Raw genomic sequence first — 72089 nt, 5'->3', positions numbered from 1 at the left:
TAAATGATAGCTTTGCACATTTTGCCCTTCACGCCCTAGGCTGTTGTTTGATATTTCTTTTTCATGTGAATATAAAAACATAATGTTGTGGAGGGAGAGACAGTTAAGGTTACTGACCTCTTTGGGTCATGGTAAACCATTAGTAAGTGGACCTTTGGGTTTAGCTTCTCCTCGCCATATTCTTAAAGGTCAAGGATAAACATTTGTGCAGAATCACACTCACATTTTAACAATAATCTGAAGGCCATTAAAGAAGCCCAAAGGAAAAATAAGTTAATTCAAGAGACATTAATCATTCATTATGAAGTTCTACCACACTAATGATTTTAATGAAACTGTTCCTCCTTTCAGTCACTGCTCAGTGATGAAAGAAGTGATGAACACAAATCTCGTTGCCATTTGTAGCTAAAGTTTACCTTGCGAATCTTTTTTAACAATGGCTCTGTAAAATATGTATAAAGGGAAATACCAGCACTTCATTGACAAAATGTAAGGGGAAATATTTTCCTTCATATAGAGAAGTCAGAACATGCAATCCAAAAAATGAAAGCCACACACACTGGAAAGAGGCCAGACTTGACAGACAATAAGTAGAATAACGCTAGGCATGCTTGTTAAAAGCGTGGTCAGAATGCATTCTACTTTATCACAACTGAAGAAAAACACATTCAGTTCATCTTACATTTAGTTGCACAGCAGGAATGAGAGAGGTTACTAACAAAATAAAGTATTTGTAAGGCTGCTGTTAGCACATGACAGTCACTGCAGCTGATGTTCTTCGTTTCTTGTGCCATACAGGAGCATTTATGCCATTGTAGTCTGAGTACTTCTTACTGCAGGGGACGTTTAATAGAAGATCTGCACAGTGCACAGGCATTTGTGATCATCATGTCAAATCAAATCAAAATCAAATCAAAATGTATTTATATAGCACATTTAAAAAACAACAATGTCCATCAAAGTGCTTCACAAATTAGGAAATAAATAAAATAAGACAAATTTACCAAACAGCAACACAAGACAAGACAAACTTAGAAGCCAGCCAAATGATAGTCAAACTAACTTAAGTCAGAGCCAAGGTAAAAAGATGAGTCTTTAAGCGACATTTAAAAGACTGAATAGACTCAGAAGTGCGAATGGCAAAGGGAGGATCATGTGATGGCAAAAGGAAAATCTGACTAAGAAGAACTGTAAGAAAGAAGAATACTGCCACTAGTTTGCTACAAAGATATTAGTAAGAAGCTACAGGCAAAAGTGCCACATTACTGACAAGTTTGGGTTTTGAAGTCTGTGTTTAAACATATATAGATATATAAAAGAGGAATTTGAAATCTGACACTGTTACTTTCATGTAACATACTTCTGTGATAACAGCAACATGATATATTACAGGCAGATTTGTGGTTTATTGAAGCTTAATGTTGGATATTCTCGGGTATTAACTGTGACATTAGCTAGTCATACGTTTTTCAACAGTCCAACGTAACTATATTTTCAGAAATATTGCTATGAATGCATTGCTAAGATATTTTCTAACCCAACCTTGTGTATCCCACCTGTCTTCTTTCTTCCTCATACCTGAAGCATGAAACCAAAATATGCTCAAATGACTTCCTCATAGCATAAGCTTCAAATCAAAACATGCTCCACTGATTCTTTTTGTTACAAGGATTACCAGTAGAATGTCTCTCTTTTCTATGAATTCATGTGTGAGCTAACACCCACATGAATACTATGTTTTTTTCCTTGATTGCCTTGATTGAAAATATTTCATAAACATTTGCTCTGCCCACTCTAAAGTTAGCAAAATTGCACACTGTTCAACAGAATATAGACTTGGATGATTTGATGCCGTTTTACATCAAACATGCTTGTGCCTGGGAATAGCCACTGCTGCCACTGTTGCCTTTGGTTGTGTATCTTTTAACCCATCAGTAAAAACTTGTGTACATTTCCTAGATTTAAGGTCCTCGAGACTGTAATACATCCGAACAAGATCCGCTTTCTTGTTCCTACTTTTAATATGTAATCACTGGCTGTCAACATACGCGTTTTTAAACTTCTAGACTGAAAGTGCAGAGATACAGCAGCCTGTTTTACAGACTTTCAATTGTTGAGCTACATCTAATCATCCCAGACAAATTTTCAGTAGTTTTCTCCTCTCCCCAACAAGCCTTTAAGACCTTCTTTGTAGGATGGCTTTCATTATGTCCCCTTAAACTAATCCAGTAATTTGCTGCAAGCTGCCTCCTTTGAATCCAAAGTGGCATTTCACCTCCCTCCACTTGAAGAGGAGATCTCCCGAATGTACCTTTGTAGCACCTTTCTACTCTAAGTTAGCAATCAAAGCACTTTTTACTACAAGCCTCACTCACCCAATCACACACATAATCACACATATGCTGTGCCAACACAAATCATAAGAGCCAGGGATTGAATAATGTTCAGGTCTGTCAATAAAGATTTGGCTGCTGATCCATACACAAAACACTCATAAGTCAAAATTGACCTGATTAGGGCAACATATACAGTATTTGTCTCACTGAAGCCATATCAGTTCCTCACCCTATACCTGTTTAACACCTGATAACACTGGCAGATGGCTCACACCTTTGTTCTATAGTTTAGACATGATCGCTCCAAGCTACTCTACAATCAAAGTGCAGTCCAAAAACCCCCAAAAGCTTTTAACGCTCTTCAGGTTATTTCCATGCAGCTTTAGAACCCTTCCTTCTCTAACTTTCTTATTCAAAAATGACACTGCCTTTTTTCTATTTAATATTTAAAACCCCACTTTTCCCTTTTCTACTTACTTGATTCTGTCTTGCAACGCTTTTCTATATATTCACCATTTTTTCCCAATTGTTCTTACACTTAGGAAGCTCATAATTCCACTGACTTCAGTTTGATGCAGTTAAGCCTTCTCTCCTAACCCTGACCCAATTCTTGTGACTTTTTCCATAATTGTAAGCTTTCTTGACATTTCGACCTGGTATGATATGCCTAAGGATCAGGTCATCATCCTTCAACATCCAGGGATACTTAGCCTCACCAAGTTTTGTGAAATTTAGCAGCTCCGTTATCATTATCCCACCATTACCTTCCAACCTCACCACAACATGAAGGGATTCCAATTTAAACTTAATTTCACCTTCACAACTCTCACTGTCTAATCCTTCCAAGTTAGCCTCCTCATGCTTCTTATTCTTCAGACCTCTCACCGCCTGCTGCCGTTAACTTTCCTTTCTATCCTTTTCACTTCCTCCTTACTTACCTCGATGCTAATGCAGTTATCAGTGTTCCCACCATGACCTTCATGAAAAAGGCACCTTGTCCCTATAACTCCCACACTAAATGTATTACTTGACCCAGCTGTTGCCAAGTTCATATAAATTTTGACTTAATTACCTAAAATTTCCAGTCAGTTTTGATTTATTTTCGTGGGACTTTGAGTTAGTAAGTCTCAGGCAAACCCTAACCTTTAAGCCCTAATCTTATCCCCTAATCTCAACCCTTATTTCAGGTTAGTAAGGCAAAATTGCAAGTCACTTATCTTGAAATTTTAGGATAAAAACTGAAAATTTAAAGACAATAACCAAAAACCGACTCATGGACAGTGAAAAGAAAAAAATCAGTGGCAGACAGAAGCTTCTGTATCCACAGTCTGCAATCCAAAGTCAAAGTCTGTTAATCCATTCAATCCGTTTCAGACCAAAATGATCCTAATTACTTGCACCTGTGCTTATAAAAGGAGAATAAAAACCCTACCTAACAGTAACCAAGCCTATGAAGGGGTGGTGCTTATTCCTCAGCCACATCACATACAGGCCAGATCTGAAGAGAGTCTAGATTAAGTTATTTTTCTCTTTTTTTTTGGTCCTGTCAACACCTACGCTGGTGTTTGAGTAAATGCCACTTTTTTGCCTCTATACATTATTGCTTTTTGTCTACATACAAATGCTATTTTACATTTTTAAAAAAACTATCATTGTGGGTGTTTCCCCCCCAAAAATTCTGCAATTCTTTACATGTGGACAAGGAAGCAAAGTTTTTTATTTTTCAACTGCAAAGGCGCATGGCTTCATTTCTTTGGATAGAGATTTTTTTTTAAAAGTCTGAGATGTAAAAAAAAAAAAAAAAAATCCAGCATACTTGTGGATGTAGGCTTAACATATGTAATGTAATTGTGTTTTCAAAAAGTTTTATTGGTCCTTTTAATAGTCAAGACACATATAAGCCGATGCTCCAATGAAAAGAAATTCCCCCTAAAAAATCAACAGCATGACTATTTTTTAAACAAGCAATATTAACCTTGCACTGGAGCAGTGACAGCACATATATGACAGCTTCACTGGTGTGTTACACTGAGTTTCTTATCTGCTGTAAGATGTGTAGAGTGAAGTTGGGTTGTAACTAAAAAGCTAGCACTCAAAATCCCAACATCCAGCTCTCTCTCTCACACACACACAAAGCTAAACTGAAACTAGAGCTGCAGACTCCTGTCACAAAAGTCAATTAGGATTTTCTTAATCCTCAAAAGGAGCTGGTAATAAAGTATACAACACTGTACGCTGTCTCAAGGAAGCAAAATCTTTGCACAGCTTTTGCCTTTCAACAGAAGTTGTCCCTAATTTTGCTCCCTGTCTTAGACCCTTAAAAGTAAATAAGATTTGATACATTTTGTACATTTTAATATTGTGCCTTAGAAAATACAGTTTAAAATGGTTACATTACACTCAAATACAGTTTACTTATGTCGGATTATAACCTACTTTCTCTTCTCAGCAGGAAGTGGAACTGCTCATGTGGTAGTAGAGCAACAGGATTAACTGCACAAAAATAAACCATACTACCTTAAGGCAACAACATGCAGAGGTGGCAGAAGTACACACATTTGTGACGTAAATAATATTTGTTACACTATGTCTAACACTTCACTTGGACACGTATGTTGTAAAAGAAAAAAACTCTTAATTTCTGAGTGAAGTTATCGCACGTTCTTTTCTCTCCCTATGTAACACAGCAGCTTGCTACTGCTATTTTATGCTATGCTATGGTGCTATGGTGCTATATTAAGCTACAGCAGTTCAACTGTGTGACAAACTGCACAGAAATTTTGTGTGTTTGCTGATATTTAATGAGCTATTACGAACATTACAGTTGAAACTGCCCGCCACTTAAAAAGGCATTACTTTTAAAAATATAAGCAATAGAAAGTGTAAGTAGTAAAAGTAAAAAATTTGTTATCATAAACATAAACATTTAAGCAAAGCATGCAAAATTCCACTACCGTAATACAGTATTTGTACTTTTTTATTTCCTACTTCTTATATCAGGTCCAACTCAGGATCAGTGCCAAATCTTATAACATGTAAGGTGACCGAATGTATACATTTCGGCAAACTCCAAAAAAGAGCTGGTTCTCATGAGTTTTAGAAAGATTACACACAATATAATTATTGACGCCGTGAAGAAAAAGTGGCTGTTAGAATGTTTTCTTCCAGCACAGCTGTATAATAACATCCAGATTCAGTTCTTTATCACAGTGACAGGAAAAAGCATCTGTAGTTTGTTGGGTTATGTATTATTTGGCCACAAAATAGGATATTATCTACATGTGATCCAAAAATATACACAAATATAATGTTCCTAATCCCAAATGCAAACAATTAAAATCTTTGGTTTCTTTAGTTAAAAGACCTCATGTGTATTAACTGTGCAGGGGGGAAAGTAAGCAAACCTCTGGACTCAATAACAAACTGCCTGTGGGAGCAACTAAAAGGAATTTACACTAAACATGAAACATGAATGAGTTGAGCTTGGCCTTGAACTAATGCAACTTTATTTACACAAGCAAGGTATAAGATATGGAGTCAGATAAATATTATTCATGTAAGTGAACAGTGGAGTACTGGAAGACCAGTACCACAGAGTTGAGAAAGGGGTAGGGGACAGTTTCAGAGGACAGAAGTGTGTTTAGCAAGAGGAGTATGGAGGAGGAGATCACCAGCTAGAGCCCAAACTTCACCTGAGAGCAAGAATAATAGCAGGAGAAAAGAGAGAGAAGAGAGAGAAAAGAGGAAACAGGAAAGAAAAGAAGAAAGAGGAAAGACAAAGTAAATAGGGTGCAGTGGGACCATGACAGAATTCACAATAACCAGTTAATTCTGAATAATCAGTATTATGATATGCAAACTGAGCATATGGAGGTGAGAGTAAAGAAAAAAGAGAACTTCATAGTACTTTGTTAAGGTTAGACAGTGTTTTTGGGTCAAAATGAAATGATTTTATTCTGATATTAGGAGGACTTTAAAGATAATCCAGGCCTGTATGCTTTTGTGTCCAATTTTACTAGCTGATTTGTGTTTTCTGGGTGGATGTTATGTACACAAATAAAAATACATGCCTAATATTATTGCCATTTTTTATAAAATTATTTTGAAGTCGTAACTTATACCAGACAAAACAAATCTGTATGCAATCCCAGCTCAGACTTTAAATGCCTAACCAAAGGGGGTGACTTTAACCTGCATGGACTCATCATTTAAACGGATCGGAACTGAAAAGTTCATGACCTTAAGGTTCAAGACCTCAAGAAATTAGCCACAGTGGATGAAACATACCCCATCTGCCCTCCGACAAACAGTTGCATTAACCATAATCCCTCTGCAGAACTGATCTAAGGTTAATGTCTGAGTGTCCCAGTGAAATGGTAGTTTCATACATGGCCTAAATACACATATATAATATATATGTATGTATATGTATTTGTGGTAAATCTATACAAAAAATAAAATATGAGCGTAGGCCACATGATGTCATCTGTATGTTTATTGGGTTTTACATATTTTTAAAAAACATTTAGCATTGGATGGTGTTAGCATGAGTGTTTTGCACTATTATCTTGTAATGTCTCTTACTGATAAAGTGGAAATAATCCTGATTTAACTGTTTTGTCTAAATCCAACAAGGTTTTACCACTAAAAGCCTACACTGTGAGGAGGCATAATCACATTTCTAAGAAAACAGAAAACGTTAACTGGGTCTGACAGACAGCTGAGAGCTCAAGTGGGAGCTCTCAGCTGCTGGAAGTACTTAGGTATTTTATTAAAGGATTTCAGACTTTCAGACCTGTGTTCATGATCATATAGCGGAAATAGTTTAGGAAGATGAGGCAAAGAGTGAACGAAAAGTTGCCAATAAGTGCTCAGCATAAGGCGTTCTCTAAATCCTCTTCATAAGGCAGCCAACTGGAAGGTTTTTAAATGGGAGTCCTAGAGTGTGACAATGAAAAAGGTTGATTTATTGAATTCTTTGTTTTTTTGTTAATTTATTTCACTATGAGAAATCACCGTAGACTAAATCGTCAATGCATTTGGTTGATTACTCTTATAGGTCATCGGGAATGGCCACGCTTCAGTCTGCGGTGACCATAGCTCTATGCCCATGTGTAAAACACACACACACACACACACACACACACACACACACACACACACACACACACACACACACACACACACACACACACTCCTGGAAGCTAGACTGAATGCAGATGACTAATTGTATAACTGAGACTGTGAGAAAATCAGTTTTGTGGTGTTTACTTTCCCCAAAAGATTGTCATGATATGTTATTGACTATGACCACACATTTCCCTTTTGGTAATGCAGTGCAATGCATAAATCAGAATGCTGAATTTACATAACTTTAAATGACTATCTAGTTGCCCCAAGGAATGAAACTAGTTTGGAAAATTGACTGTAGCCGTTCATATACAGTAAAATGCAAATTTGATATTGGGGTATCTGGGCAACAAGGGAAGTTAATTCACATAAAATAATTTTCAAATTAATTAACTGACCATAACAAAATGCTGTTTAATCACTCTGAGTCAAAAGCTGGATTGGAAACTATTGCGACTCGGGTTCTAGAGCACTTTATCCACTATTTGGAAATTCTAGATAAGGTTGCTCCCAAGGACTGCTTTGGGCCCTGAATGCCACAAGTGCTGACGCTTGTCTATAAGTCCATGTATGAGAAATAAAGTGTTTTGCAGAATCTTGCTAAGGCTCAGTGAGGACCATTTCCAGGATAAGCACCCGAAAGCAAGCTGTGATGTCATGCTTTTGTCCATGATATCAATCAAATGCAGCTGAGCATTATTATTATTATTATTATTATTATTATTATTATTATTACTGTTATTATTATTGTTATTATTATTATTATTATTATTGTTGTTGGTGCTTTTGCTATTGTATTTGTATATTTTTGTATTTTTCTTCAATATAATAATGTTTTGGGTCTGAAACTCTACTAGTGGCAAAGTGCATGCCATCATTATCACTTTCTATTTCCTAAGAGCTTCAAACTCGATGACCCAGAGTTGGACCATTTCCAAAACGGGATCATCCGATTCTAACCGCCTGTCGCGGTGCTTGATCCTTGAGTGTGTGGCGATCAGACAGTCTGCACTGTTAGAAGAATGATACACCAGAGGGCATTTCTTTTGTTTGATGATCGTTTTCACATTGTTGATAAGCCTTTTTAGTGTTTTATATTAAATGCAATGTTGTTATCCAGAGTGTTGCTAAATCTATGTGTGAGCAACAGAAAATGCCGGCAGGCTGGTCTCTGATATAAAAAAGAGAAATCTAAGTATTCTGCGTAACACAGTTTGATGAAACAAAAAGTTATGTCTTGCGCCTTTGAGCTAATTGATGTTATTTGGAGTTAGCTGGATAAGTGACCAGGAAAATTTATACATTGAGGAGTTAAACAAAATAATTTAAGTTTCTGATTTAAAAAAAAGTAATTATTGCGTGCAAAATAATTCAAAGATATAGCATATCCAGTGCAAGTAATTTATGTGCTATAATACACTTGTTTACCAGTGACACTATAGTCATGATCCTGATTATGTATCATCAGTGATTGTATAGTTTCAGAATGTTGTTTTAATTAAGAAGGTGCACTACATATTCAGTGTGAAACATAGTTTCTATCATAAACATGGACGTCATAAAGGATCCCATCGGGAAAATCAATTACTACCACATTCCTTCTGAAGAATTAGTTCAAATGTTCTCTCTCTCCCTTGTCAAGAATTCCACAACAAAAATAATTCCTTAGAAAAATTTCTTGGAACAGCATCCATATCTGATGCCTTGTAGTCAGTCTGCCAGACAGATCAGCATGTGATGCAGGGCAAAGTAGCGGTTAAATTGAAGGCATTATAGGCATTTCAGTTCTCTGGAGCCAGGAGTGATTAGATAAAGTAGATCACTTTATGAGGCCTAAAATTGGTTTAAATGATTAATGAATCTGGCCTTCATTTTTGATCCCTCCAAAAGCTCAAACATTTTCAGCAGTTTTCTGGTTATGATTGATAGTGATAGAATATGTTGACGATCAAAATTCGAAATAAACTCAATCAAATTCAGAGACTGTGGATGATCGATGCAGAGTCCATACATTTTTTGAAGTGTTCATTCACATCTTAGACATCCTCACTTATCTGACTTTTTCAAGCTGATTTTGTGAGAATATTGCTCACATTGCTTGAATGTGAGATGCTGTAAAACACACACACACACACACACACACACACGCACACACACACGCACACACGCACGCAACATCAAAACTGCAGAAGGTGTAAAATCCCATCACAAATTCGCCTCAGGGAGCTGTAGAGACTGTAAGTCATACAAAACCCTGCACTGTATGAATGTTGTAGTGTGCTTCAAAGTGCTCTAAGTAACTAAGAATTGAAAAGTGTTGTAAAAAGCTGTCTCTTTTGGTTTGTTTCAAAAAAGTTGTGGACTTACAAATCTTAGCTTTCTGGGTTAACTGCTGAGTTACCCTAACCCATTAACACAGGGGGCTTTTAAATTGAACAATGAAGACTGATGACTGAAGGGCAGACTTTCAGTTTTAATTTAAGGAATTTGATAAAACTAATGCATTAACTGTTTACCAATTACAGCTATTTTTATACACAGCAGTGACCATGTCAACATTCTTGCTTAAGAAGAAGGATTGAACTGCTGGCCAGTTCAGCGAAACCAAAAGACCTGAAAGATCACAAAAGACAACTGATGAAAATCAACATAAAAAAAAATGCATTCACAACATGAAATCAAATCAAGAACACTCTGGAGGTGGTATTATTGTCAAATTCTGCAATGACGACACCTTCAATGATTTAAAGAGAGAGGAAGAACAGGATCAATGGATGAATTTATGTTCTTTGTTTAGATTCCGCCAGAGGTAAAACCGATTAGACAACACCTCACAGGAATAAGAAATGATCCAAAGCAAACTGACAAGTTAATGTCCATGGGTTTCAAACTTAAACTGACAACAAATCATTTTCTTCCAAGTATTAAAAATAACCCTTGTATTTCAGTTATGTTAGTCTGTCCAATTATATTTGTGACTCTGAAAATAGAGGACTGTGTATAAAAATGTCCGTAATTCTGAAACAGTTATTGCATTGTTTTTTATTAAAGCCTTGAACTAAACATAAAAATCTGCCCCTCAATCACCACTGTGGTGGTGTACCAATAAAAATCACTGGTAAGAGTGCATACCATTGCCTTGCTGATATAGAAAACAAAGAGACAAAGACACACATGAATTAATTTTAACAGAAGCATGTGTTAATAATAAAGTGCTCTACCATGAACAGAAATGAGCAGAGACATAAAATATAAATAAGGGATTTAAAGCTCCATCAAAGCATTCTCAGTACTTCATCTTTTTTCACCCGGGGTGTTAATGTAGTAAATAAGAAATCCGTGAAGGACTGTAGAGCAGGAAGCAGGGAAAACAGCAAGTTACAGGGATCAACCTATAAATCAATCTTGTTATGCCGTGTTGAAAGATATCTTGGTTCTTAAAATATATCTCAAAGAGGAGAGAGGTTTGCTGGATGAGGTATAATCCTTTGTATCTTTGAGGAGGTCCAAACTGCAAGAGAGTGCCAACCACGGTGAGCGAAACACCACAGAAACACCTACTTCTTTTTATTCATATGCTGTTTTCAGTTATTTAAAATGACCATGTATGAGATCAAACTTTCCACCCATCTTAAAAAAAGGAAGCTGCAATGTCTCATTTTCATCATTTATTGTTACCTTGACTCCTCTCTCCTTATGTCTCTTTTTCACCTCCTCCATTCTCGACCTCTTTCTGGTGGGACTAAGACTAAAAGAGAGAAAGTAAGGAGAGGATGTCTCCTCTGGCCTCCATTCTCCTGCATGTGGCCGATTTTGCTGAAGGATGTCCCAGAAGTGCTTTTAGCTTCAGTGGATTAAACCAGCATGGCACACATAGCTGGAAAATACCATTGTAAAATATTAAACTACAATATTTGTTCCGTTTTATTTATATGTCTTTCAGGTTTTTAAGATGGTTACTTTTTATTCATTTTTATTCTTAGTTTATTATAAGAAGTTACATTAACTTGTCACATTTAGTTAAAAATGACCTTACATAGAAAAAAATTATATGTCGTGACCACTGTTACATACAAGATCATCTGTAGGCTAAATTATTTATGTAAAACTGTGTCAAAGCTTAAATTTTACTGACATCACTCAGAAATCAAGTGTGAAAGTCTGTCTTACTTCACTAAACGTCTGATGCCTCTGCTCCTCTCTCTTTGTGCCCCTTCCTTGCCTCCTGCACTCACACTGTTAGCAGGATGGACTAAACACAAGGAGAGAATTAGAGGAGAGGAATTATGCATAAGCAATTTGGGAATTGACAAAGGGGTAAATACACGGAGGTAGGAGATAACTGTAAATGAGCGACACCACACTGCCAGGAAACATATGAAAGTAGTCCTTTGCAGTAAAACCCATATGAAATTATTTAACATTAAATAAGATAATGTCTTTACATTACTCTGATGGTTAAGAAATAAGATGGTTTACACTTGTTATTTTTCTCAGAAAGGGGCTCTGTTTGTATTTCCATTCATCTAATACCAAGCTGTTGAGCTCAGCAGTATCAGCCATCAGAAACCACCAAAATATTTTGCAAATTCCCCTTCAAGGAAAAAGTGTTCTTGAGAAAACTTAGATCATTCTTTTTTCCTGTAACGTCTACTGCTTGGCAACAACAACAATGCCAGTGGTATATGTTACTGTATGGATTCTGTCCAGGATTTTATGAAACAGGGATATCAGGTTGCTGCATCTGATATCTCTGGGTTGGTGTTGCTCCTGTATTATCATAATTACAGTTGGTCCAGCATCAACATCGCAACTGGCAAATCACATTGTTATTTTCCACGTCGCTTTGTGTTGGAAAAAGAGAGAAATGCCCTTCTTTATTTAAAATGCTCTTCTAGGAAAAATAGCAAGCATTACAAGTGCATTTTTTACTAATGTATGCAATATAACAAATATATGGTAAATGTAGGTTACCTGCAAGCCAAATATAGGTTACTCATGTTGATTTGCTGGAGATAGTTATCTAACTTCATATCTAATACTAACTGAAAAAAAAGTACACCTACCTAAATCAACAAATACTGTTGATTAACAGGTAAAGGTGGTTCTTATTTATTTAATTTATCAGAACTCGTATTCTTAACCAATGCTAAGAACAAGTTTTAGGGAACAGTTTTAAAGCTGGAAAATAAGCCAATATACTGATGTTTGTCAAGCCAATGGACCACTTTGATTCTCTACTATGATTCACTAATGTCTAATAAATTTAGTCAAGTTGTAATGTAATGTGAATCATTGCTGTAATTCGTGTTTTTGAAGATCCCTATACCAGGACCAGGATCAGGTTACCTGTTGACTTCTATTAAAAATGATTTCAGCATGAGTGGAGCACTTAAACACAGGATATTAGAGGCCAATTAAAATCCAAAATCCAGATCTTTATTGTCAGGCAACAAATCATACAATGGTCATACAAGTGAAACATGAGCAACAAATAAAAAAATACACAAATACAAACTACATCTGAAGGGAAAACAAAATCAAACTACAAAGACAAAAAGAATGTAAAACTGGATGGACACTTTACCTGTAAAGAGTAACAAGGCAACCTGCCAGCTGGAAGAAGGTCAAAAGGTTGAATATATACTGAAGCGATGTCTGATTAGACACTGTTGCGGCAGAAAACTTTCGAAAATACAACAAAGTGCGGAAGTAGAGCTGACAGGAATAAAATAAGGTAAGTAGTTCCCAGATTAAACAGGAAATGACAGAACATCAAAGCATTTTACTTTTCATGTCTTTTACATTATAGCCAATGCAAATGATAATGTAATTTGCAAAAGAAAGAATTGATCAGACAGTGTTTCAAACAATAAAGAAAACATGCATTTATTCTAATAATACATTAGATTTAGTGCTTTATCTTTTGGTTTTTAAGGCTTAATGCAATTATGTAAACAATCCAAGTAAAAACGAGTATGTTTTACTGTGCTGGGAGTGAAATAAAAGCCATGTAAATAAATTAGCGAGGCATGGTGCATGGGTGACACAGAAACAAACATGTTATTAATAATGACCAGTTGCAGTCTTTGCAAAATCACTGTGGCTCAGTGAAAACTAATAAATAATGGCTTCCAATCTGCTGGCCTCCATTGGATTAGTTCAGTATGGTGTACCTTAGAGTAAAGCTGTATAAAGTAGCTTAACTAAGGAGAAACTAACCTGCACCATCTTTTACCCTAATCCATGATCTGTTGGTCTTGGTTATATTTGCAGATTAATTTCCTTTAGTCTGTGTAGTTAACTTGGGGGTACGAACAAAAAAAGAGTAAAGTTCATCCTACTCGTTTTCGAACATAAACATTGTGTAGACATATTGATGCAGTGTTTGTTATTTTTCAGGGTTTTTTTCTCGTTTGAAATAAACTATTCTTAAAAATCTCTGTTCTGAATGTTCTTAATTTTACGACTTAATAAAACAAAATGATTTATAAAAAATTAAAAGTTAAGAATTTGGTACTTTTTACTGGTACATTTCTTTTACTTTACTACTTTTTTTTTTTTTTTTTTTTTACTTCCATCATTGGATTCAAGCAAAACACACACCCTCCCTTGCCACATTTAAAAAAAAAATTAAAACCCACAAACTAGCACCTGTATCTCACTTTCTTAATAACCGTACTACTAACACAAGCTTGCACGGAGTAGACAGGCTTAGTTTACTATTCTCCTGCATTTAGGAGACCTCTGTGCTCAGAGATGGCATGCATTCGAGGCAGGTCACGTTTCCAAGGGTTGATAAACCCTGGGGCAGGTAATGCCCTGACAGACTTTCTGTAATGCCTCACGTTTGGAACATTGTGGCTGAAGGTGTCTCTTCACTTAATGAATGTTCACATCTGTCAATTCAACTCAATCCTGATTAGGATTTGGTAATCATGTTAGCTTTGCGCCAGTGTAGCTGCAAGGGTAGACCACCATTTTAAATATCTATCTGTGCCACTGGCTTATTCCTTGACCAGGTGACTTGCTGACAAACTTGGCACTTTTGCTAGCCACATGGCTTTTACATATGGTACTCACAGTGTGTGACCTGATTTGCACTTGCTATGCCACTAAAGCTGTTGGTAAAACATGTTACACTACTTTTAACACCTGTCTTAGATACCGATGTTCTGAAAGAAGAAAAAAAACAAAGAGAAAGAAAGAAAAGAAGTAACAAATTACACACCATGAGCTCCCTTTAATTGATCCTGCACTAGTAACTGTCATTCAGCCCCATTCTCTATTCATAGTGCTTGGAGCTGGATTATGAGTGTGTGCTTTTTGGAATTTAATTCTTTTTACTGAGTGCTATGGATATTTTTTGTAATGCGCCTGATCAGAAATATTAAACATCACACAAAATGTCCGTTCTCCAAAAATGTCTTAAACAACACGAGAAAACATTGGAATGCTAATTCTTACTGTAGAATGTATCATAGATTGTATTTCTAAAAGAGGAAGAGATTTCAAAGATTCCTGCGCAGATCAGGGAGTGGTGAAGACAAAACACCAGTCAAAATAAACTTCAGAAATTCAAAACATGCAGACACATACTGTAAGTACTCAGGCTTTATGTTTGAATCCAATAACAAAAAGATTTAAGCATTTAAGCACACGTTTATACTGTGAGACCCTGATGGGGGTCTCTTATGCTGCATAAACCTGCCTTAATCATTGGCTCTAGAAGTGCTCTGCGTTTGTCTTAAAGCAATTAACCTTTGCCTCAGCAGTTACCCTGTCTCTGTAACTGGGCAGCATGCTGTGAGACAGACATGCATGTAAAAGGTTACTGTAAATGCTTCTACAAATATGCAAGTTCAACCCATTTTCTTTGTTTTTAACATTTTAGCATAACATGTTTATTGTCTTTTTTAGCATTTAAAAAATAATGTAACATATTTTTAAAAAAGTAGATGCTATGCAATTATTACTGTTAACTCTAGTCCCTGGCAGTAATGTCCTGCCAACTGCCAATGGACTCTACATGAGGGAAGTTGACTTTTATCTGGGATAAAAAATAAATATTTCTGTTTACACATTAATTCTTATAATCCTACTCTGGCCTTTGTAGTTGGTGAGGACTGGATGCCTCTCTGCCCCTGGCGGGGGTTGTACCACTAGTATGATTTGACGTATCGTTAGTTCAGGGGATTTAAATATTCACACTGAGAACAGCAACAATGAAAAGTGATATAAAACAGACAATCCCTTTATTAGAATGTTTTGACTTTAAATAGCATGTGAATGGACCCATTCATACAAAAGGTCACACACTTGATCTAATTGTTTCCAGACGCCTTAATGTCACAATTACAAATGTTCAAAATGTTGCTCTCTCTAATCATTATTATGTGTTTTATTTGTTTTGTCAAAACAAATACCAACCGATTAATTAACAAGCATTACATCAATGGCAGCACAACTGACATATTTACTGGTGAATTTTCAAAGCACGCATTACAAGTAGTGTCATCATATGACTAAATGCTGCACAATTTCTCTGATGAAATTTCTCAAATAATTAATTATATTGATTTTGCCAGAAGTGTAAATATACATAATCCACCTAAAGTTCCCTGAAGAAAAAAAGGAAAGGTAAAGATGGCAGAAAAAAAATGTTGCAGACTTTTTATTAAGCTCACAAGCCAATTGGTTTAAGAGTTGGTCAGGTCATGTTCTTCACTGGTAAGTGCAAAAGTTTTTGTGTGTTATTTCGTAGCTTTGGAACTGCTCAAATAAAAATTCAAAGGTTTTTCCTGTGGGTCTATCACCGGTCTGTTACACGTTAACCTTCACATGGTCCTGCTTGGTGCTGTCATAAAAAATCTCAATATATCCCATCATTCTATGCACATGACACTGCTTCACCTAACCTGAACCCTTTTCCTAACATGATCTAACCTCTTTTTTTTTTTTTTAACAAACTAATAAGCTACACTGATGAAATTAACTCTGGATGTCTAGAAACTTTATAGAATTTTTTTAGAACAGAATTACTTGTAGTTGGTTGAACAAGTCAGTTAGTTCACATTTATCTTCCCTGCCTCTGAAACACAGTAAACAAGTCAGAAACCTTGGCGTCATTTTGAACAGTGATCACAGTTTTGATAATAAGGTCTGCTGCCAGAGTCGTTACACGTACATGGAAATTTAAACATGTTACCAGAAGTACTGAAGTACTTCATTGGCTCCCAGTTCAAAAAGTTAATTTTAAACTTTATGAACTAAACGTTCGCTGCCTCACTGCTCACTGTCTGCAACCCAGTTAAACAACATCAGGTGTCCCCCGAATTAGAGCTACGTGTGGTGAGGGTGGTTTCAGTTACTGTGCTCCTATATTTGTAACAAGTTGCCTGCTGACCTGAGGTAAGTTACAACTGTGCCTGCATTCAAAAAACGACGCAATAAGTCAAAAGCTGAGTGTCTGTGAGTGTGTGTGCATGTGTATGTTAGCTGTTTTAACTATTATAAGATTTATTTTTCACCTGTCATTATAAACCTTTATAGATTTGTGTTTCTTTTTACTCTCTGTAGTAAGCAGATTGAATTTGAGTAAGATGAAATCTGCTACATAACTAAAGTTTGGTCATATTTGCAGATATTTTAGTATTTCTACTGTGTAGTTTGTATGCCCACAGTTTTTCCCTTGTTGCTCCTTGTTTGTTGTGTGTCTGAACTTCTGGATTGTTTTTTGGACTTTACTTTTGCCATATTTGGATTTGTTTGCCTCCTCTGCCTTCCTGTGTACAGCTTTTTGGATTAAAGATCTGGATTTTTGTGTGTCCTGCTTGTGGGTCCTGTTCCTTCATGATCATTGTAATTAGCTGTTTACTCTTAAAAAGCTATAAAATAATCACTAATATAAAAAACATTAATAAGCAACAACTTCAATCTCAACTCGTCACATTTTAATACAACCTGTGACAACAAGTTCAAACAAATGAAACAATGAAAATGAAGCAGGACACAAACATCAACGATATTAAAAAAAAAACATCCTAATCTTTATAAATGCACTACCTAGTATTAATCATTTACAAAGTTGCAATATAAATTGCAACTTTACAGAAACCATCCATATCATTAATTAATTAAACATAATATAAAATATAATATAAAAACAAACTAGTAACCAGTACTATTGTACTATGTATGACTGCAATGACAGTAAAGAGTTATCTATCTTATCTATCTTAATTAGTAAAAATATTGTTTCAGTGTTTGTTTTTGGTAAGTGAGATTAAACTAGATTTTATTTTAATAATGTTAAAGAATCAGCGCCTTTCTGTCTTCACTGGGTGTTCAGTCTAAAAGATAGTTTCAGAAGCACGATGGAAGTTTAAAGCCGCAGCAGCTTGACCTCTGGATGCCTATCGATGCCATGTACACTGTAATGTGAATGTAAAATTCTGTAGTGTGAAACACTTGTATTTGTTTCAAAGATTAAAATGTTAAGAAATAATTAACCAGATCAACAAAAGTGGGAAACTGAAACTGCAGCAGAAAGGTGACACTGAAAACACTGTCAGCAGTGAGGTTTAAAATGAACAGTAATAGCAGTGAAGAAATAAGGCAAGTGTCATGTAAACTTATTTTGTCATTGGGAATATTCCATCCAATTAAGACTTCTTTGTTCTAATGGGGCTAACAGGCCAACATTAATGTTGCACACTGAGTTATCACATCATTACATGGCTGCCTCCTACTGGGTGGTCTTGTAAGAAGGGAGGAAGGGGAGGCACTGGAAACATCTAAACCTTTTCAAAACCCTGTTGCAGAAAGGTATATCATAGCATGACTGGTCATGCATGTTTTCGCTTCCATCTTGCACTTTGTCCTGCCAGTTCTTGATACCTCTCTCTTTGTCAGTACCTGAAAAGGATGGGATGAGGTTAGATGATAGAGCTTACTTTATAATTGATTGTCTTTAACTCAAGTATTCTGTCATTCACCTGGAATGGTGTTATCCAGTATGAATCCAAAAAATCCACCGATGAACATATGTGTGGTAAAAAGCACTACAATCAATTGGTCCAGCTCTTTTATTCCTTTAGAGACAAGAACAAACAAAACAAGTCGTTAACCTTTATTAGCCTAAGATAAAAGAACTATAAATCTTGTACAAGATTTTCATTGCGCTTGCCTCTTTTAAAACTAAATCAAGGCCATCCATCCACCCATTTCCTTAACTTCTTATGCAGTTTAGGTCACGAGGGAGCTGGAGCTTATCTCAGCTGACATGTCAGTCCAGCATAGGGCCAACACAGATAGACAGCATTCACTCTTACTCAGTTTACTGTGTGAGGAAGCCAGAATACCTGGTATGCACTTTTACCACTGTTGCTGAGTTTACCGTACACATTTTATTTGTGTGGTGTGTGGTTGTATTCAAGCATCTTAGAAGCAAATGAGTGAATCTGTATATGTCTGACTGAGATGGATTTGTCTGAGATATTTTATGAGTGGCCTGTAAACTGTTCGTGGTATTTTTTGACAGTTAAAAACTTTCTTTGTTTTAGGTTTTCAAAACATTCGACTTCACATAGACACAAATAGATTAATATACTAAAGTAGATTTCAACATTAACAATGTTGACATGTTCAACGCAAATAATCTATGAAAACAATGGAAATGTCATTATTGGGGAGTTCAAAAAATCAACCTGACATCAGAAGGTTGCAATAAAAACATCATAAAACATCAAAGTTTTAATAAAGCCTTGTGAATTTTCCAACTCTGGGACTAATAAAGGTTATATGTATCTTAACTTGGCCTTCACTGGGAGTTGCACTGTGCTCTTGTTTATATAAAATTTTTACCTGAAGAGTGGATCTTGGTGAGGTTATCTGGTTATGGCTTAATGAGAAATGTCTATTTCAAATTAATTAATTGTAGTCAAACATTAGGCTAAAAATAAAAGGATTTTTAAATCTTATCAAGCCTTATGAAAACTTTTAAAAAAATCTAATTTAACGGGATATTTTGTCTAAGTAACGTGTATGTTCCCTTGACCACTGAAATCAAAGACAAGCTAGATAATGCTTCCAAATAACTATTCAAATCACTTCCCAGATACAGTTAAAAATGGACTGACTTTTTGAAGGAATCTGGGTCAGTACAGAATGTGATGTCACTAGGTTGGTTGGTTGCTAATAGATTCCTATTAGTTTATGTTAGCTAATTAGTGACAAAACCAATAACTCCATGGAAAATGTTTAATTCAATTCAATTCTATAGAAATAAAACTAAAGTGGCTTAATGGTGCTTTATATTGTAAGGTAAAGACCCTACAACAGGGGTTCTCAAACTTTTAGGGGCCAGGGACCCCATAGAGGGGGTACATGTTTTTTCCAAGGACCCCCTTATAACCCTCATGCTTTGTAATGAGATGCCACTTTAGCTTGGCTGGCTTCATTGCTTCATTTGCTAGCACCTGAAGACACACAATGCATTTTGGTCTTCCATCATCATTCTCGATAAAGCCAAACTCGAGGGGACTGTTGTCATACTTTCTAATTTTCGGTTGTTTGGCTTCTGCATTACTTGATGAAGTGGACAGACTTAAATATTTGTCCATTGTGCTATTAGCTCAACCTCAGATGATGCACATGTATTTACGTGCCACTATGCGCCAGGTGACACTATGTGTTTTCACAGACCCCCAATCTGCACCTTGCATACCCCTGGGGGTCCGCGGACCTCAGTTTGATAGCCACTGCCCTACAATAATAGAGAAAAAACCCCAACAATGAAATGAGCAATCACTTTGAGCAATAACTTGGCAACAGTGGGAAGGAAAAAGGAAAAGTCCAAGAATGAAGTGGCTGCCTGCCACCACTAGTTGAATTTAATGAAAGGAAGAGAGAACAAAAAAAAAAACACACTGTGGAAAAGAGTCACAGATTAAGTAATGCAAGGTAAACTCAAACTTAAAATTGGTCCAATACTGTCCTTCCTGTGTTTTTTCTTCGTCTGGTGGGTAAACTGAGAGGGGCAAATAGCTAGCAGAGCAGATGTCCACTAAATGTGATCAGTACCATTTTATGCCATAAAATACTTTCTTTACCCAACACATCCAAACATAACTAAGTTTCTTACCAAAGCACGATCAGGAATCCTACCATCCAGTGGCATGTTCATCTATCCATCCATCCCTGCATCCATTTTCTTTCGCCTATCAGGAGCAGGGTCATAAGGGCAGAAACCCAAACAGAGAAGCCCAGACTCACTGTCCTCAGCCTCCTCCTCTGCTTATCCAGGGGAATAACACCAAGACATTTCCAGGCCAGCTAAGAGATGTAATCTCTCCCATTTGTCCTAAGTCTGCCCTGGGGCCTCCTCTCAGTGGGATATGCCCAGAACACCTCAACCAGGAGACACATAGGAGGCATCCTTATCAGATGTGCAAACCACCTCAGCGAGCTCCTTTTGATGAGCATGTCCACCAAACAACAACAAAAAAAATCTCCCTGTGGACATGCTCATGCGTTCTAGGATTATCAGTTATGCTTCAGTTTCTTGTGTGATACATAAGTAGTAAACTGGTTGGATATGCTTGGGAGAAGAAAAACTATTTTATTGCATAAAATAGCACTGATCGCATCTTGTAGACATATATCTGCCAGTTGATTGAACTGCTCAGTCTGTCCACTCAACCTAACAACAAAAATCACACACAGAGGGGGCAGTTTGTCCACACAGACAAAGGTGAATCAACAGTTAGCCTGACTCAAACAGGCTCTTTTGCACATAGTCCCCATTTATTAAACTGCTCGACAAACCCTAACACTACAGTCAGCAGGAGAATTTTCCCATTACAGTGCAGCTAGCCAACAATAAAGAACAACTTACTGCGTAGGAGACAGAGAGTGAAAGTTGATTGTAAAACAAATTAGTTTTTTAACATAAAAGTTATTGCTATAGCCAGGGACGGTATTTTAAAGTGGGGCTTTATGGTTTAATACACATTAATACACAACCACAGCAAAGTGTGTAATAGACAGGCTGGTCCAAATCGTGAAGTGGATATACATGCAGAATTTGCATTACCAGCTGGGGGAGATAATATATTTAAAGTCAGGAAGACAGTAGTGAACACAAAAAATTATATGATTTACATTCTTGGGTCATTAATCGACAGAAATGATAAAGCTACTTGGCTAATATGTATTTACATATGAATAATGTCTGTTTAAATGCTTTCCCATGATTATTTTAATGTTGGCTTGAAATAAAATATCTCACTCTGCTGGTTCCGCAGCTTCCTGCAACTTTGCATGCATGTCTGTTTCATGGTTTGGAGAGGCAAAGTATGAAATGGCGGACTGGCGTGTCTGTTGCACGTTTTGCCGTGATACTGTCATGTCCACTTTAAGGTGATTGTTTTCTTTGTCACCACTTTCCAAAGTCTGCTTTTATAATAACTTTATAGTGGCCAGGACGTCATGACGATAAAGCCATGATGTAAAATCTGCTTATGTATTTGGATAAATCTACAAAGAGCAAAAAACCTCAGAACAAGCACTGCTAACCACAGTATATGTGACTGATTTCTTCTTTTTGCTGCACTGCCCCACTACACTGGACCTTAGGGTTCCCCCACCTACCAAATCCCATTTTAACTCTTTTGTTATTAAGATTTGTACCATATCAACCCTTAGTTATTTTCTTAGGATTGGGGTATAGAGGAAGGACATGACTTTCAGGAAACAGTTTGGAGAAACATGGTGCAGAGGTGCACAAGGAGATGACCTAGAAGGGGACAACTTCAATGTAAAACTAGCTACTATCTGATGCCAATAGTAAAAAATATATATATATTTGTAACTGATGAACTGATGTAAATTAAAATTTTACATGGAGACATTTAAGTGAAGTGGATAATAAGAAACAGAACATGTAGTAGCATTCTAAAAGAGCAAATTTGCAGGTAGTTTGATAAAAGCCACATTGTAGGGCTGGCTGTGGTGACACAAAGTGGTACCTAGGTACAATTTGCCTGTAGCACCTCACAAGAGCGTCCTGTGACATTGACAAAAGAGCCACGGATGTTTAGATATATGGATTTGTAAAGGTTTCTGTTGACCGAGGGGCACCTCTTTTAATCACTAGAGACCACTAAGATACTCTAAAATCCTGAGTCAGAGTTGGCTTTTCATGTGGCATGTGTGGCCACGAGCACATGGTGGAATACAGAGGGCCATTCAAAATGGAAATGCCTGCAAGTCCAAGGCCCTGCTTTCATAATCCTTCTCAGGCAATAAACTGCATAATGAAGTTGTATTGAATTGAATCAAGAACTGCAAACAGCGCTGACGTAGTTTGACTCTGAAAAAACTCTTGTTCAAATAACCCATCCCAAAACATATACACACAAAGGAACACACACACATTTCCTGCCCAAAACGGCAGCAGTCAAAAGTTCAAGGCATCCACTGAGTTGATTTTAAATCCAACAGCTTGTACATCGAAAGACGTCGGGATGAGCAAGAGTTTGTTTACAAAGAGCACTAACAGGTTTCCTCTTGTCTGGAGCTATCAGCTAAGTGTTGAGGCTGGGGACAGACTCTGGAGCAAGAGTGCTTTATCTGAGCTGGGCAGATTACAGCCAGTTACATGGGGGCAAGCCAAGAGGATTGGGAGGTAAGCAGCCTAGACCAGAGAAAACCAGACAAGCCCTCATGCCCAGTATTGAACTCTGGATTAGCACTTTCTTGGGAGACACTAGCATCACATGACTCATAGGATCAAGGTCTTATGTCTGCGGAGAAGAGCTGTTTAATCTTGAAGATTGCTCTTTTGATGGCGCTTCATAGGAGGTGGTCACAAAGCCTACGAATCAGCTAATCAAAATGTCATCAAAATAATGTAATTATCAGTTGTCAACCTGTGACGATCTATAACTCTCTTACTTCTAAGATCTCTGACTGATCATATTTACTTCACATTGTGTAATTTCATCTATTGGATTAATGTTTGGACTGATGACTGTATTAGTGTAAGCTGAGAGTGATCTATCAGTTGCATATGAATGCATATTGTATTATGTTTATGTAATGTAGAAAAACATTTAAAGTATTACAAAACAATTTTACCATTTTCTCCTTTTGCATTTAACTTTATTATTATTATTTTTACAGTTTCTGCTTTTTCACTATTGTTTTTCCCTGTTTAGTCATTCCTCTTACCTGACCAATAGGCAGTAATGTCAATGAAGAATTTGTGCACACTACATAAACAGAGGTGCAAGTAAACCTAGAGTTATCCATGATTAAACCCTTGGAATGTTTTATAGATTTGACCTGGTTCACCTAAGCACTGTGAAACCTTTATAAGATGTATGTGATGGGCTTACCATATTACAAATATTCATGCAGTTGCAGTGCTTTCTTTCTTTAAATTGTTTGCAAAATTGTCAGAGACCTGATTAAAGTATTCAGTTGGCAATATCTGCAATCAGCAAATTCCAGTGTAACATAGAAAAAACTATATTTTTACAAATGAAATCTAGACTAATTGTTAAAAACTAACAAACAAGAAACCAAACAAAAATATTTCAAGCATTAGCTTCTTTTCTGATGTTATCTGCAATCTGCACATCCCTAGATGTAGTGGTTTTCCAAAGAAGCTAAAGTCACATATAACCAAGCCAAGCCCTTAAAATTCTATTCTCAAAGCTGCTGACAACATCCACAGTATTACACTTTAAATAAATGTGATTTCAACCCAGCGTCCTTCTTGTGCTAACAAGAAGAAAAGGCATGCATGGATGTACAAAGAATCAAGCTCAAGAGCCTTATCAGTGCCCCCTACTGGCTGAAATGCTGGTTTTATCCTATTCAACCCGTATAAAAGCTGCCTTAAAAGACTGGACTCCAAACTGAATGTTTTTCTGTCCTAAGTATGTAAAGGTAAAACCAAAGATCCCCAAAACACATTTAGTCTAAAAGACAATTTGCCACCTTTAGCCTACAGACTAAATGTAAAATGTTTGCCATCTGGGCCTGTGGGATTTTGGAACACCTTGGCATTAGGAGCTTAGGCTGGCAAAACTACTGCATCTTTTCAAGGGTAATCTCTAAGTGTCTGTGGGAACACAGCCTGGAATTCAGTGTAAGAGGACTACGTCACTGGATGTTTTATTTTTTGTCACTGTTTACTGATTGTGTTTTTGATTAATAAAAAGCAAAATGGTCAAACTTGTGTAATATTTCAAGCAGAAATCTTACAAAAGTGTCTCACACCACAACTATTTGGACACTTATAAATGTTATCAAAGCACCATTGCTTAGTTTCTTCAATTATGCACCAGATGTTTAGAGCACTTTCTATTGTGATTCCTGTTAGATAAAATCATAAAGGAGGTGGTGAAATAAATGATAGATCACACCCAGTGTGGGTACAGACAAAGAGTTTGTCATGGTACAGTGGCTACTGTGTACTGAACTGAGAAGAAAATGACGTGAAACTGCTGCTTTCCAACATTTTTAATGCTCATTGATGCATAGTAACAAACTAGTGCTGTGCCATAACAAACAGACATGGGTTGTGTGGGCTTAAATTGACAAAAGAGCAGGTGTAAATTCATTGCCATGTCCCATCTTGTGTATTTTATCAGATTACCTATTCTGTCGATATTATGCAGTGAAATAAATTATTATAAACCAGGCTGAATAAGCTAAAATACCACAGTGTGTTAGCAAGCTACATTCGTTGCTGTCTCTATAGGTATCAGATCAAGCGTGTAGATTTGGTTTTGGCATTGGTGGGGACGGATGATTCAACCACCAAACCCTGCCCTGTTTCTTTTTTTTTTTTCCCTCTTTGTCTTTGCTTCTTGATAAAAAAAGGAGAAATATACTTGCCTACATATCCTTTTCTACATGCTTTTAAACCATTTAAAATTACAATTCATAGTTTTATATGTGAATTATGTAATGTTAAATTACTATTAAACAAATGACTGACTAAGTATTTCAGACTTTAGTTTCCTTCAGCCATATTCCATATAAATCAGGTATCATACAAAAATAAAAATAGCTTCAAATACAGTCATGACAATAAAAGAATATGACTTTAAGGACTTAACAACATTAGTTCAGTTATAGTACACCAACATCTCTGACACATTAGCACTAAGGGAACACTGAATGACCTGGTGGTTTTTGTCCATAAAGCTACTCATCTAAGATTACCACAAAGTGAAAGATCTCTCAGCAAAATTATGCAACATTTTAGGCGCACTGTTGCCCCGATCAAATCAGTGAGCTGGGATTTTTTACTCTAAACATGAACTACTGTTACAGCAACAGACATGAACTACTGGTGCCCCACACAACAACTCAATGTCCAGTATGTGAAAGAGCCAAACACATGCCTTCTCCTTTCGTTAACTGAGATAAACTGCTGGCATATTTGTTTTACACCTATACAGTCCAGTCTCTCCTGGTGGACATGGCATACAGCAGCATTGTTTAAACTCATTTGAGTCATTGTTGACCTTAGCCATCTTTTTAGTCTTCTGAGAGCACTGAAGCTTCTTTCAGCCTCAGTACATGTGTTTTATCCTCAGATTAAAATTATTATTATGTGCTTGATGTGCCTCACCTTTGGCCCTGGCTCTTCCCCTCTGACTGCACTAGGACATATTGCGACCTGATAAAATACCACATTGATTCGTGCCATATAAAAAGTGAGACATGTCAGTTCAGATTCTTTGTCAAATATACACTAATGAATCAATTGACATCAGCAGCCTAACAATTGTCATGATAAAAAATATTAGTTAATCTATAGCACCAAATCATCAGTCAGTCACCTGTGACCTTGCCTCTTCAACTCTGTCCGAGCTACAACATGGCAGAGCTGCCTCTCTCACCTGATAAATAACAGTGAGACATTCCAAATACATGTAGTAACACATGTGCTTCAAATACAGTAATGAACTACCAAGCAGGGGCAGATCTAGAGAAATTTTTTAGGGTGGCATGAGGGTGGCAAAGAAATCAAATGGGGTGGCAAAATCAAAGCCCCTTTTTTCCCTCCAAACACATATGCAGGTGGTTACATATGGTTAAAATGATTCAAATGCAGTAAGTATACACGTTTTTCATATAAATATAGTCTATAACTTAATTATTGTCTGTAGCCCACATAATTAAACACTTTAGTTACATAAAACATGTGAGTTTTGATGTTATGTACTGTATGGCCTGTATAATAAATAAATATGTATCCCAATAAGTATAAAATCCAGAAAGCTACACAACATGGGACGATTCATTTACAAACACAAGTCTAACTTAAGTTTCACACTTTCTTTTGTTAGAAAACAATCATATTGTTACAGCTTAAATTACACAAAATGTCAGAAATGCACTGTCATGAACAAAAATTTAAACCTAATTTTTCATAATTTGTTAGATTAACCCACTGAGGTCTGAAATACAACCGGCCATTTTTGACTCCTTTTGAGTTTACGTTTGTATTTCACCCTCAAATTTTTTCATTTTATTTTTTTCCCCTTGCCTTGTTTGGTATCATTCTTTTCAGCTCAACTGAATTTAGTTGTTTTTTTCACTGACATACTGCATTAGTACTACCATTACTATTAATAGTACTATTACTGATCTGAAATCACACAAAGAACTTAAAATCCTAGTAGTATCTTTTACTGTAAAAAAACAAACAAAAAAAACAGACATGTTGAGTAAATTTTTATAACTTGAAATGCAAATATAAATTGTACATTTTGTAAACATATACAACTATTTATCTAAAAATGCAACCTGCTGTTTTTTTTTTTCGTTTTCTACAACCATTTAAAAATATTACTAAAACTAAAATAACAGAACAATCAGGTTTCGCAATAAGAGGCCCCACAAATGATGTGTGCCAGTAAAATAAATGTTTGTCCACCAAAAGACAGAGGAGAACAGCACAGGGATAAACCTGCACGTCACCGCACATCTCCGTCGCCAGCATGCTTTTTCCGCCATGTGCGTATGAAAACAAAGGCACTGCACATGCGCGTTTTACCCATATTCTATCGTGATATTTCATTTTCTTATCGTTGCCCAACATTATACCGGTATTACCATGAACGGTATAGGACCCAGCCCTATCGCTTGCTACTGAAAACAAGAAAAAAGTCGGTCCTGCTATGGGCTGAACCATTTGTTAATGGTGCAGGGGGGGAACACTATCCAATATATTCAGTTTTTGCATTTATATTCATTGTTGACTGTAACTACGCTCCAACTTTTAATGCTATCTTATTTTAATAAACAACACTGCCATATGCAAAACTGGGGTGGCAAGGGATCATTTTAGGGTGTCACTTACCACCCCATGCCACCCTTCTAGATCCGCCCCTGCCACCAAGTCATCATCCAATTTCACCTGTGATCTTGTGTCACCACTACTCTCTGAGCTTTGTGTTGGATCTTCTGTCACCTGTCAAATAGGACATACATGACACTGCTTCAGTGTTTCTGTCAATTTGTGCAGATCTTGACTCATCAGTAATGTTTGTAGGGTGAGTGCATTTTTAAAACAATTTGTGCAAATTGCACTACAAGGTGGAATATTTGCAAAATCATGACTACCTCTTGATATTTTGTCTCAAAAATTAACCCTATGAATATGTCAGTACCATTAGGATGAAATTACTGTGTCACCAACATTTTAACGTTAGACATATAATTTTAACAGCCTCTGTGAACTAATATCCTGGCTTGCTCGAGGCTGCCGTTTTCTCCGAAAGTTTCAATCAAAATTAGAAATGCTACTCTGGGAGACTGAGATAACTAATAGTGCTACCAGTTAGTTATACTTTTTTATATCCAGGTTCTTCCTTTTGCTGCCATCCTCCTCTCCTCCTTGCAGGTCCTCGCAGCGCAGGATTCCCGCTGCTAAAACTAAACACAGCTCCCTGAAAGGCACAGCCAATCACATTGGCCATATTTGTCACATGACGTAGGACTCAAGTAGAGAACGCAATTTAACTCTTTCTGCACCGCTGAGACGTTGACAGATCGTTTTTTCTTTCTATCGGGTTTTTTTTTTTCTTTACTCGAAGTGATCAAATTATTGGTGGGGACAATTCAATAATTGCTGGATATTGGTGGGGACATGTCCCTTCCGTCCATGCCAAATCTACGCCCTTGTATCAGATATCTTTTGTGCTTGAACATTGGTATTTTTTCTCTGCAATCGTCAAGTGATACCTGGGCAGCTTGGTGCCAGAGCTGGGCCATGTACTATGAAACAAGTTCAGCACACACATGATATTCAATACCTGGCTTCACTTACCCTGCCAATTGTGTTAAGCAGTCACACGAAGGTGGTTATCAGCTCAGTCAGCCCAAGGTTTCCTAATCTAGCTATGCACACATTCACATGAAAGACGTGGCATATGACCAACCAGATGACCATTAGAAAAATGGTCAGATTTTTTTTTAGTTTTCCTTTCGTTTGTGTCTGATTTCACAAACGAAAGGAAAACTATTTAAAATATAAAGACATTAACAACAGGATACAGCAGTGACACAGTTGCTGCAGACAATGATATCAGTTGCTCTTAAAACAGCTTTAAACATTCTTGCTATCTATACACTATCTGAAACTATTTTCTGGAAAATTGATTGGTCAGTGAGCGGCGATTTTATATGCTACTGAGCTAGAACCTGCTTCCGAGCAGGTTAGTTCTCCAGCTTATAGCTTTATAGGCCCTAACCATACTTTGTACTATTATGGAGGACTTCACTATGTACAGGATTGAAATACTGATTTTTTTTCATGTCCTAAGAATAACATATATACATATATAAATGACAGAAGTTTCTCGGTTAATGACTCAGTCAGTCAGGTAGACTGCAAGGTGTACAGAGTATAGACACAGAATCCAAATGTAGGACATAGAAAGCTGACTTCAGCAACAAATGGTGAGTCTTTAATATTGGCTATAAACAAAAGTCCAAAAGAACAAAGTCCACTAAGACAAGCAATAAGCACAAAAAACGGACAACACAGAGCTGCACAGGAGCAACACAACTAATGCTTTAACAATATACAAAAAGAGTTGATTACATGCAGACTGGATAGGAACAAGACACAGGTAAAACTAAACACACACAGAACTAACACACACAAGAGAAAAAAAAAAAGAAAATAACACAAAATACAAAACAGAGAGAAAAGATGAGTCACATTAACATGAAAACAGAGACAAAGGAGCAGTGTTACTCCAGTGATGTACAGCAGAGGAGTGAGACAGAAGAAGAAACAATTCAGGAAACAACCACAACAATAAATCACAGAATGAGGCATGAAAACTAGACAGGAACCAGAAAAATATCATAAAAGCTCAGGATACTGGGAAAACAAGGAAATCATGAGCCAAAACAGAAACTTATTGTAAGAACATCATGTTATATTGGAATTAGATATCAAAGATTCAACAATATCACATTCAAACTCAATATTAAAATAATAAATCAACCCAGTAATCCAAAAATTAAAGTAGTCTAAACTTCACACACAAAAACAATAAAACACAAACAGGCACACACGCTCAAGGATGAGCTCAAAAAATGAAACCTCACTATTGGATTCAACAAAAAAAATAATAATTTCTTTTAGTTTACTGGAGTAATTTATGCTCTTTCAACAAAATATTGTGCACTAAAAAATGTTTTTGGATTTACTTAAAAAAGTTATGTCAAATAGCCCAACTTTGGGTGGAAGTAACTCCTAAGAAACTATGTTTTATTCCAAAAAGTTGAACTGAATCATTAAAAAGTCCTGAAGTTAGCCTGCCAAAACAGAGTGTCGTATTGAAAGAACACAAGTGAATCAAGTAAAACTAAAGTAAAATAAAATAAATAAATAAATAATATTAATTTGTTCAGTAAATTCAACTAAAAAAGACTTTGAGTGCTTTCACAGATTGGATGGCACCACTTGACATTTTTTAAATTAAAAAAAACTTTCCTGACAGACTGTTTCACATCAATATGTGCATTATTTTAACTGTATTTCTATACTTTTGTGGAAATACTAATTTTAAAGGCCTAAAGGTGTGTGCATGCATGAGGGAGTGTATGTGAGTGTGAAAATCACCAGTGTCAATGATGCCAGGATTGGACTGAAACCAGGTGGGTAGAACCAGACCGCTGAAGGTTGAGAAGCCCAGGATGACAAGGTTACGTGAAGAGTTAAGATCCACATACTGGAGAGAGAAAAGAAGACAGAGGGGGGCGTGTGTGAAATAGGGTGAGAAAGAAAGAAAGAGAGACAGAAATAATGTGATACAAATTTGCTAAAACTGGTTTATTGACTCTCAGATGCAAGCCATTATTTTGTTGATCTGTTTCAGCTAGCTGACATTTCTGCTGTGGAACTTTGGAAATGAGATTAGAAATAATCAGGAAAAAAAGAGACCCAGATTCTATTTTGGTAAGGGATTCACATTTATTTGGTCATGACAGGTTAACACAGGCCACAGTGAGGTCAATGTAGAGATATATATATCTGTGTGTGTGTGAAAGTATGTATAAGACTATATTACCTGCCTATAATAATGAAACATGATACACAATACTGTTACAACAGTACAAAACAAAATAGCTACAAAATATAGGCTGGGAAAACACCATCATTTTTCATCTTTAAAAAAACTGATAGAGCAAGTTCTTTAGCCAAAAAATACCATAGAGGGGTGGAACTAAAAATACAGTCATTACATTGTTGTGCAACAGTTCAGTTAAGGTATTTGCATTTTCTGTATTTTCTAGCAAGTACTTCCTTAAACACCGTCCCACTTATGTTTTTCAACAATTAATTAGTCTCAAAGTAGGAGACCTTTATAACAGCTAAAAATTTACAGTGTTTAGCTTTCAGTTGTCATTTAGGTATTAAGAAAAATGTCTGTCGTTAAAAAACAAACACCCAAAAACCTTTTTTGGAATATCATTAAATTACTATCTTCTTGTCTGCGTGTTTGCCCAATATGTTTGCTGTAATCACACTGAACTAGCTTGATACAGGAAAGGGGATTGTTGACCCTAACTCACTTAACCTAACCTTGAAATCACATATTACTGTACTTACATTGAATTTCATGCATTACAGATTACACTTACAGTGCACTAGCAACTGCCAAGCTCAATATCTGACTATATAATATCGAAGCAATTTTACAATGATCAGACATTTTTGTGCAGTAGATTTCTTAAAGGTTATTACAATTTAAAGTGCCAAATGGTAGACAAGTTAATGACCACAAAATGCAAATAAAGTTTTTAATACACACATGATCCTTATTTTCTGTTTTTGGCTGTATTCTAGATAGATTTAACAACACTGCTCACTGTGGAACCAATGAGTCCAAGAAAGCTTTAATCAGGATGGTGCTTTGTTTAGCAGTGTCATTTTATTTGAAGGTGTTAAGGATTAGGGCATCTTATTAAGCCATGCTCCAGTTACTCTGAATAAAAAAAGGTGCACCAAATAAAAGACAAATACAATTTGATATGCTGTGAAATTGATTGTGTTCACCTGGAGGTTGGATATCCCCACTGCTGCAATCATTCCAAACATAATGAGGAACATGCCTCCAATGACTGGATCTGGGATAGTGATAAAAATTGCTCCAAACTTTCCAAAGATTCCCAGGATGATCATCAGAATTCCAGTAGTCTGGAGGACCAGCCTGCTGCCAACCTAACATAAAAACAGAACACAGGGACTCACTGTAAGGTGTACACAAGAAAACTTAAACCATCATTATTGTTGCAAGGATGTTGGAAGAATCTCTGGGACTCACTGGATATGTGACAAGACAACACAAGAAGAGTGATAAAGTGTCTCGATGCCATAACATTAAATAATAACTATATCTGAAATTGTCCCGTGATAAGACAGTGTGTAAATGTTTTTAACAGGTGTATACATACTAATCCTGTATTTTGTATTGAAAATACAGTAACCTGTGTTTTCAAGGAAGACACAAATACAAGTGGATTTAGGTCAGCATTAACCAATGCACAAACAAAATACATAATACATACAAATCCATCTTGAATGTTGTCAGTGGCTGTCAAAAGTAACCTCGGTTTTGGTCCCTTTCAATTAATGGTGCAAATCTCCCAAAGGTGTCCTTTTAAATCTGGTGCCTGTAGAGTACATTGATCTCATTGTCAAGTTGTTCAAGGAACAGTTTTAAAATATTTTTGTGCTTTGGGACATGGTATGTTACCCTGCTGGAAACATCCCACTTAAGATGGGCACCCCATGTGGTGTAACCCACTAGAAGTTGTGTAAACCACTTTTATTCACTGGCTTTTAAATCAGAATGAGTTTGTATTACTTCTATTTCTCTTATTTCTTACTCAAATCTTCTCATTTTATGCTTCTTTTCTTAAATTTTGTCATCTCTTTTGATTATTTTAAATGTATACCACTTTGCTCAACAGTCTTTTAAATGTGCTATATAAATACATTTGACTTTGACTTTGACTAACCCATGTGATTTAAAGTGCTGTGTATTCAGAAATACTATTCTTACTGGGCTGTAATGATTAATGAGTTACCTTTGCCCTCCTATTAACTTCAGGCAGCCTGGCCATACTCCCTGACACCTGACATCAACAAGGTCAAGTAAATCATCAATTTCTCAAATACTGAAACCAGGCAGTCTTGCACCAACAACCATGAAAGAAATGACATGAATCACCCCTTTTCCCCAATTCCGATCCTTGATTAGAACGTCTGCAGGTTGTCATTAACATGTCTACATGACTAAATGCATTGACTTGCTGTCAAGTAATTGTGTATTTAAATATTTACCTTAATGAGCAGCTGAGCATAGCGAAGAGGCTGGTGAGTGTATATCGGCACTTACAACAGCAATTTACAAAATCTGAGCTTTAACTTAGGCCATGAATCAACAGAGGGCCTGCTTTGACTCTGTAAAATAAAAAAAATAACAGTGACTGCTCCACCAGTCAAACTGTATATGGTCGTCAGTTAAAAATGTAGTTTAGTCTGCAGCACAAACAGTAAGACTCACAAACAACAACAATGCAATATAACTAAATCATTCATGTTTATAGCCTTCCTCTCCCATTAATTGTATCACAAGACCATAATCTAAAGGTCAAATAAAATCATATTTCACCCTGCTTACCCTGCTCACTGTCTCTGCTTCCACTGAGTCCATCCAAACAGTTAAAAAGATAATTATCCACTAAAATACAAATGCATAACTTTTAAAAAATCTTACTTGTATAATCACAGTTCTACTGAACTATTTCTGTATACAGTATGGATTTCCCAAGGCTGTTAACTGCTCCAACCTCCCATCTGTATGGAAAAATATTTACAGATATTTCAGTCACATGGCCATTAATAGTATGTGTTATTATTATTTTTTCAGGCAGTTTCAGTGAATATTTTAGAAGCTCATTTAGTTTCCTCTCCTTTCCTTTTGTATGGGGTAGGAGCATCATATGCCCAGATAAGACAGGGCACAGGACACCATAGTTATTGTTAGGTGAGGAATGGATGTTACTTATAGATACTTTAATGACAGTAACATCTGTATCCTAAAAATGTTTTATTGCATAATAAAAAAATAAAATAAAATAAATATTAAAAAAATCTTTATTGCAGTCACTTATTATTTATGTCCCAATGTTCAAATTCTTTGTGACAAATTAGGCAAGTACACAATAGATACTGTGTGTTTCACCAGAGTTAGAGGGGTTAGCTCAGAAAAAACAACTTAATGTAGCAACTTTTTTTAAAGTAACAAAACTACAGATAGTACAGAGGAGTCTTCTGAGGAAATTCTAGGGAGAAATTTGCTCCTGTATGCCTTTAAAGGTCTTCATTTACTCAAACGCATGCCAAATTACCACAAAAGCTGATTGACATATGTGGTTAATTGCAGTCCAGAATTTCATAATTTATGTAGTCTTACAGCCATTTTAGGAAACCCTACCCAAACTGGTGTGAAGACATGCATATTAATATGTTTAACTCTTACCTGACAATGAATTAAGTGTATGTAGGTAATGTGAAAGATTTGTTCATTGTAATATATCTGGATGCACACTCTATGTGTCATAGTCCTTCTGTCCTCCTGGTAGTCCTGCCAGTTTTTCTTTCTCTCCACCTTGGCTCTCTCTCTCCTCTTGTATGTTTCTGTGCGTGTATGTACGTGAGCGTGCACGTGTGGTAACCACACCTTAACTTTCAGAGGCGGGATCCTCTTGGTTTCTGCACTCCGGCCTGGCATACCTATGGTAATCAACTCACCTGCTACTCATCTGGTGATCAGTTGGCTCCCTTCAAATACTGAGGACATTGTTACGGCCCTCTGCAGCCTTTAATCTCTTTGCAGTGTATGTGCAAGAGTGTTCAGCTGTTGCTAATTGATCACACCTAGTCAGGTGTGGATAAAAGCATACTTGAAGTGGGCTTTCATAAAGGCTCACTTGTCTTTGTCTTAGTGGTACCAGCTATTTTAGCCATCTTCTTATGTAATTTTAAATAAAACCTCTTCTCTGTAAAATTCTGGTATTAGTCTCCACATTTATGTTGTGGCTTTTGAGCTGGGTTGTAGCATAAATGGGGGCTCGTCCAGGATAGTTTGGACATTTTTGTGGAGACAGAATATCAGTTTTTTGTTTTCAGTTGATGCTTGAGCGTTAAACTGTTAGTGGTAGATACTCATCCCTGTTCCGTAAATCTGTTCACCTGTGTAAATGTCATCATTCTCTCTTTGGAGTTATGCATGTGAGTTGGAGAAAGAAGTCTGTTTCACTACCAAGTCTAAATCTATTGGCCCATCAGCTTGGATTCTGTATGTAGGGACTCTGGATGTCTTCCCTTTTTTGAAATACACTATAAATAGGTTTTTTCACATCACTGTCGATAAAATCACCAAACTGCATTCTGAGTCTGCGTTTGAGTCCTGCCTGTGTGACAGAATGCTCAAGCCATAGATGGACTCAGTGGACTCAACTCTGTTCTCGTCGCGGGCTTGTCCAGCAGGAAATTCAGCTGGCAAAACACAAAGCTCTGCTGCTCCACATATCAACAAAACAAGATGAATTAAACCAGTGATATGCTTCGCTTCAAGGTACTGCTAATCCATCTCAGTAAGCCGAGCATGGATGATTTTTCAGTGGACTTTTGAATTTTACCGGAAGAATATTGAGTGGGAAGTGCATGTTTTGAAGGGAGCATATTTTCATGAATTGTTGGAAGAAATGAAGTCTTAGCTAGGTGCAAAAGAATTGCCTACCTCTCTCAATGCATTAATTTCTCTCTCTATCAGGGTGCCCTGCGCCGTTTCCTTGGAGGAACCCGGGGAAGGGGAAACGGAGTGTGGAGAACAGTCCATGCAGCTGGGCTGTGCCTATCTTTCTCCTACCGAACATCTCAGGCACACTGGGGCCGGGGAGTGCTTGTACTGTGGCAAAAAGGCTATTTAGTTGTTGTCTGTCCTCATGGTATAATAGATGGCACCTGGCAGTAAAGGTAGGGATATTGGTGGACAAATTTGAGTATTGTTCTTTCCTACCCTGTATATTGGTTTTGGGAAGATTGCAGACTTTCTTGCACTTTCTGCAGGCTTCAATTGACTCTGGTGCCAAACAAAACTTTTTAGATAAATCATTAGCCACTGAACTTTGCTTACCTTTGGAACAGTTACCTAAGCTTCTCCAGGATTCGGCTCTTAACGGCTCTCAGCAGTAGTCTTCCAGACTTCATACATCGCTCCCTCCCGGTTAACTTCATCATTTCCAGTAACCCTAACGAACTCATTCAGTTATATATGTTGCACCTGGCACATCCCTTGTTTCTGGACATCTTTGGTTGAGTAAATACAATCTGCACATTGATCAGGTCCAGAATACCATTGCAGGATTGAGCCTCTCCTATCATCAGGACCGCCTACTATCAGCTTTGCCCCTGGGGGCCAGTCCTTCACCAGATCACGGGTTTGAACCACTGGATCTGTCCTCCGTGCCATCCGCCTATCATGACCTAGCTAATATCTTCCATAAAGATCTTGCTCACTCTCTCTCCCCCTCCTCACAGGCCATATGCCTGGGCAACAGACCTTCTCCCTGGAGCCCCACTACCCACCAGCAGACTGTGCAGACTATGCAGACTGTCCAAGCTGGAACAGGAGGCAATGCATTCATTGGTGGCATATGGTCTGGTTCACTTGCTATTCCAGCACTGACTGGACGATAACCTTCATTCAGTGTCTGTTCTGCTGGTCCTCTTTCAAGAAAGATGTCCGGGAATATGTGTCTTCTTGCCAGGTTTGTGCTAAAAATAAGGCTCCTCCGACCTTTTCGTACACCTGGGAGGCCTTGGTCTCACATACCCCTGGCCTTCCCCCGCTCACCAGATAACACAGTCATCCTTACTAGCAGCCTACTATATCAGCTTACCCAAACTGTATCCCCACTGGATGCCCAAGTAATGACCCATCATGTGTTTCGGCTGTATGGGAATTCTTTCGGACATCTTGTTGGATCGTGGTCCTCAAATTACCTCCTGGGTGTGGAAAGAGTTTTGTTCTGCCCTGGGACCCCAGGTTAGTCCTTCTTCTGGGTTTTACCTGCAGACATAATGGCCAGGTGGAGAGAACAAACCAGGAGCTGGAGGCCTCCCTCTGATGCACAGTGTCCATGAATCCCTCCACCTGGAGCTCCCAGATAGCATGGGTAGAATATGCCTATAACTCCCTGACATCATCAGCAACTGGACGATCAACCACCCTTGTTTCCCTCTGTGGAAGGTGAATGTTGTACTGACAGTGCAACACAATTTCTGCAGATGTCAGCTGCTCTGCTCTGGAGGGTGACACAGGTAGCTCTGCTTCGGACAAATGAGCAGAATAAATGAAGTGCTGATCATCACAAGACATCCGAACCCCATTACTTAACAGGTCAAAAGGTTTTGGCTTTCCATTAAGCATGTTCCGCTGCGGACTCAATCGTGCAGAGTCTCACCTATTTCCATTGGACCACTTGAGATTTACTCTTTATTTAACCATGGAACATGCACATTCATGTATGTGTCTCGGATGGTATTATGAGACGGGACATGGCAGAGTTAGAAGACCATTCTAAATTCAGGAAATATGCATGAAATATAGGATCATCTACTGATTGGAATGTTCCATGTTTCCCTGGGAATGACAAAGAGTTGTCTTGTCACACATGAATTACCGTGTGTGTGATTGATAAACCACTTAACAGGCAAACCATATGCTGTAAGGCTAATGTCTTCCTCCTTGCTTTCCTGTCTTTTCTTTACTATTCTTTTGGACCAAAGGTTTAAAAATCACCCAAATGTTTGTTATGCTTTGAATCAGCTGAATTAAAAATCTTACAAATTGCCTTCTTAAAGAGATCTACAACCAGATAGGAGACAACAATTGTATATACCTTGGTAATACCCAGTGCAGCAATGTTTTGGCTGTAGGAAGTGGTGCCATTTCCAGTTCCCCACAGAGCAGCAAGTATGCAGCCAATACCCTCTACGGCGATGCCTCGGTTGACAGCGTGTATGGGTGGTGGAGGGGCACCAGACAAGCGAGCACAAGCATAGTAGTCACCAATAGATTCCATGGTAGATGCCAAGACCCCGGCCATCATACCCAGCACTGATGACAAACTCACTGTGGGCACACCCCATTGGCCTGTGGATACAGAGGAGGCATACTTAAGCTTCCCTAAGCTATAGGGACAGGAAGACTGAAATCATGTCAGTGGCTACAGTACCTAATAGATAAATCAGTCATTGTCAGTTTTAATAAACATGAAGATTTATTTATTTGCCGGAGTAAAAAATTGTAGTTTGAGTGCCCATTAGTTTAGTTTGATGAAACCATTTTTGTGCTTTTTAATTATTTAACTTATTTTAACACTCTAGATACTCTAGAAATCATGTTGGCAAAGATGAAACCTGGTCAGTTGGAGCTTACTTGTATTCACATGCCATATTAAATTTAATTTAAATTTAATTTTTTAAAGAGAACGTTTTCTTAAATGCAAAAATTTATAAACACTTTTAAGTAGAGTCAAACCCAAATAAAATAAGATATATATGTACTCTAAACTAAGGTATGATTTTTTTTATCTTTACTCTGTCATTTTGGAAGGCTTTATGAGTTTTTTTTTTTTTACATGCGTTACTATGCATTAAAATGTGCAAGTGAAGGAGTGAATGAAGAGAAACGAGCATATCAGCATTCTGAAGTTTGCCCTGTGCTTCATTGCAAAGTTTTTGTGCTGTTGAAAACAAGACATTATGATGCTGTAGACGTTAATATTAACAATAATTCATGGTCCAACCTAAAATCCCTCAGGTCAGTGGAGTTTTACATGCCCATGTATATTTTTATTGGCTTGTGAAAAATGCTTTAATATTTATATTTTTAATTATTAATGCAATTTAATTGAGACAGTATTTCATATTATTTTACTTTCAATCAGAAAAATGTTATGAAAACCTTGAAATACACACCATGCCCCCCTTTAGGTTCACCCCTGTTTGCTTCCATCTAAAGTAGGAAGGTTGTCGTCAGCCTTCAGCAAGATGTATAATATGATACTATGGTTAACATAGTATCAGACTAAGTTAGCATCTCATCTGAAAAAAGTCGCTGAAAACCCCCCCGGCTCTGTTCAGCCAAGCAGTCCTTTGATCTTAACTAGTAAAAACTTCATTAACTTTTTTCACAAATAAATAATTAACAACTATCTCACAGATGTAACAATAGATACAGCGACTTTCAATTATAAATATAAATTTATTTCAAAACAAATCAATTTATACTTATTTACTAGATTATATTTATATATTGACTCTTTCCCTAATTGATCTTTTTGACTTAACTTCAGTAATTACTTCCTCTGAACCATCAGCATGTCTTTTAGAGCCCATTCCCACAAGTCTACTCAAAGTCCTACCCCAATATCAAAAATTATTGAAAAAGTAGTTGTAAAGAGAAATGAAGAGTTTCAGTCATAAAACAATAGAGAAACAGCATTACTGAAGGTTACAAATGATCTTCTTATGGCCTCTAACAGTGGACTCATCTGTGTGCTTGTCCTGCTAGACCTCAGTGCAGCATTTGATACTGTTCACCATAATGTTTTATTACAGTGATTAAACCATGCTGTAGGTATTACAGGTACTGCAATGCAGTGGTTTGAATCATGTCTATCTAACAGACTTTAATTTGTCCATGTAAATGGCGAGTCCTCTTCACACACAGAGGTTAATTATTGAGTTTCAATGGTTCAGTGCTTGGACCTGTTTACAATGTACATATTTCCATTAGGCAGTATTATTCCATTAGGCATAGCATACTTTTTTAAAATACATAAAACGTTGGGTATGCAGATGATACCCAACTTTATCTATCCACGAAACCAAATGACTCCAGGAGTTCAACTCCAGGAGTGTCTTAAAGACATAAAGACCTGGGTGACTTCTAATTTCACTTTCCTTCTAAATTCTGATCAAACTTATTGCACTCGACCCTAAAAATCTTAGAAATATGGTGTCCAACCAAATGCTTACTCTGGATGGCATTACCTCCAGTAACACTGTAAGGAATCCCGGAGTTGTTTTTGACCAAGATATGTGGTTTCTTCAATTTGTGCGATATCTATAATATTTAGAAACATTTTGTCTCAGATAATGAAAAAGTAGTAAATACATTTATTACTTCAAGACTGGACTACTGTCATTTGTTATTATCAGGATGTCCTAAAAGCTCTCTGAGAAGTTTTCAGTTAATCCACAATGCTGCAGCAAGAGTAGTGACAGGGACTAGAAAGAGAGCATGTTTCACCCACGCTGGCTTCTTTCATGGGTTCCCTGTTAAATCCAGAATCAAATTTAAAATCCTTGTCATCACATACACATTGTCACAACTGTAACACAACAGGCACTAGAGCAGGAGTGGGGAACTCCAGGCCTCAATGTCCGGTGTCCTGCAGGTTTTAGATGTGTCCTTGATCCAACACAGCTGATTTAAATGACCAAATTACCTCCTCAACATGTCTTGAAGTTCTCCAGAGGCCTGGCAATGAACTAATCACTTCATTCAGATATGTTGGTCCAGGGTGATATCTAAAATCTGCAGGACTTAGGCTTTTGAGGCCTGGAGTTCCCCATCGCTGCACTAGAGGATGCATTTATTCTTAAATCTGGCGCTCCAGTAGATTTTTTCAGCTATTGAAAAGATGATTTCCCCAGCAACTTTGAGAAATTGCAACATAAAACTTTGTTTTCCTTGATATTTGGGAAAATCTCTTTCTTTAGCAATCTCCTGAGCAATTTTCCATTGATTAAAGGTGTAAAAGGTATATAACTATTTCTACTGTACCAAAATCTTCAGATTATCACCAGCTAAACCCAATAAAACCCAAACATCCTAATTAAACTTATTTAACATCCATTATCTTTGTCAATGTCTGCACTATTGCAGTCAATACTGCTTTCAGTCTCCAACTTCTAACATTAAAAACTATCATGTGCTATCAAAGTTCTTTGGGTTCACAATAGGATATCAGAGTGAAACCAACAGTTTTTTATATGTTATCTTGTTATTATTGTTAATGAACATACCTGTAACTGACAGTCATTTATTCGCAATAAACAATACCTGTCAAAAACATTGTACAGACATTTTCTTTGTTAAAAGGCAAGTATTTTTCCTGCCATCATTTCAAACAATTTTGTTCATTTGTTTGGCAAGTATCGGCAAGTATTTGCTAATCTGCTCATCTGCCTTCACACACACATCAACTTGAGTGACATCCCATGCTTAATGCAAAGGGTTTAATATGATGTTGGCCCACCGTTTGCAGCTATTTATTTATTCCAAAGGTGTCAGGTTGAGGTCAGGACTCATGGACCAGTGTACAAATTAATGGACCTTGTGATTGGTGATGTAAGGCTTGGATGCAGCTGTTTGGCCATTGAGACCAATTCCATGACATTCTCTATAAACTGCTCTTCTGTGGCACTATTCTGAAGGCCACATGAACTTTGGAGGTCTGTAGTGAAGGCAGAAGGTTGGTGTCGTATATGCACTATGCACCTCAGCATCTGCTGAGCTCAATCTGTGATTTACTCCTTTGTGGCTGAGTTGCCAGATAGGAGTAATTCCCAACCGCTTCCACTTTGTTATGATACCAGTAGTAGTTGACTGTGGGATGGTTAATAACGAGGAAATTTCAAGCCTGGACTTGTTGCACAGGTGGCAACCTGTCACAGTTCAGAAGAAAAGAAGGAGTAGACGCAATTTGTATGCTTTAGTGCTTGATTTTATATGCCTATGGCCACGGAAGTGATTGGAATACCTGAATTCAATAATATGGATACTTTTGTACCATCTGTAAACAGCAGATGATACGTGCAAACAGCTAAAGTCTTACAGCTGACTTTCCCAACATGTTTATTGAATGAAAAATACTGACATCAAGCTGAACCTGTGAGTTTCCAACAGGGAAATGCATTTTATACCCTTACATGGACTATATATTATTCCTGTTACAAAATGATATTGTTTTGCTTTGATCTCCTTTTTGTTTTAAAAATAGGTCCAAATTGTTTCACCTTTGCCTCTACAAACGTGTTCTTTCAAACTACAAAACACACATTCCACAGTCAAATCCCACATGACTTCTTACCAGTCAGAGCCAACTGACTGTTGGCACGAGGTTTTATGTCGTGATACAGTTCAATCTATCTGTCACTCTTTTCTTACATACCAAGGTTTTAGCAGATACGCATTAAGCAATAAATCATAAATAAATGTCTGGTTTCCTTTCATATCTAATCATTTGTGAATCAGTTAAAAGCAATTGTGCAACATTTAACTAACCACAGTTTTGGATGTTTATCAAGAGTAGCATAATGCGAAGCAAGCAAGCTAAATGCTTTGTAGAAACATAGCTTCTAAGAATTTTTACTTTATCTGTAATACAGCAATAAATGGCAGATCTTTAATAATGCAGTTACTAAAGGACTTTTGCAACTTTAAATGTTTATGAAGCAAAGTAGTTTCCCTAATAAGTGTGTTGTAAAATACTAAAATGAAAGATTTATGAGGAAAGGTGTTCAAAAAAATTCAAAAAGTAAACAAAAAATATATATATAGTATAATAATGATAATTAAAGAAGTGTTTGAAGTATGATACCTATTCACTTACCAGGGTAAGGCACATGGAACCATGGAGAGTTTGTAACAGCATCCAGGTTTATGTCGGTTCTGGCTGAGAAGCCATACGTATCAGACTTTGAAGGCAGGACATCAAAAATGGTCAGCAAGAAGCAGATAAGCCAGCCACCACACATGCCAAACAAAACCTAGAATTTTTATCAAAAACAAAAAACAAAAACAAAAAATTCAACTAATTTAAAAAACAATGCAAGTCTGAAGTTGTTTTCAGTAACACTTTGCGGTAATAAGATGTAACACGGGAATCTGTCTCAAAACCAATAAACCAGTCCTCTCCATTCACACCCCTCCATAGTATGTAAGATCGTGGTGACAGCTTGTCATTGTAAGCATGATCACATTATTGATCAATTTGGTAGATGTCCTTCTGCAGCTGTCATAAATTTGAGCCTGAATACATGTGCATACAGTTTGTCTGGGACTCCAGTTTTGTTTTGTTTTTTTGTTTTTTGTCATCACATTTGTACAGGGATTACAAATTGGGAGAAAAGAACTGTGCACATGAAGGCTTTTATGTAGGACATATCCAGGAAAGTGAAAACATAACTCATAGTCAAGCAAACATCCAAGCAGAATGTGCTGATTATATTTCCTAAATTTCTGCCTTAAAGTCATCATGATACATTGATCTGTAGAATCCATGAATGAAGATTCATGGAAAGTTCATGGGTAAACTTGAGATAATTAATTCTAGAGGATTTCAGTTACCAAGTATCATAACCATTATAATGATTGCCTAAATAAGAATATGACTCGACAGAAGATTGTCTGTACTTTTGTACAACAGCAGAATCTTTTCTTAAATAGAAAGAAAAATACCGTATTTTATGATAATGAATACTGATGAATAGCTAGAGCAGTTAAGCATTGTTTACTCTACTATCAAGAGGCATTTAGACTTTGTTGGTGTTTTCAGACTTTTCTGGAAATGTTTCTACCAACCATTTGATGTTTTGCCATTCTTTAAATCTCTATTTGTTGAGTAGCTTAAAAAGAAAGCCATGGATGACGCTGTCATCAAAACTTTTTTTTTTATTTTTTTTATCTGCAACAGAGATGTAGCTACAGATATGAAACAGATCTCATTCTAGAAAAATGTTTATTCAACAAGCATGCCAAGTTTTGATGCTTGTCTGCTTGCAAAAGGACTGTAGTTCAGCCGAGCACTGACACTTTCAATGTATCCCATTGCATGAACATGAAAAAGGAAAGAACAGCTTAAAAAGAAATTACATTATCAGTAGGTAATTATCACAATAGGTAATTCACAGATATTGCTATTTTCTTTTCTTTTTTTCTTTTTCGTTTCAAAAAGATTTTTTCAAAAGATTTTTTTCCCAGTGTTACCAGCACTATAGCATGCCATAATCATGTTTAAAAGTAGAAGCAATATCATCCCTACACAGAGATAAAAGGCAGATTCGACATACTAGTGTTTAACAAAAAGTCAAATTGTAAACTTGTTTTCAGTATACAAATGTTGTCTGTTATACAAATCGAATCATTTTTCAAGTCTAACTTGACCGGCAGACTTTGAAATTTTTATGAAGCGAGTTTAGGATGTTCGAAACAGTTTTTTTGGGTCCCATAATTTCATTTGATCTTTTTATCACAATGAAAAGCAAATTAGACTTGGAAATTTTGACAACTCACAGAGAACAGCTTGAAGAGTGGGTACTGGAACACCATCCATTTTTTATTCTTGTAAGCAACCATTGGAACATCAACGTTGCTGAGATATTGGGAGAACAGTAGAATCAGACCCACTGTGCTATGGGAAAAAAGAAAATGGGATAAAATGTGTCAATCATAGTAATTTCCCCGAAGGCTTGGCCCTTGCTTCCAGCTATTTGTGGAATTTCTTTTTAGCAGGGCATGGTTCACAGTTACAGGGAGGTCAGGGCAAGTGAAAACATGTCACTTTACACAACAGGCATGCCTGGTACTTGACACCTGAAAATGATGTGTTTTTGTAACACTTCAAATGTGATGAAAGATGTCATACTGTGCATGAATACTGGTCAGACAGAAGTGAAGAGGTGATTTACAAATGAGCTGTCCATGTCTGCTTCTACAAGCTGCAGGATATGGACTGACACTTCTATTGATGGATGAGGGCCAGAGAGACTGCTGAAGTTATGAAGGATATGACTGATTACCATCCATATATGGCACCAGGAGGTGGATGTGCTCAACCTTTTAAAACCCACAAGTATCTCTCTATATAACAGCATTAGTCTGCATTATCTCAAGATAGAAATGTTAAATGAAGACAGATTTCACAGGGTAGCACTGGACAGGGCACAATTCTTAGTTGGAGATGTGGATTAACACAGTGGGCATTTATGTTTTAAAAACAAAAAAGGGTAAATTTGTCAATATAGAATCAATGTCACGATGCTTGGGACTGATTGTGGGTTTTGAATTTGACCCCATATTTCAATCTTGGTTAATGGTTGATGTTCATGGTGGTTCTTAATTTTTATGACTGGATTTTGGTTTGGTGTTTTGATTTCTCTCAGTGTCCATGTCAAAGTGTCCGCATTCATGTCTGTCATGCTCTTTTGGCTTCTTGTTGTTTTATTTGTAGGTCTGCATCATTTGTGTGATTAAATACCAAAGGTGAACCAGAAAGCAGAGCCAATGTAAAAGGTAGTGAAAAAAATTTCACAGGTTTTATTTGCACACAGAAAAGATGGATATAAGTACACAGGGGTCATGGGAGTTTGCTCAGGGAGTTCTTCCATGTCTGGGGGGAGATTTCCTCTAGTGAGAGGACAAAAGTATTCAGCCAAAATCCACAGTAACAGATATTGGTGAGAGAGTAGACAAATGAGTAAAGGGGCATACTTTAAGTTTGATGAGGGAAAGACTTTCTTGAGGGGGGAACAGAATGCTTGAGCGCTACAAACATGGTAAGCACTGGTATGCGGCTCATGCTGCACTGCATTCCAGACTCTTCTCATGGATGCACCATTGCACAGAGACATCTGTGCATACCGCCTTGGAAAGTGACATCCTCTGAGTCTGAGAGCACTGGTGCAGCATCCTGGACTCCCTTCAGGAGCAGAGAGCTAGCATAGAAGATGTGGTTATTGTCACCCTCAATTAAAGGTGATACAGTGAGAAAAAGTACACAACTGTAACATCATTTTTTAACAGTGTGAGTGGCACTGTGACACTGACAGATATCATCTTTAAGATCATTTCGAAATGTGTCACAATCAAACTTAGCCACTGGTAAACAAAAAAAAAAAGGAAAAATCAAAGATATTTAATACATTTAATATTTGATCAGATGTCCTTTAGCAAGTTTCATATTCCACAGATGGTTTGGGTAGCTCTTGCCTGACTTTCAAGCATTGTTCACATTTTTGAAGTTTGAGGTTAAGACTTTGAGAAAGGTGTTGCAAAAGCTTACCATTGCCCTGGTTTATCCATTTCACAACCAGTCCATTACACCAGTTTTAATGTGTGCTTGGGGTCATTGCCCTGTTGTAATACCCAATTGTATCTAAGTTACAACTGATGCTTTCGAGCTATACTGAAGAACTCTGAAGTAGTCTGCCACTGTAATTATTAAGTCCACTGTGTTTTGTACCATTTCCACTGGTACACTGCAGTATGTTGTTACCAGCTCTGTGCTTAACAGCTGGTATAGTTTTATTTTGGGTTGAATGCCTGAGCCTCACTCCTCCAACAATACTTGTGGTAACTATGGTCAACTTAATTTCTATCTAAGTTGAACATAAAACCTTTCTTTGCAAGCATTCACTTCAGAGGAATTATGGAAAGCTCAGTATTACCAAAACATTCAGAGTCTATGTCTTTTGACAGCAAGCATAGAGGCAAGTGACAAGTAAAGAAACGTGTGAATATGGGTTTCCTGTCCAATTAGAATTATATACTTTGATATGATAAAGACAAAGTTTGGACTGGTAGACACTTCTGATGACCTCAGAGACTTCTTTCAACATCTTTTCCAACATAAAGCTAATCAGGATTTTAACTCACAGAGCAGCTATTCCCCAGTGGCCTCCAGACTTCTTTCCAGCCTCAGTAAACAGTGACAGACCAATGAGATTGATGGTGGGAGCGATAGCCAGAGGACCAATATATCTTAGCACAAGGCCCACCAGCCCAGATAAGCCTAGAGTGAGCTGAAGGAGAGAGGATACCAGAATGGCTCCCTGGATCTGTGGAAGATAAGGAAACAAGGACATAATGTCATTCCCTATGCCAACATGAAGGTTTCATATCTAAAATTAAATGTTGTGCATCTTTTGCCATCATAATGCTTTAGTTTGATTTTAACCTTTTAACATTAAGTTTTAGGCCTTTTGCAGAACACAGTTTTAGAACATGAAAATCTAAAAACTGCTCAAGATAAAAGTCTGAAATTTTTCACTGGTTTGACCCAAAATCTGAAATTTGTGACAGATAAATTTGAAACTGACTGTCTATTAGCTATTTAAAAAAAGCAAAAGTCAATCAGTCCTGTAAAGTCCCATATTTGAGCATACACTAATAAAGAACTTCACATTGCAAAAGACAGCTAGTCACAGTTTTCAAATAGTGCGGCCTCTGATGAAAAATATATACATATATATTAAACCACATTTAATGTAGCTATTCTCTCATTGGGTTCTTCACTCTGTCCTTTTTCCTTTTGTTGGATCTACCCTGAAGTACCCCTGACCAAGGTACCGTCCCTACACGCTGCTCCCCGGGCGTCTGATTTGCGGCTGCCCACTCCTTCATTGCTGCTTCAACATTTTTTCCCACTTCTTTGCTCCCCCCCCCCCCCCCCCGTTTTAATTTCATTTTACCACGCAAGTGAACATACCTCACGCATTCTTGTCATCCAGACCTCATCTGAATTTTCCATTTGTAGTGGACTGGTGCCATTATGAAACTGCACCAATAGTTTCACAGGTGCATTTGGCACAGGACACTGCCACTTGGGTAATGCAAGAATTGCCAGGGTTGGAGTGATGAAACTGAATGTGCCACCCTGGAGGATTGGTAACCTGCAAGTCAATAAGTTTAAAGTTAAAGGTCAAAGGTCACTTGACCAAATGATGTAAAGTCTCTTCTGATTATGTTTATCTTTGTATACTCAAAGCAAACCTGAAAAGAATTTTTATTAGCAGATTGTTTTGTCTTTAGTCAGAAAACAAAACAGTATTATTTCTAGGTTCTAAGGTCTGAAGAGTCTGTTTCAATTGCTACCATTTTGTATGCTGTAATACTTTTTTATGCACTTTTTTGATGTTTATGCTGTTATCTCTTTATTTTCTTGTTTTCCAAAATGATACATGATACAACGATACATTTCTGTATTACAAAGGGGAATGAAACCAAAGAAACTTAAATTACTGAAGTACTTCACTCAAAGTATTTTCTCAAATTCCATTGTTGTATGTTTAAGCTTTTGCCAAACTGTGTAGGAGGAACACTTAACTCTTAGTTAATTGCTCGGGCTTAGTGTTACAATAGTAAGCTTGAGCTGACTTGTGGAGCATCAGGCTGCATTGTGATGTATGGCTACACTGCTTCCCACACAAACATGATAAAACTAAAGAAAGAAAAGTATAAAAATGAGTCTTTCTGTTTCAAAAGGATTATTTTAATCAAATTTCAAAATAACTACACTGATTTTACTCTCTCACACACGTATAAATGTATACATACGCGTAAAACAGAGTATAGAGGTAAAATACTATGGATAGCTAATGCAGTTTTGTAGTACAGATGATTAAATTATATGCCAAAAAACATAAGAACAAAGCCCAGAAACAGATCAATCTCATGAAACAGCATTCCATAAGATTGGCCTAAAAGTTAACTTTTAACCTTAAGTGGCAAACGGACATTAATCATGCTGATGTTTTTCTCCACACATAATCATCTAACAGTCAAAATAAATTGCTACACAGATTAGGCGGATTTATTATTTATAGCTGAGGAGGAACCATGGTTCATTCTTCATTTGGACACTTTAGAAATTGGCAGTTGATTATCACGAATGGAATCCCTTTCCTGATATTTCAACTTTGTCAAAACATCATATCTGGCATTCTATTCATCCTGTCTTCCTCCCTTACACACATAAACAAGCCCATCAATCGTTATCCGACTTGGTGGTATGTGTACCTGTCTGCATAGAGCTTACCTCAACCCGTATTAATCAATCGTTTGTTTATTTTGTAGTCTGTAGTACAGCATTTTACAAATCAGTTAGTGCTTGTAAAATGTATGTGCAAATGTATAGTATAGTGTACAATCCATTAGTTTTATTATACTGTAATCTGCCAAAGGGTAGTCAAGCTTTGATTATCACAGAGTCCTGTAATGCACTTTTTGGGAATGAAATCAAATGTTATTTCTTTGCTCTTAGTTTAGACTACACTCGTGTCATAGTTATGTACCTATTTTCCCCTTGCCATATGCTCATAATGAAGAGTGAGAATGCAGTTTGTGTTTAAAAGTAAATCAAACATCCAAAGAAAAAGTTTCAAACTAAATGAAATACACCCATAGTGTTCATTCTTTAAACAAAGGATTTGGCTGTAGTGAGATATTAATGGTAACCCCTCCTTAGTAGGACTTCCCAGCAAGTCCTGGCATTAACCTGAAAAGCTCATTTTAAGTTTTCTGTAGCCTGATAATAAAAACTGTCCGTGCATCAGAATCCACTCAATCCTTCAAATCACGTTTAAAAACCCACCTGTTTAAGCTAGCCTTTGAAACAAATTAGATTTAAAATTTTTGTGCTACGCCACTTATCTGAAACTTTTCCGAAATGATAACTGTATTTTCTTCGTCCCTCTATTGTTGTAACCCCGCAAATGCGGCTCTTATGTGAAGCACTTTGATGTACCTTGGTTTTTTAAATGTGCTATAGAAATAAGTTGGAAATGAAACTGAAACTGAAAAACATCCCCTTTTCACCCAAGCAGTTTCATTTGATTTCTCTACGAATGGCAATCCTGCTATTTATTTAACAGACTCTTCCTGTTGGATATAAATTTCAGCTAACATTATCTGTTAACTAACTAACTACTCTGCTACAGAGGATGCCGCTAAAAGACTTGAGAATGCTACATGTAGGACACATACCGCCATATTCTTAAAGAAAAAGAATGTGCATAAGAAAACTGGCTCTTATGATGAACTCGGAAAGAAATCGGAATCCAATCAGTGGAGTTCTTGGAAGAAAAGAAACCCCTGGCCATTTGCAAGGTATTGTAACTTTTATATCTAACAGCAAAATAACAAAACATGTAACTGTCATTTGCTGATGTTATTCTTGTTTGTGAATCATAATAATCATAATAAAAAGTGATATGTGTGTCAAAGTGTTGAAAAGTGAAGTTGCTCTCTTTCAGAAAGTGCCCTAGCTAGGCAATTATTTACTACTGACATTAGATGTTCTAGAGATCCCCACGGTAAACTAACCCACAGTTTAAGTCCACATGAACCACTACAGGAGCTGGGCTGTTACTTTAGATCCTTTGTGAATGTGTTTTAGGAAGACTTTTATTAATCCTCAATAATCCTCACTGAACAAAGAAATGCTTCCCCAATATCAGGTGTGCCAAACACATAAAACACTCACTCATTCTTAGGTGGGGCATTGTCTCAGTTTCCGCTTACCACAAATCTTAACATACTGACAACCCTATTTAAAACAAGAATACATACACACACACACTGCAAAACTAGTGCCAAAAGATATTACACAAGTGGAAATTCTTGTGTGAACACTTGTGTCTTTGTGTGCTTTGGTTCACTGAAATCGTAAAAGGGTGTTACCTGTTTCCAACAGTCGTCTGCAGCAGCGTACACAATCCTGACACAAAGAATATGGTGGAGATCAGCTGACTTTTAGCGATGTTGTTGTCCTTTATACAGAGCGGTTCAGCTAAGATCAGTGGAACTGCAATGATGCCACCGAAAGCAAGAATGTAATGCTGCAGAAAATGGATTAATAGAGAGAATTTATAGGGTTAAACATATTTTCTTTTTATACAGATTAATTACTGTTTTTATTTTCATAAAACTCCTTTTTATTTAACTTTAATGCTTGCTGTATTTTTTTTATTGAAAAACAGTCACAATGTGCAATGACATAGATGAGAATTAATTTCATACCAGACTGTACTGGATGTCATTATCTCAAAATATCTGCGAACAGATCAGATGCTAATGCCAAGTGTAATTGAGGAAATGTCTAAATCTAAAACAGTAATATTGGTTTATCTGATGTTCTCTACTCACTAAGCAATAAGAGTTCCCCTCTATCAGTGTTGTGTTTCTTTGCTTTAAATCATTATGACAAAGGCTATTTCTTGTAACTCAGAACTAGTGTGGTGAGCTAGAACAATAATAATCTTGTATCTGCTACATCAAAACACAACGGCCTGGCTGGCAGGATATGTTCAGTCTCAGATGTCTCACACTTTAATCTAATTTGAGTGATGCACAGACATATATCTGGACTCACTAAGGCTGGTTCTCAGGCTTCAGCCTGAAGTACAAAACACATAATATGTCATTGACAACACCATAGGTGTGGTCAGAGCAAGGGCGTAGATTTGGCATGGACAGAAGGGACATGTCCCCACCAATATCCAGCAATTATTGAATTGTCCCCACCAATAATTTGATCACTTCGAGTAAAGAAAAACAAACCCGATAGAAAGAAAAAACGATCTGTCAACGTCTCATTCGCCTAGTGGTGCAGAAAGAGTTAAATCGCGTTCTCTACTAGAGTCCTATGTCATGTGACAAATATGGCCAATGTGATTGGCTGTGCCTTTCAGGGAGCTGTGTTTAGTTTTAGCAGCGGGAATCCTGCGCTGCGAGGACCTGCAAGGAGGAGAGGAGGATGGCAGCAAAAGGAAGAACCTGGATATAAAAAAGTATAACTAACTGGTAGCACTATTAGTTATCTCAGTCTCCCAGAGTAGCATTTCTAATATTGATTGAAACTTTCGGAGAAAACGGCAGCCTCGAGCAAGCCAGGATATTAGTTCACAGAGGCTGTTAAAATTATATGTCTAACGTTAAAATGTTGGTGACACAGTAATTTCATCCTAATGGTACTGACATATTCATAGGGTTAATTTTTGAGACAAAATATCAAGAGGTAGTCATGATTTTGCAAATATTCCACCTTGTAGTGCAGTTTGCACAAATTGTTTTAAAAATGCACTCACCCTACAAACATTACTGATGAGTCAAGATCTGCACAAATTGACAGAAACAGTGAAGCAGCCACCGATTTTATTCTTATTGTCATGTATGTCCTATTTGACAGGTGACAGAAGATCCAACACAAAGCTCAGAGAGTAGTGGTGACACAAGATCACAGGTGAAATTGGATAATGACTTGGTGGCAGGGGCGGATCTAGAAGGGTGGCATGGGGTGGTAAGTGACACCCTAAAATGATCCCTTGCCACCCCAGTTTTGCATATGGCAGTGTTGTTTATTAAAATAAGATAGCATTAACAGTTGGAGCGTAGTTACAGTCAACAGTGAATATAAATGCAAAAACTGAATATATTTGCTAGTGTTCCCCCCCTGCACCATTAACAAATGGTTCAGCCCATAGCAGGACCGACTTTTTTCTTGTTTTCAGTAGCAAGCGATAGGGCTGGGCCATATACCGTTCACGGTAATACCAGTATAATGTTGGGCAACGATAAGAAAATGAAATATTACGATAGAATATGGGTAAAACACGCATGCGCAGTGCCTTTGTTTTCATACGCACATGGCGGAAAAAGTGTGCCGGTGACGGAGATGTGCGGTGACGTGCAGGTTTATCCCTGTGCTGTTCTCCTCTGTCTTTTGGTGGACAAACATTTATTTTACTGGCACACATCATTTGTGGGGCCTCTTATTGCGGAACCTGATTGTTCTCTTATTTTAGTTTTAGTAATATTTTTAAATGGTTGTAGAAAATGAAAAAAAAAAAAACAGCAGGTTGCATTTTTAGATAAATAGTTGTATATGTTTACAATTTATATTTGCATTTCAAGTTATAAAAATTTACTCAACATGTCTGTGTTATTTATTTTTTTTACAGTAAAAGATACTACTAGGATTTTAAGTTCTTTGTGTGATTTCAGATCAGTAATAGTACTATTAATAGTAATGGTAGTACTAATGCAGTATGTCAGTGAAAAAAAACAACTAAATTCAGTTGAGCTGAAAAGAATGATACCAAACAAGGCAAGGGGAAAAAAATAAAATGAAAAAATTTGAGGGTGAAATACAAATGAGTTTAAACAATGCTGCTGCATGCCATGTCCACCAGGAGAGACTGGACTGTATAGGTGTAAAACAAATATGCCAGCAGTTTATCTCAGTTAACGAAAGGAGAAGGCATGTGTTTGGCTCTTTCACATACTGGACATTGAGTTGTTGTGTGGGGCACCAGTAGTTGTGTGGGGCACCAGTAGTTGTGTGGGGTAAAAAATCCCAGTTCACTGATTTGATCGGGGCAATAGTGCCTAAAATGTTGCATAATTTTGCTGAGAGATCTTTCACTTTGTGGTAATCTTAGATGAGTAGTTTTATGGACAAAAACCACCAGGTCATTCAATGTTCACTTAGTGCTAATGTGTCAGAGATGTTGGTGTACTATAACTGAACTAATGTTGTTAAGTCCTTAAAGTCATATTCTTTTATTGTCATGACTGTATTTGAAGCTATTTTTATTTTTGTATGATACCTGATTTATATGGAATATGGCTGAAGGAAACTAAAGTCTGAAATACTTAGTCAGTCATTTGTTTAATAGTAATTTAACATTACATAATTCACATATAAAACTATGAATTGTAATTTTAAATGGTTTAAAAGTATGTAGAATAGGATACGTAGGCAAGTATATTTCTCCTTTTTTTATCAAGAAGCAAAGACAAAGAGGGAAAAAAAAGAAACAGGGCAGGGTTTGGTGGTTGAATCATCCGTCCCCACCAATACCAAAACCAAATCTACACCCTTGGGTCAGAGCTCATTCTCCTATCAACACAACCTAGTTTGTCAATGTCATCCAAAAATGTGAAGTGATTTGTAAAAAAAAAAAAAAAAAAAAAAGATTATATAAGATTAATATAAAAGATTAATATGGGCAATGGAGAGGGTATCCTTAGTGTTTCTGCAATGCTGACAAAAGAGGTAATGCCACAAATATGGGCAAAACTGTGATATCCTTTTATGTCTTTGCAGGTGACATTCAAGGCTTTACCATACATCACACAGGGGTGAAAAACACGGGCATCAAAACACTGAAGAAAGATTCTGATCGGACTTGGCAGATTGATGGTTTTAATCCTTTTCCAAACCTGCAACTCCCTTAGACATCAGTCAGGGAGATATCAGTTTCATGGCAGTGAGGAGGACTCCTTGTGGAAGATTCCTGACAATTATCCCCCAATCATCCTTAGTGAGACAGACTGGTAGAAGTTACTCTTTCCAGATGTATAAACCTATAAGATTTTACATTTTGCCCAACATTCATATTTTGTGGTCAATCCTGTAACATAAATGGCCTTTTGCCATGCCAAGTTAAAAGACACAATAGAACCTTCAGTATCACTTATTCAAAGATTCGAGTGAGTCGTCATATATACATATATGCCAAAATGCTAACAGATTATTTTCAAATAAATACAAATCAATAATATGCTACAGGAGAAAATAAAGTCACCAATATTTTTGGTCATTTCAACATCCCAGCCTTGGAGCCTAAATTTAATATATTTTTACAGCATGATCATATTTTCCTTGTCGCTGGTTCAACCAAGGTCACTCAGTCTGAAAGAAAACTATTATTATAACCTTGAAAATATCTAAACTACTTACTTATGACCACACTTTGGATTTTAACCACATTGCAGGTCTTGTAAATAATGTTATTGAATGATTGAAATGCTGTTGCTAATCAGCCATGAAATTAACTCTTGACATTCTAGTATTAGGTGCATGCCTTACCCACACTGTTGTATGTTATTAATAAAATAAAGTCCCATTTCCAAAAATGTTTTGACATGACTTAAAATAGTTTAACTAAAAGTGTAAAGAAAATTACATGTCACATTTAGCTTTCCCTCCGTTTTTACTCAAAATCCCCCTTTCTCTGTCATTTCTGCTCATGTCTAGAACAGTCTCACACATACAAGCACTCACATGTTAACGACTTCACACTAAAGTCACTAAAGAGTCACTAAAGAAGCAGGGTTAGGGTAACTGACGGGCCTTATTGTTAGCAAATAGATACTGATGCCAACATACATTAATTATCACCCATTTTTAAAGTGAGACATTTTCTTTAACTACATTAATGTCATTTTTTGAATTTTGAATTATTGTTTATTTTTTTAGTTTGTAAGTGTTGCAAAAAGAAGACATTACCATCAACTTGTCAGGAATATGGAAATCTTCTAGTTATAATTTAGAATACATTTACCTCAGCTTTAGTCACACTTCTCTTTCTCTGTATTAAAAAAGCTGGAAGCTGGAAACATACAGCTGGGAAAACACTGACAAACCTACTTTCCTAACTGTCCAGCACTAAACTGCAGATAAAGGAAGCTGATGGTGCAATATCTATCAGTAAGTTAATGAGTTATAGAAGGCTTTTAATTGCCTCAAAAAGAAATTGACAAGGATGGGGGATTTGGGAATATGAATAATCACTGCTAATTTGACCCTTCATTTGCTGTAGATATAAAAGAGAATTTGTTTAGCCAATGCAACTTTATTTTTGCAGAGCTGTAGGTTTGTCTCCTTGATTTGGCATTGATCTAATATCAAGAGGTTTCATTAAAAGAGTAAATGGACTGTTTCTTATACACCCCTTTTCTATTTTAGCACTCAAAGCACTTATTCACCCATTCACACAAGCACTTTTTTATGCTCCTAAGTGCTGTCTTTCTACAGTCACACTTTCACAGTGAATGTATCGGAAAGCAACTTGGGGTTCAGTATATTGCCCAAGGATACCTTGGCACGCAGACTGGAGAAGGCAGGCTTGACCTACCCATCAAAGATGTTCAATAATTGAAAGCAGAATGTTTTCCTGCAGTAGTAGCAATATAGTGTTTTTTCTGCTGTGACACTGGACTAAACAAGTCATCAGATAAATTTACCTGGAAGCCAAGCAAAATGCAGAGGTACCATGGAGGCCTGTCATTAAGAGAGTAAACTAAATCTATTTTTTTCCCTGTTGTCCCTTCTAGGGTTTCCTCTGTGTGAGACTCCCCAGGATCAGCTGTCAGCTGTGGCTGTTCATCATCTTTGTCCTTGAAAAAAAGCACAGCAAAAGTCATTAGTCATTAACTAGTCATTAATTTAGCAATGATATTTACTGAGTGTCGGCTCAAATACTAAGACTGACAAGTGGAATCTTGAACTGTGCAAGGGTGGATAAGATAAGTGAAATGGAGGGCAGTGATAATACATAGATCAAAGTCAATGTTTAAGTACACAACATCATTGTCATGAGAGCATGCACCAAATTATTTGAGTTTAAAAAAAGTGAAATGAAAAGGAAAATTGGAAAAAATGGAAAGAATGATTTAAAGCACTAATTTAATTAAAGGCAATGTAATACTTGTAAGGGAACTGTTCACAAGTCTAACAAAATGTTAAATGTAAATTGCAGATTGGGTAAAAATATGATTTTTATTCCTCCATCCAACCCTTCATTCACCCACCCAGCTGAGGTCATAGTGAGACTGGCGCTATGAACAAACATATGACCAGTATACTGTCATATGTTTATTAAAGGTTAATAGGGTAGGAGCCTTTCTCAGAGTACACGGTGGAAAGGTCACCAGTCCAAATATATTAATATTTATGATATATTGAAATTTACAATAGAATACATTGCACAAAAAATGAGGTTGTCTGAAAAATGTCCTGGCTATAATAGCATTGCATTTTTTATGAAGTAAATGTAGCTTTATTGACTTTTTAGAGAACCTGACATATTGATAAATATTGCTGCAAACTGTTACAAATCTTTCGATTGTAATAATGCATGAAGTCCGAAACAAATAAACATCATTGAATAATTAGTTTAATCCACTGCAATGCATTTCTTTCTCTGCATCGTTTCAGCAACTGTTTTGAAGTTTTAATTACTTTAAAAGCCAATTAATTGTGTGCACAAGTTTGAATTTATTTAGGATTTTTTTATGTATGTATATATTTGAGCTTGTATGTATGGTTTTACATAAAAGGCCAATACACACTCAAATCTTTTAATAAGTGGTCCTGAAACTTCTACAATGTCTTTCAGGCCTGTTAACTTGTCATTAGTGACCATGATTGACTATAACTGGTACTGTTTTTTTTCCTTTTTTTCTGTGTTGCTTTCTCAGGTGGAGCTGTGGGCTGCTTTTTTTCTTACAGATGCTGCCTCCAGTTGGAGCTTCTGGTTTTTCTGTCATACTTTTATTCAATTTCCTTAACTGCTTGCAGTAGTGTTGTGCTTCCACACTCTGCCAGATGGCATTACTAAATGCATGGTAGTAATGTTGCTCTGTGATCCTCTTGCCTTGTCCCTGCTTTGGCAGTTATGAATCCTGAATTCTTGTTTGTCTGTGACTTCCTGGTGAAATGCAATGCCTGTGCTTTGTGGGAAAACTGAGCTCAGGTTCATTGCCTCACTTACCTGTCTCTTTAAGTTGCTTGCCTGCTTACAAAAGACATATTCCCCTCTTACTCAACTGCCTGTCCAGTCTCCACCACTTTCTTCCTCTACTGTCCCTGGGATCCTCTGGCCTGCCAGTAATAGCTCCCCCATCTTACCTGAGTATTTACCTGTTGCTAACAACTTCTTGCAAAACATGACAGAATTATCTGGCCAGACACTGGACTCAAGAGACCCAGCTGCCATACATATATGGCTTTATCTAAACAAGGTTTGTCTTTGGGCCAACACAACCATGTGCACCATTTATTCATGGAGCAGCTATAGACCAAATGTGCACCGCAATTCTGACAAGTAATTCCGGCCTCAGTGCCCATCACGAGTCTCCCACTTCTGTGCCAATTGGTGGGGTCGCTGCAGGGATTGCCATTGCAGTGCCATTCACCATAGCCATTCACCCCACTTCTTCCACAGTGATTGGTATCAATTGTGAGAGCTTAAAAAGCTTTAAAGCTTTGCCTTCCATGAAGTTTTTCTTTGTTGAAAAGAAGAGTAAGACTCTTAGGCCATTCTCTGATTGCTGGGGGTTTCCGGAGGTTAAACCAAATCACCAGATTATTTCTGTTCAGTTCAGCCTTTGAGCCTTTTTACACGGCGCCATAATTTTTTACAAAATTAGATCTGTGTAATGCTTATAACCATGTGCACATAAGAGAAAAGGATGAGTGGAAAACTACTTTTACCACTCTTTTGGGACATTTTGAATACTTGGTGATGCTATTTGGTCTTACTAATGCCCCTGCTGGTCTATGTAAAAGCAGAAAAAATGTCCAAACAATAGCATTTCTGCTCCTTCTGAAATTGCATAGACATCCTCCATGCAATTAGCAGAGCTTTCTTTTTGCTATTTATTATCAGTAATTTATGAAAAACAATAGTACTCTCACTAAATTGGCCTTTAAGTGATTGGCCCCAGATGGTAAGTTAAACCCATGTGGCTTTTTCTCCCAACGTCTGTGTCCTGCTGAAAGGAAATATGATGTCAGGAAATGTGAGCTACTGGGAGTGTAATGCTACCATTAGACAAGTGCAAATGCTGGTTGGAGGGGACTGAGCAGCTATTTATCTTCTGGAGAGACCACAAGAATCTCTCTTACTGGACATCTGGTTACGCTATGATGGAGAAAGTAGTGTAGGGTCAGAACCCCTGATAGCCTGTCATGAAAATACCCCATACGACTCAATATTTAAAGGTGTGGATGCAAGATAAGTGGCGAGAAAAGAAACAAAGGGACCAAAGATACTAATCAAAGATTAGATCAAAGATTACTACTATGATTACTAAGGAAAACCAACACAGAGATGGAAATCATTCATGACTATTTTAGTTAATGGTAAAGGTGTTAGCTAACTAGCCATAAATACACTGATCAGTGCGCTGCCCTGACATTAGCTTTCGCTCTGAAATTTGACAGACATTCTGTCCATATGTCAGCAGTGTCTTTTTACTCAGTTTGCCCCACTGTTGGCAGTAAAATAGGATTTTACTTCACCTCAGAGCCCTCACTCTGTATCACAACATTGTGACTCAGGGGCATCAGTACATCACACTTTCAGTCACTGTGGCGGCGTGTGGTTTGTGGCTCAGCTTTAGGGGAGGGATGGACCAGTGTGTTCAGTTTTGTGGTGTCGGCTGAAGAAAGAGTGGGCTGAAAAGCCTGCTGCTGTGTGTGTTGGAAATTGTTTAAAAAGCATTATATAAACTGGATAAACTGTCTGGATTGTTGCTACAGTGAACCGAAAATTTAGTCATGTCATGATGGATCCGTGGCTTGTTCAGCCAGTGGAGGTGCAAACCAAGATAGCGGCTGACCTGGTGGCGGCACGGCGCCATTTTCTAGACAAGCAGCAGGAATAATCCAAACGGCAGATAAGGCTCAAATGTCTGCTTGCCTTGACTGGCTCCTCACTGCCGCTGTTGCTGCTCCCCAGAGTCCCAGCATTGACCACCTGATGGACAAGAGAGAGGACCCCCAGGCCTTCCCTGAAGTTTTGCAAGCCACGGCAGAGACGTGCTGGCTGCCCGAGAATGAATGCTCACTGTGGCTGCTGCCTCTTCTAGAAGTGGACGTTTAGAGCTTAGCCTTCAGGTGGCAGTTAGAAATTGCTTTCCCAACATCCAGCAAATCATCATGGATCGACTGGGGCTCTTGCATGAGCATCACTGCTATTGGTTCCTGGAATGGGAGATGGGGGTGAGAGATTAGCCATTCACCTACACTATGAGGCTCCACAATTGAGTAGCCTGGGGGAAGCTTAGCTGTTGAACATGCTGACACTGATGCAGCTTATGGAGGGGTTCCCAGCATAAACAGTGGAGTCGGTCTGCTGTCATTAGCCAGCAAGCCTCAAGCTGGCCATGATGCTGGCCAAGGAGGAACCCACAAGGAGGAGGCCCTATGGTGCATCCCCATTGCAGCCAGCGGACTCCAACGTTTAATCACACTTCCACTTCTGATATCTCTCCACGGTTCTGGCATCTAGCATCTTTGCACCTGCTACCATTAATGGAGGTCCCATTGAGTCCATTGGCATGAACCTCATTGAGCAATTTCACCAGCATCCAAGCGGATAGTGCATTTTATTACTTGTAGTGGATTATGCAACACGATATCCTGAAGCAGTGCCGCTGCACACCATTTCAACAAAGACTCTATTTTTGACTGGTTTTGATCACAAAGTTGCAGTTGTACATAGTAACAATACAAAATTTTGCAGTTCTCTGTATATTTGTGAAAATGTCCATCCTTGAATTTGTGAATATTTTTTCTATAAATTTAAATCACAAGTATGTGAACATTTTTACACGCAAACATTTCAAATTACAAGTTCATATTTTTTCTACACATTCTGTCTTTTTATTCTACTAGTTCTCACATTTACAACATATTTACCCTCATAGTAATGCCAACACACAGTCAGGTCAAACAAAAGGGATGCTGAGACTGAACGGGTCCAACCAGCTATGCTGCCAAAGTTTGTTTGGATTTAGAGAACATTAGTATGGACATATGAGACCTAAAATCCAAAATGAAAAGTGTCATTCACAAAGTCCTGTAAAATAATACGAAAACCTGGGGCAGCTCAAACAAGAAATAAACCACACTTTAACCTCATTTAACACAAAGCTATAGCAACATTATATTGCCAGATGTATTCGCTCATCTGGCTTCACAGCTGTATGAACTTGAGTGACATTCCGTTCTTAATCCATAGGGTTTAATTTCGTGTTGCCCAACCCTTTGCAGGTATAACAGCATCAACTCTTTTGGGAATCCTTTCCACAAGGTTTAGGGGTGTGTTTATGGGAATTTTTGATCATTCTTCCAGAATTGGATTCATGAGGCCAGACAGGCTTACAGTCTCGACTCTAATCCATCACAACTATGTTCTGTTGGGTTGAGGTCAGGACTCTTTGCAGGCCAGTCAAATCTTTCCACACCACACCAAACTTGCTCATCCATATCTTTATGGACCTTGCTTTGTGTACTGGTGCAAAGTCACGTTGGAACAGGAAGGGCCATCCCCAAACTGTTCCCACAAAGTTAAGAATATGAAATTTTCCAAAATGTCTTGGTATGCTGAACCATTAAGAGCCCCAACTATGGGGCTGAACCCAGCTTTTGAGAAACAACCCAACATTATAATTTGCCTTCCACCAAACTTTATACATGGCACAATGCAGCCAGATAACTACTATTCTCCTGGCAACCACCAAAGCTAGACCTGTCCATTGGATTGCACAATTTTTCACTCCAGAGAACATGTCTACACAGCTTTAGAGTCTAGTGCCAGTATGCTTTACACCACTGCATCTGATGCTTTGCATTGCACTTGGTGATGTAAGGCTCAGATGGAACTGCTCTGACAAGGAAATCCATCCCATGAAATTCTCTATGCACTGTTCTTGAGCTAATCTAAAGGCTACATAGTTTGGCCACAAGTTTGGAGGTCTGTAGCAACAGACTCTGCAGAACAGTGGTGACCTCTGTCAATGATGCACCTCAGCATCAGCTGACGCTGCTCTGTGATTTAATGTGGAATACCACTTTGTGGATGTCATTCCCAATCGCGTCCACTTTGTTATAATATTACTAACAGTTGACTGTGGAATAATAGTATGAAACTACAAAGAGAAACTACGAATTCTATTCAATCATGATGCACTAATGAAAAGTTAACAGGCCTTAAACCTGCCAAATCAAAAGACTTCACTTCAGAACCTTCAGCATATTTATTTAAAAATCTAAGTGAGTGTATGTATATATATAAAAAAAAAACACCCAGCACGCCCCTGCGGGCGGTTTCTCCTTCAAGCTCGGGTCCTCTACCAGAGGCCTGGGAGCTTGAGGGTCCTGCGCAGTATCTTAGCTGTTCCCAGGACTGCGCTCTTCTGGACAGAGATCTCCGATGTTGTCCCCGGGATCTGCTGGAGCCACTCGCCTAGCTTGGGAGTCACCGCACCTAGTCCTCCTATTACCACGGGGACCACCGTTACCTTCACCCTCCACATCCTCTCGAGCTCTTCTCTGAGCCCTTGGTATTTCTCCAGCTTCTCGTGTTCCTTCTTCCTGATATTGCTGTCATTCGGAACCGCTACATCGATCACTACGGCCGTCTTCTTCTGTTTGTCTACCACCACTATGTCCGGTTGGTTAGCCACCACCATTTTGTCCGTCTGTATCTGGAAGTCCCACAGGATCTTAGCTCGGTCATTCTCCACCACCCTTGGGGGCGTCTCCCATTTTGACCTCGGAACTTCCAGGCCACGAGACATTGATTCACTGATACACACTACCAGGCTACACAGCAATGACATTGGAATGTCATTCGGACTGGAGAAGTGTAGTCGGATGGTAACAAAGAGAGGGAAGGTAGTCAGAACTGAGGGGATTGAACTACCAGAAGGCCACATTGCAGACATAGAGGACAGTTACAAGTACCTGGGGATCCTGCAAGCGAATGGGAACCATGAAGAGGCCGCTAGGAAAGCTGCAACCACCAAGTACCTGCAGAGGGTCAGGCAAGTCCTGAGGAGTCAGCTGAACGGTAAGAACAAGATCCAGGCCATCAACACCTACGCCCTGGCCGTGATTAGGTACCCTGCTGGGGTAATAGGCTGGCCAAAGGAGGAGATAGAAGCCACTGACATAAAGACAAGAAAGCTCCTTACCATGCATGGAGGGTTTCACCCCAAGTCCAGCATCCTGAGGCTGTACGCTAAGCGGAAGGAAGGGGGCCGGGGACTGGTGAGTGTCAGCACCACAGTCCAGGATGAGACAACAAACATCCAAGAATACATCACGAAGATGGCCCCAACTGACCAGTGGCTGGACAAAGCTGGACTGAAAGACAGCACAGAGGCACTAATCATGGCAGCACAAGAACAAGCTCTGAGTACAAGATCCATAGAGGCTGGGGTCTATCACACCAGGCAAGACCCCAGGTGCAGGCTGTGTAAAGATGCCCCTGAGACAATCCAGCACATAACAGCAGGGTGCAAGATGCTAGCAGACAAGGCATACATGGAACGCCATAACCAAGTGGCCGGCATAGTGTACAGGAACATCTCTGCCGAGTATAACCTGGAAGTCCCAAGGTCAAAATGGGAGATGCCCCCAAGGGTGATGGAGAATGACCGAGCTAAGATCCTGTGGGACTTCCAGATGCAGACGGACAAAATGGTGGTGGCTAACCAACCGGACATAGTGGTGGTAGACAAACAGAAGAAGATGGCCGTAGTGATCGATGTAGCGGTTCCGAATGACAGCAACATCAGGAAGAAGGAACACGAGAAGCTGGAGAAATACCAAGGGCTCAGAGAAGAGCTCAAGAGGATGTGGAGGGTGAAGGTAACGGTGGTCCCCGTGGTAATCGGAGCACTAGGTGCGGTGACTCCCAAGCTAGGCGAGTGGCTCCAGCAGATCCCAGGAACAACATCGGAGATCTCTGTCCAGAAGAGCGCAGTCCTGGGAACAGCTAAGATACTGCGCAGGACCCTCAAGCTCCCAGGCCTCTGGTAGAGGACCCGAGCTTGAAGGAGAAACCGCCCGCAGGGGCGAGATGGGTGTTGTTGTTTTTTTTGAGCCTGTGTGTATGTCTATGTTTTAACTCTGTATGGTTAAAAACCTGTATTTTTAAACCATCCATCTCTTTGTCAGTGTACTTAATCACTATGTATTAACAGGGTCTATACCAGGGGTCTGCAACCTTTAACACCCAAAGAGCCACTTGGACCCGGTTTCCACGCAAAAGAAAACACTGGGAGCCACAAATACTTTTTGAAATCTAAAATGTAGATAACACTGTATATATTGTTTTTTTACCTTTGTGCTTTGTGTGAACAACTAAAGTAAGTAAGTAAAGTTTATTTATTAAGCGCTTTTCACAGACAGGCAGTCACAAAGCGCTGTACGCAAATATTAAAATAAACAATACAATCAATAGACATTATACACAATGTAAAAGATCAAATGTAAAGAATGTAAAGAATAAAATACGTAGATCAACAACAGGCTTGTTTGAACAGAAAAGTTTTTCACTGCTTTTTAAAAGAATCCACAGAGCAACTAAGGTGTGTTGCTTATAAAATCCATGAAGTGCTACAGAGAAAATTACATTTTATTTATGTAATTAACACATTTTGAACTCTTAAAGAAATATAACAAAAGGAAAGACACCCAGCTGAACTAAAATGATCCATGTAGCAAAGAAAAACTGTTGTCAGCCGCCACCCTTTTAAAAAGTAATTGAAAAAAAAGCACTATGCCGCTAAAAAAAATAGATATTTGCAAAATTCTGCCTAAATATCTATTTTACCTTGTTAATGTGTGTGGCGGGGCGTGGTCTGCAGTGCCGCTGAATGGGAGTTGGACGCACCTGAGCGGCACCCGCAATCACGCCTTGCCGCCTTAAAGTCTGTGCTCTCTCTGCTGTTGTGTTGTCGGGCTGTGAGCTGAAAAGCTACAGCCGGCTGTATGCGTACAGCAACCGTGTGTGAAAAGTGGTCAATAAAGAGATGCTGAAAAGCATGTTCATGCAAACATCGTCGGGTCCGCCATGATATGAGACTTCTGGTCTCGAACCTCTGCGCACAGCGTCTGCAAATCGGGGCTTTCATCTTTACGCAGGACTGTAAGCTGTCATCTGTGAGGCGTGAGCGGTGTTTGTTTTTAACACAGTTCACGGTGGAGAACAGCTGCCGACATAATGTGGATCCGAAGATCCATAATTGGCCTATCTGGGGTTGAAAGTCTCGATAAATGCACGGCGTTTCGGCGGGTACACCAGCTTCCCCGAGTGTGACGCTTATTTTGAGCGATGAAAAAAATAATAAAATATAATTTTATTTTTATATTTCAAAATCACAACAATCTTCCAATATAGAACTACAAGTTGTTTTTTTTTTAAAAAGGAACTAAACACAAATAAAATGCACTTCAGCTAAATACTTCTAATTTATTTTCCCAAACCACGCGGAGCCGCAGTACAAGGACTAAAGAGCCGCATACGGCTCCGGAGCCACGGGTTGCCGACCCCTGGTCTATACTATTGCAACAGCATTCTTTCTACATGTTTCACATATTAGAACCAGAATGTTCTAAAATTCACTAAAGTCTTCATCACTAGGTCCACAGTGGGGAACACAACTGTCTTTGAAACCTGCTGTGCCTCAGAGGTTGTGCTCTGCACTCATCTATCTCTTCAAACAAAGTTGACACCTTGTTGTGTGAATGTCACCATTCCATCTGTCTCAACCACTCAGTTGCAAACCCATCTGTACCACATTTCCTCTCCAGCAAGAAGCATCTTCAGACATTTGCTTCAGTTATTATTTGCTTCCATCTAGTGGCTATCTTCCTGTAACCCAGCATCTATAGATAACAGGAATTCGTATGACTGGACGTGGGTAAGCTGTTCACTTCAGGGTCAGCATAATCTTCAGTTGTTGCTGCATTGTTTTTATTTGTCTGGGTTTTGAGCTACTGAGTCAGATTTCTCACTTCCATGTTTAAAATGCTGTTCACTCTACAGACATCTCAATGTGAACTGCCAAAAGTCTATTTGATAATGTTTTTAGGTTTGTTTATTATGTAAGATGCTACTTAATAAAATGACTATACGCTACATCGTTTCAAAACTGAGGCAAACAATATGCTACAAAAACATGTCTGGGTTTTGATACCCTCTCCACCCTCCACCCTCCACCCGGAGAGGGTGGAGTGCCCACTCCAGGTCAGGGACGAGTTCCTGCCCAAGTAGAGGACTTTAAGTATCTCAGGGTTTTGTTCTCGAGGGACAGGAAAAGGGAGCGGGAGATAGAAGGATTGGAGAAACTGCGTGTACAAGCAGCAGAAACCTGGACATCTCCTGAGTGAGGTGTTCTGGCTATGTCCCACCTGGAGGAGGTCCCGGGGCAGACCCAGGACAGACTGAAGAGATTATTTCTATTGCTGGAGGATAAATACGCTGGAGGAGGTGGCTGGGGAGAGGGAGGTCTGGGCTTCTCTGCTTAAGCTGCTGCCCCTGCAACCTGGCCCTGGATAAGCTGAAGAAGATGGATGGATGGATGGATGGATGGATGATTTTCATATACTGAGTTAGATTTTTCATTCTCCCATTAAAAGTAATCTCAACACTGTTTGATCACATTAAACAGCCAAAAATGATTTTAATACAACACCACACCACTTTTGCTCCAGAGGTATTGGTATACATTAAATTTGGATTTGGAGGATAAAAAAACAAGACCTTAAAATGATTAAATTAAACAATTAATTGCAAGTTTTCTGTTTGGATAATTTGACTGAGGATGTGAAAAACTGGTTGAATGAGACAAGCAAACTATTCACAGATAAGCTGATTGTTTTACTAATGTTTAAACCATCACCAACCTCAACCATCATCATCATCATCACCTTTATTTATAAAGCACTTAAAAACAGCCACAGCTGACACAAAGTGCTGTACATAGGAACTATATAAAAGTACATAAGATATAAATAAATCGTCAGGCTATGTACAGGAGTTGCCTGATGGTCAGCTGATCAAGTGCTGCCAAGTGATCATGGACTGCTGTTAGCTTCTTCAGCAATGTGCTTGTATTGTCTCAATTGACTGACTAACATTAGCTTTCCTGATTCTTCTTCACCACAGGGGGCTTCCTTTACTTGCATCCTTGATCTCATACCTGTGACGAGGCAGTTGGATGGCCACAATCAGCAGATGCTCAGTTAAAATGCTCTCTTCTACCAGAGTTGGTTTATCGTGTCTATGCATCTCACTATTGTTCTCATTGTGCTGTAGTGTCTGGATCTCCTACTTTAATTGTACCAGGTGCCAGGTACTTCTCGGTCAGTGTGGATGTTGGTTATCTGTTGATTCATAACTACTCATGGGTTTGGATGCCACAGTACACTTTTTATCAATATGTCCTGGTTCCACAAGAGGACATACTGATGAAAAATGGCCTTGTTGAGACAGGTGAGGTCTGAGCTGTTATTACTTTAGTCATGTATCTCTTGCTCTTCCAAGGTGTGTGTGTGTTGATTTTCCTTTAAAAGTTCTCACAAAGTTACTTTGTTGCTTTAATAAAATATTACATAACATCATAAATGTATTATAAATCCTACAGACTCAAGTGACACAATAATCTTATAGCACTTATTTTTAGCATGTTTTTGCCAGATAACTATTGCAGAGAATAAAATTTAAGAGAAAAATATAAGTAGACCTTTCTTCCAACAAGGCTTAAACAGAACTTTGACATCTGTAGATGCATGTTGTGTACAATGCACTTTACTAAAACAGACTTAAAAGAGAGAAGTGAAATGAAGATGTGATTTTCCCCAAAGGAGGAGGCTTCGATATATAATACAAGGTTAGCTAAATATGATAAATAAGGCCCAGTTTTGCAGATGATGACAGATTCACGTGCTTGTTCATCTGCAGAAGAGTTTGTTTATGTTCTAATTTTTCTTTCTTCAGTCAGTTGCCATGGGTAGGAAGAGGAAAACATCAGCCTTGTAGTCAGCTGTGTACACTTGAACACCACATGCAGTCTAAACTTTTTTTTCCCATTTATACACAAACAGCCATGGAGTCAGCTCCACTTACATATCCCTCCTTTTGGGCAACACACGCACCCTTTGTTGATTTCACATTCCAGAGTGGCTTACATTTAGCTCTTAGTGCTGTATTGAAAGAATATCACACTGTAGCTCTTTTCACTTTACTAATATAAGCAAACGTACAACATTGTCAAAATGTTAAGTAGTGACTCTGTGTTATTATATGTTTTCCATTTGTCTTTGTGACAGATTTGGACTCTTCTGACACCAAAAAATCAACAATGTCAATCTGGAAACTTTAGAGCAGATGAAGAAAACACATCACTTACCCCAAATGCAGGATTGTCTGTCCCCTGGTCATGGAGTCCAAGCTCTATTGTTTCTTCTGTCGTGAGATGCATTGTGGTAAATCAGGCAAGGTGTTGTAAACTCCGCATAAATACAAAAACACACAAGAAGGGAGTAAATCTCTGAGCAGAAATAAAAGGGACAACATTAATAACCCATTTCCCTAGTTTCGCTAGGAATGCTTAGTATCGCAGTCAGAAAGAGAGCTGCTTAGTTATTTTGTAATCTCCTCTTTGGCTCTGAAAAGTTTCTGGGCTGCCGCTGGGTGAGTGTGAGCTCTAGTTACTCTGACTTTGGATCATGTGCCTGCTGTTGTGTGAGGATGGACCTAATGAGAATAGCAAAGCAAGTTTGTCGCATGCATGTTTATTTACACATGAATCATACTGTTATCAAATATTTGCAGGGGAAATATTTAAGGAATTTAAGAAAGTGGCAGATTTCAGTTTTTGATGTTCATCTTTGGATTGGAGCCATGGATACCATGTTTCTACTTGACACGTTACGATACCTGACACTAATTGCAGCTGTATTAAAATAAATCACAAATGACTGTATTTTGCTCACCTACACTGAGGCATAATTTTTGAAACTTACTGTGATGCAGAATCATATGGGGAATCTTTCTTTATAAGCAATATAATTTATTTTCTCCTAGAATAATTTTTTGTGGTCTATTAATTTGCAACAGCTCAGTGACAAAGAGATTGACCTTGAGAGTGCTATCATGAGCAAACCAGTTCAAAGAGGTTACATAATTATGCATTTTACATCCAACATGGAAAAATTAAGTGCTCACACAACAATATAGCATTTCAGAAGCTTAAATGCACATTTCTGTATTCCTCCTATAGAACTAAACATCTTTAACTAAACATATTATCTGTAGAATTATGCACTTGATTCTGCATTTTGTAGTGTTCCAGTCTTTATATGATTAAAATGCAACTCATTGTAACAGTGCTTAACAAATTTATTTGACCACCTGTCGTAAAAAAACAAACAAACAAAAACAACAAAACTTAAATGTTTTAGAAATCTGTCCAAACCGTCTTTAAAACTAAAACTAAAACTAAAACTAATATTGTTATTTATTAGGGAAAACAATAAACTGGATTTGTTTTTTACTATGCAAATTATCCTGGCAAACTGGAAAATTCAGAAATTAATCACCCATAACATTGAACCACTAAACTTATTTTTTTTTGTTCTGAAATGCAATGCATTCATAAAAACATGAATACTACGTTTAACATAATTGTCCCGCATGCCAAAGTGGAAAACATTTTTTTTTGCTAAGGGAACTCAAAATCAATTACAGTCTCAGTCTTATGGCATAGATGTGTGATTCTCATGAGTCTGGCAGTCAAAGAGAAATGGCTGTATTAAGTAAGGCACAGCTGAGGTCAAGTAATGAAAATGGTTTGCACAAAATTAATTGTGTAGACCATTAGAGTGATAATCTTTTTTTGTTATTTTCTGTCAGTCTGATTATTGTTTAAATAACAGTAAGGTATAAAGTATTTAAGTTCAGTTTAATTTATATATCACCGATTTACACAAATATTTATACCTTAAAGCACAGTGCTGTGTTAGAATAATAATATATTGTGTGTATATTGTGTGCACCTGATAATAATGAATTACAGTAATCCAGCCCAGAAGTAATAAATGCATGCATACATGCATGAAATACCTTTTCAGCATCAATTTGAGATATTATGCAACTAAGTCTTTTTTAAACACAAAGGTTAATTATGGAGTTCCACAGTGCTAGGACTACTTCTGTTTAGATTATACACGCTTCCCCAAGGCATAGGCACAGAAGGCAAAGCATACATTTTCACTGCTATGCAGAAGACAGACACCACACGCCATCCATCCATCCATCTTCTTCCACTTATCTGGAGCTGGGTCACGGGGGCAGCAGCCTAAGCAGAGAAACCTAGACCTCCCTCTCCCCAGCCACCTCCTCTAGCTTGTCCAGAGTAACACCAAGGGGTTCCCAGGCCAACTAAGAGATGTAATCTCACCAGCGTGTTCTGGGTCTACCCTGGGGCCTCATCCCGGTGGGACATGCCTGGAACACCTCACTCAGAAGCATCCTTGTCAGATGCGTGAACCACCTCAACTGGCTCCTTTCAATGTGAAGAAGCCGCTCTACTTAGAGTCCCTCCCAGATGGCTGACTCTCTAATAGAGAGGCCAGCCACCCTTTGGAGAAAACTAATTCCTGCTGCTGGTATCCACGATCTGATTTTTTTGGTCACTACCCAAAGCTCGTGACCATAGGTGAGCTTGGAGATGTAAATCGACTGGTAGAGGAGCTTTGCCTTTATGCTCAGCTCTCTCTTCACCACGGTGGACCGGTACTATGTCCACATCACTGCAGCCACAGCACCAGCTCTCATCCCTTACCCAGAGTGGGCACACCACCCTTTTTTGGTGAGGACCTTGGCCTCCAACCTGGAGGTTCTGATTCTCATTCTGCCCACTTCACACTTGGCTGTGAACTGCTCCAGTACGAGCTGGAGGCCACCACCTAATGAAGCCAACAGAACCACATCATCCACAAAAATCAGAGACGATATTCAGAGACCGCCCAAGTGGAAGCCTCCCACCACTTATACCTAGAAATGCTTTAAAACTGTGCAATAAAAATGATCACTTATTTTGTTCACAATAAAAATTGTGAACAGAATAAGTGACGAGGGGCAGCCCTGGCAGGCTCACCGGGAATTAGTTGAACAAAGTCCCATCCACCCTCAAGTATCCTTGGGAGGGTAAAAAGCTGGTCCAGCATTTTGACAAACAGATGAAGTCTCCTTTCCAGCAGCCTGGCATAGACTTTTCCAGGGAGGCTGAAGAGTATGATCCCCTTTTAGTTGGAGCACACCCTCCAGTCACCCTTCTTGAAGATGGGAAGCATAACCCCAGTGTCATTTGGCGCATAGGCACAGACAACAGTCAGCACCTGTTCCCTGACCCAAAGGCACAGGGAACAAACCCTCTTGTCCACAAGGGAAAACTCCATTATGCAGGCAGCAAACCAAATGGATAACATACCCACACACCACTGAACCCAGTGGAACCACCTCCTGTCACTGAGGGCAACTCCAGACTTGAAAGAGTACATCCCCTCTCCAGGAAACTGTTTCCAGAGTCCAAGCCACTTTATATTTTTGAGCGTATGCCATTATCTGCCTTGAAGTTTAAGTTTTGGTCTCCAAGTCACAGCTATTAGAAGTCTGCTTGACAAGAAAAAGTGCAACTGTTTTTATGAAAGGATTTGGTTTAATGTTCTTCTCAGTATGCACTGCACCATGTTGTGCTGACTCAAAGGAGGTAAAACTGCTTGGGACTGCTGACTTTAGAACTTATTTATGGCTTTCTTTATGTAACTACAAAACATACTCAAACAGAGAGACAAAGAGACTCCTTGGTCACGGTGTGTATTTTGCCTAGGTGTTTAAAACTGAATAATGTTTGAATTGTTTTCATGTCTGGAGAGATAAGAAGTAAGTCAGCAGGACTGTTTTAAGATGCCAGTTCAGTACTTATTTATTTCCCCTTTGACGCTGGTTTTAGTGCATCTTACTTCTTTGGTATCTCAGCTCACACTTAACAGTGTTGCAAAAAATGTCATAAGCCAAAAGAGCACAACTATTTAAAGCTGAAGAAAATTTAAGGTTGTTGTAATTGTTTTGATTTTCATAATTTGAACAAAGGATTTTTCATATAGTGTACACACTTGCAAGTTTTATATAAAAATGTACTATTAAAATATTTTACATATTGCAGGTAAACATATAGTAAAAAACATTCTAACGTTAGGACAGTTCTGGCAGACAGCGACGAATGAAACATGTGAAAAGAATGGATCAGAGCTTTACTTCAAGGTTTTGATTAACCATGGATCCTTGTGATCCTCCAAACAAAAGGCATTCACACAGTAGCCCATATCCACGTGAAAACAAGTTACAAGCATGTGCTCCTTTCATAGCTAAGGTCAACCCATATAATTTAGTACTGAATATAGTGGTGGTGGTGGTGGTGGTGGGGTGGGGGGGTATACATTGGTGAAAAATCACAGGAAGAAAAGGTGGATAATCTACCAGAAAAGGATCCATCAGTG

General features: G+C 38.0%; 1 protein-coding gene across 1 annotated transcript; it reads right to left on the bottom strand.

Moving 5' to 3' along the window:
- Positions 1-16415: 16415 nt before the first annotated feature.
- Positions 16416-68243, bottom strand: si:dkey-106n21.1 (solute carrier family 23 member 2). The gene is made up of 12 exons (XM_005454180.4): positions 67937-68243; positions 55970-56122; positions 50621-50778; positions 47649-47832; positions 46817-46998; positions 44456-44573; positions 42774-42930; positions 37989-38242; positions 32071-32235; positions 30634-30742; positions 18464-18559; positions 16416-18383 (listed from the first exon to the last, which is right to left on the bottom strand). Exons 1-12 carry the CDS (start codon positions 68006-68008, stop codon positions 18214-18216), a joined length of 1818 nt encoding a protein of 605 aa, XP_005454237.1. The 5' UTR covers positions 68009-68243; the 3' UTR covers positions 16416-18213.
- Positions 68244-72089: the final 3846 nt, after the last annotated feature.

The sequence above is a fragment of the Oreochromis niloticus genome, linkage group LG7, assembly GCF_001858045.2.
Source record: "Oreochromis niloticus isolate F11D_XX linkage group LG7, O_niloticus_UMD_NMBU, whole genome shotgun sequence".
Lineage (NCBI taxonomy): Eukaryota > Metazoa > Chordata > Actinopteri > Cichliformes > Cichlidae > Oreochromis > Oreochromis niloticus.
The sequence above is the reverse complement of the archived record's forward strand: the minus strand, read 5'-3'. Positions and strand labels throughout refer to the sequence as shown.

Coding starts and splice junctions, on each gene's coding strand:
- si:dkey-106n21.1 (XM_005454180.4), bottom strand. CDS start 68,008: ATGCATCTCACGACAGAAGAAACAATAGAGCTTGGACTCCATGACCAG. Junction 50,779..55,969: donor GCATTTTGCTTGGCTTCCAG/GTAAATTTATCT, acceptor CATTTTCTGCAG/CATTACATTCTTGCTTTCGG. Junction 38,243..42,773: donor GTTCCATGTGCCTTACCCTG/GTAAGTGAATAG, acceptor CTGTATCCACAG/GCCAATGGGGTGTGCCCACA.